This window comes from Microcebus murinus, chromosome 4 (assembly GCF_040939455.1).
Source record: "Microcebus murinus isolate Inina chromosome 4, M.murinus_Inina_mat1.0, whole genome shotgun sequence".
Classification (NCBI taxonomy): Eukaryota; Metazoa; Chordata; class Mammalia; order Primates; family Cheirogaleidae; genus Microcebus; species Microcebus murinus.
The window spans coordinates 16,794,730-16,857,682 of NC_134107.1; the positions used below are offsets into that span (position 1 = coordinate 16,794,730).

The 62,953-nt window shown below is 40.4% G+C and overlaps 1 protein-coding gene and 1 non-coding gene across 9 annotated transcripts; one reads left to right on the top strand and one right to left on the bottom strand.

Annotated features, from left to right (window-relative positions):
• Positions 1-14,221: 14,221 nt before the first annotated feature.
• CTNND1 (catenin delta 1) lies at positions 14,222-59,709 on the bottom strand. 8 transcript variants are annotated; one of them, XM_012749882.2, is made up of 21 exons: positions 59,468-59,709; positions 40,105-40,221; positions 38,615-38,904; positions 36,551-36,622; positions 35,668-35,820; positions 34,700-35,235; positions 29,717-30,180; positions 28,266-28,449; positions 27,298-27,415; positions 26,313-26,466; positions 25,613-25,630; positions 25,116-25,184; positions 23,991-24,118; positions 23,744-23,894; positions 22,460-22,652; positions 21,991-22,105; positions 21,348-21,435; positions 17,992-18,054; positions 17,153-17,259; positions 16,665-16,751; positions 14,222-16,372 (listed from the first exon to the last, which is right to left on the bottom strand). In XM_012749882.2, exons 3-21 carry the CDS (start codon positions 38,807-38,809, stop codon positions 16,361-16,363), a joined length of 2,907 nt encoding a protein of 968 aa, XP_012605336.1. In that variant the 5' UTR covers positions 38,810-38,904; positions 40,105-40,221; positions 59,468-59,709; the 3' UTR covers positions 14,222-16,360. The 8 variants fall into 8 exon arrangements, with proteins under 8 accessions (XP_012605336.1, XP_012605340.1, XP_012605344.1 ...); XM_012749886.3 differs by lacking the exon at positions 40,105-40,221; XM_012749890.2 differs by lacking the exon at positions 36,551-36,622.
• Positions 45,856-45,965, top strand: LOC142870730 (U6 spliceosomal RNA). Its single transcript, XR_012919075.1, has one exon. It is a non-coding gene; the product is annotated as a U6 spliceosomal RNA (small nuclear RNA).
• Positions 59,710-62,953: the final 3,244 nt, after the last annotated feature.

Sequence of the window (62,953 nt, forward strand, 5' to 3'; positions counted from 1 at the left end):
ACTCTGCAATTCCACAACAGGGAAAGTTCCAGTCTGGATTGGGGGAAGATGAGCACAGACAGAATAGATGAGAGATGGATAGAAGGGAGGGAGGAAGCATGGCTCTCCGGGAACATAACTTGGCTCTCTGAATTTAGAATTATGCCTGGAGGTAAAGAAGATCTGGGCCCGTCGTCAGACTCTAGAGCTTCTCCAAGAGGCTTCATTTCAGCCCTAGAGGAAAGTAGTCGTTCTCTTTAGATGAGGACAAGGACTCTGGAGTTTGAATCCCTGTAGCCACAGTTAATTGGCTAAGAGAGGAAGATGAGATAGACTATGAAGATAAACTGAGTCTTTACAGCAGAATTTCTCAAATTATAGTGAACTTAAATATTACCAGACAGACTCTTTAAATTGCTGAGACTACCACCAGAAATTCTAGGAATACTGCATTTTTACCAAGCAACTTTCTGCCCCCAAGTCTTCCTGATGCATTAAAATTGCAATAGCTTTAAAATTTTAGAGACTCTCATTGTAGGCAAAATACTACGTAAGTGCATTTTCTGGAGATGATCCATAACGATCATCAGATTTTCAAGAAGTTTCATAATTCAAGAAGGCTAATAACTGTCTTGGTAAGCACGAAAGGTTAGAAGTAAAGAGGCCTCATTCGAGCATCAAGACGGAAGGGCAAGGGCAAGGTTAAAAAAACACACACACTCAAGGATATACCTCAATGATTTTCATCTAAAAGTCTGGAATGTTAATAGCTCATTTTTATTAGCCACAAGCAACTTGGTGCATGAGTGTCCATGTGCTTTAAAGGCACAGGGGCAAGTGAGACATTGGCTCTGAGGGAGATCAATAGGAAGGAAGGTCAGTGGATTTTCCTAGTTGGATAAGACTCCAAGGTTTTGGAGAACAGAGGGGGAAAAAAGATGCTTAAGTGTTGGGGCTTTACAGTCTGGAGTTTAGGCATCTATAAGAAGGTAGAGTTCTGTCAAGTAGATGTGGTGGTGCCTATTGAAATCAGCTAAGAGGCAGGAGCAGTGTTGATAGAAGGGGTCCCTGTGAGCCCAAGCAGCTGGCATCATTCCCTACCTCCCCACATTATCAGTCATGGTGCACAGAACAGATGAGAGCCTCTGACCAAAGAAGATGCTGAGACGGCAGCAAGAGGGATGTGAGTTCTCCTGGTGGTCTGCCAAGAGTCAGACAGGAGAGAAGGGAGCTGGGTTCCTGCTTGTACTACAGCAGGTGCTCAGAGGGACTGGCTTTGTTGTTACCAGGAGCAAGCATATTTCTATACACCCTTTCTTGTCCTTCCTAAGACTGTGGCCTGGAAAACGTTAAATTATCGTAAAATGTTTACCTCCTGGACCAAATCTTCCTTAGCTAAATTCCTCTCAAAACACATGTATCGGCCGGGCGCGGTGGCTCACACCTGTAATCCTAGCACTCTGGGAGGCCGAGGCAGGCGGATTGCTCAAGGTCAGGAGTTCAAAACCAGCCTGAGCGAGACCCCGTCTCTACCATAAAAATAGAAAGAAATTAATTGGCCAACTAATATATATAATATAAAAATCAGCCGGGCATGGTGGCTTGTGCCTGTAGTCCCAGCTACTCGGGAGGCTGAGGCAGGAGGATCGCTTGAGCCCAGGAGTTTGAGGTTGCTGTGAGCTAGGCTGACGCCACGGCACTCACTCTAGCCTGGGCAACAAAGCGAGACTCTGTCTCAAAAAAAAAAACAAAAAAAAAAAAACCACATGTATCATTCATTTGCAATGTTGCAATGGCCTCCCAGCTGATTTCTCTACCTCCAATCTTCATGTTTCACACATAGCCCTGTCTACTCTTCCCGAGCTACTCAGAAACAAATTTCCTCATCATAACATCTCATCCATTAAAATTTCAGTACATTTCTCAAAATGACAAGGAATTAATTATAACCTGCAATATCTCTACCACATCCAAAAATAATAACAGTCATCGCTAAGTAACATCAAATATCCAGTGTTCAAGTTTCCAGTTGTCTCATATTTCTTTTATATCAGGATCCAAATAAGAACCATGCTTTGAGATTGATAGTTTTCTTTTGATCTATAGGTCTCCTTCCATTTACTTATCTTGCAATTAATTTATTAAAGGAATTGGGTCATTTGTAATTCCCTCTATTTTGCTAATTACATCCTAATGGTATAGTTTATTTCCCACAACCTCTGTACTGCCTATAAAATAGTGGTTGGATCTAGAAGCTTGATTAGACTCAGGCTTGATTTTTTTTTAACTACTTCATGGGTGATCTCTCTCTCTCTGTTATGTTAGCAACTACTACTTCTTGGTGATGTCTCTTTTTGTGCCATTAGCAGCTATTGATGCTCAATGCTTGAGATCCATTCATTAGGGATTGCAAAATGGTGACATTCTATTTCAATCACTGCCTTGTTTATTAGATGAAACGTTTCTATAAAGAGAAACTTCCCCTTGCCTACTTGGGTATCTAGTGAACCATATTCTTTTTACACCTCTGTACGTTTGTACATTATTCTGTCTGACTTGAATGACTTCACATCTTCTCCGACTGGTAGAATCCTAACTAACCTTTCAAAGCAACCTAAATATCACCTCAGTAAAGCCTTGCCCTCCCTCCTGGCAGAGTTTATTGCCTCCATCCCTGGAATTGGAGCTACTCCAAAATAGGAACAGTGTTAGGCTCTAGCATCTGTATAGTTATTGGACAAATAATTGCAGAAATGAACAAAATATAATCATGTACCACATAACAATGTTCCAGTCAACCATGGACCACATATATGACAATGGTCCCATAAGATTATAATGGAGCCAAAAAATTCCTATCATCTAGTGACATCAAAGCTATTGTAACGTTGAGGCAGAAGTACAATGCATTACTCATGTGTTTGTGGTGATGCTGGTGGAAGCAAACCTGCTATGCTGTCAGTCATATAAAAGTATATAGCATATACAAATGTGAAGAATGTGGCAAAAAAAAAAAAAAAAGTATATAGCATATACAATTAAGTACATAATACTTAATCATGATAACAAATGACTATGCTAATATTTATCATACTATACTTTTTATTGTTAGAGTGTATTCCTTCTACTTAAAAAAAAAGTTACCATTGACAATCCTGACCCTTTATAGACCTAGGCTAATGCATGTGTTTTTGTCTTAGTTTTTAACCAAAGTTTAAAAAGTAAAAAAAAAAAAAATTTAAATATAAAAAGAGTATACAATAAGGATATAAAGAAAATATTTTTGTACAGCTATACAATGTTTGTTTTTAAACTAAGTGTTATTAATGAGTCAAAAAGAGTTTTTTAAAAATTTAAGTTTATATATTTAAAAAATTACAGAGGCCCGGTGTGGTGGCTCATGCCTGTAATCCTATTACTCTGGGAGGCCAAGGCAGGACTGCTTGAGATTAGGAGTTTGAGACCAGCCGAGCAAGAGCAAGACCCCATCTCTACTATAAATAGAAAGAAATTAGCCAAATAACTTTAAAATAAATAATTTTAAAAATTAAAAAGAAAAAAGAAAAAGTTACAGTAAGCTAAGGTTAATTTATTATTGAAGTAAAATTTTTTGTAAATTTAGTGTAGCCCTAGGCCTTCATAGTCACTCACTGGTCACTCACTGATGCACCTAGAACAACTTCCAGTCCTACAAGCTCTGTTCATTGTAAGTACCCTATAAAGGGATACCATTTTTTATCTTTTATACCATATTTTTACTGCATCTTTTCTATGTTTAGATACACAAATACTTGCCATCAAATTAAAATTACCCACAGTATTCAGTACAGTAGCATGCTGTACAGGTTTGTAGCCTATTGGGCTATACCATAGCCTAGGTGTATAGTAGGCTATACTGTCTATGTTTATGTAAGTATACTCTATGGTGTTCAAATAACTGTCTCTATCATTAAGGGAGGTATAACTGTAATAAAGGAGTCAGAGTTTCACTTTAAAAAGTCAGTTTCACTTAAGTGGCACTACATAGATTGCAGGTTACAACACCACTGGCAATGATCTCATCACTAGAATGAGTTACTAGAATTTAAGACACTCTACAGGAAGTAAAGGTGAAGTCAGAGCCGAGTTACCAAATGTTCACAGTCAGACATTAAACAGGTCCACAGAGGAGAGCTGGGGGCTCAAAAGTACAGAGAGAACATGGTAAGAAGCAGCTGAGCCAGGGGCCTCCCTAGGAATTCCACCAGCAAGTTAGAGGCAGGTTGTAGCCATCACACTGCTGGCTAGGACTCAAAGCCAATGGCATCCCACTTCCTGTCTCTGCACTCACTTCACACAGTGCCACACCTGTAAGGTTTAGGGATGGCAGGCAGAGCATCCCCTATTTTCAAATGAATACAGGTTTAAAAAGCCAAAAATCTGTATTATGTTCTGAGGCAAGGGGGGTGATGCTTAGCACCTCTACACAGGAGCACAGAACAGCAGAAAGTATATTTCCAAATCCTCTAGGCAGGAGAGGTGAGGTGAGGAGGAGGACAGGCTGAACCATCGAAGAGGCTGGGACAGAGTGGCCATACTGTCTGCGCATCCTAACCACAGATCATGGGCTCTGGACTGAGGTTCCATACTGGAAGAAAGGTCTCCTGAGGTAGTGGGCTGTAGGGTTCCATATTGACCACAAAAAGGTAGCCCACAGCAGGAAGATACCAGGCCTAAACAAAATTATGGCAGAGACTTACAATAGTAAAATAGGCAATCATGAGAAAAATAGAATATACCTATATATGCAGTAGAGTATAAAGATGTCCATGATGTATTTTGGGGTGGGGGGGAGAATGCAGAATATGAATATCATGCATAAAATAATTCCATTAGAAATAAGTCTATATTGTATAAGCACACAGAGATGATATCTGGAAAGATATGCAATACATGATTAATAGCAGTTATCTCTGGGGAGATGCCATAAAAGAGAGGGTGGAATTTTAATTCTATAATCTGCTGTATTAAATTTTATTTAAAAAAAAAGTCCTATAGGCTCTTAAAATTATTTATTTTAGAGACAGGATCTTGCTCTGTTGCCTAGGCTAGAGTGCAGTGGTCTAATCATAGCTTGCTGTAACCTCAAATTCCTGGACTCAAGTGATCCGCCTGCCTCAGCCTCCTGAGTAGCTGGGACTATAGGCGTGCACCACCACACTCAGCTAATTTTTAAAAATCTTTTGTAGGATGGGTCTCACTGTTGCCCAGGCTGGTCTCCAACTCCTGGCCTCAAGTGATTCTTCTGCCTCAGACTCCCAAAGTGCCAGGATTACAGGTGTGAGCCACCATGCTGGCAGACTCCTATAATCAAGATTTTAAAAAATAAGACCAGGCGTGGTGGCTTACACCTGTAATCCTAGCACTCTGGGAGGCCAAGGTAGGAGGATTGCTTGAGCTCAGGAGTTTGAGACCAGCCTGAGCAAAAAGCAAGATCACCTCTCTACTAAAAATAGAAAAAAATTAGCTGGGTGTGGTGGTACGTGCCTGTAGTCCCAGCTACTCAGGAGGCGGAGGCAAGAGGATTGCTTGAGCCCAGGAGTTTGAGGTTGCTGTGAGCTAGGCTGATGCTATAGCACTCTAGCCTGGGCAACAGAGCAAGACTCTGTATAAAAAAAAAAAAAAAAAAAAAAGTTTTTTAAAAATAATCAATGTATGAGGCAGGGTAGGGTCAGGGTGTGTGCAGAATGTGCACGCACTCTTGCTGGAGGTGGAGGCTCCTGGCTGGTGATGGGCTCTGTGAGCATAGGGCACCCCTTCATTATCTCATCTATCACTGGCGGCTACTATGTACTTGCTGTATGTTGGTGTTTCACTTGCATTACAGGTGGAGAGCTGCTCTGTAAGGACAGATCCCCAGCCTGCACTGGTCCCATTTGACCCCTGAAAACCTGAGCTGATGTGGCATCAGCACTGTCAGAATCAGGGTGAGCAATAGGGTAAGGGACAAGAACTGACAAGAGTAAAGGAAATACAAGTTATCACTCAGTCCTGCCAGTCCACCAGGATTCAGGACTATCCTGATTAAGCTGGGAATCTGCTCTGCAGGGAGCACTCATAGAAGAGAAATGAAAAGGAAAGGAAAGAGAGGGTCAAGAAACCAGGAAGAAGGGAGTAGGGAAAATAGGATTGAGACAGGACATTCAGACAGAAACCTGACAGTTGGAAGAATCTGAACTTTTATTGCCCATTTTGCCCAATTGACAAGGTGGTCTTTCAGGATTCTGAACCCTAGTTTTATAACAGAGGGAAGGAGAATTAAATGGAAGACCGAATTCATGCCCTCTCTAGGGTTCCAGACCAAACACTTTAGGAAGACTGGACGAAAAATTAATGTATCATCCGAAGATGAAACAGGTCAAAGCAAACTCCATTCTGTTTTTCTGCTAGTTACTTCTTTGCAATGGGAAGCCACACAAGTTTCTTAAAAAAGAAAAAAAAAATTCCCTAGATTTTCAGGATCTCCTTTCCTTCCATACATATTTATATATAGCCAAGGTTCAAATCTAAACCCTCTGCGTTTCTTACACTCCCTGGGCCACCTCATATACTCCCATAGCTTGAAGTACCACCTAGAGGTTGACTGTAAGATCCATATCTACAATCCAGGCTTCTCTTTCCTGAGCTCTAGCCCCACATGTCCAACTTCCCATTGGATACTGCCACTTTGATGTCACCTCAAACTCTTCACTTGTAACGAAACTTTCCTTTTCCATCCCATACTTGTCACTGTCTGCTGTCTCTGTCAGTGGCTGATACCAACCAGACACCAGTAACGTATCCTTAACTCTTCCCCAAGCCCTCACCCTATATTCTGCCAATTCTACCTTTTAAGCATCTGAAGCAATCTAGGTTAGCAGTTTAAAATCACAGTATTTCTAATCAAACAAATCTAATTAAAATCTGATCTTTGCCACTGAGTGTAACCTAAGGCAATTTCCTGAAACTGCTTTAAGATTTCATCTCCTCATCTCTAAGATGAGGATAACCATAGTTATGGTAAATATTAAATAGAAATAATACATGTTAAGTCTAGAACAAAGCTTAGCCCCAAAATATTTGCTATTATATATGTTCATGTCATTCCCCTACTAAAGGATTGATGTGAAGATGAAATGTCAATATATTCAAAGTACTTAGAACAAAGTCTTACACATAGTAAGTACTAAATATTCACTATTACCAACATTACTGAATAGTACTGAAATTAATAAACTTTTCTTTCTACACTATGACCTAGTCTAAGCCACCATCACCTCTTCCCTAGAATCTTGCCACTTCCTCCAACTGGTCATCTGGTCTTTCCTCTCCGTACCATTCTCTATAGCTAGCAATCCAGTGACTTCACTGCCTAAAACTCTTAGCTCTTCGGGTAAAGTAATTTACCAAAAGTTCCTTGAGGACAAGGGGCTGTGCTTACTACAACATCTCTATCATTTGTATAGGGCCTAGAATATAGCAAGGTATTTAAATATATGTAGCTTTTTATTCATTCTTTCGTTCAATTAAATCCCTTCATATCTCCCATGGTCTCTACCTGAAGATTACATTTTTCTCTTCCAAAATTGCAGATGCACAGCAAAATCTTGGTATCTTGTGAGGAAGTCTTTTCCCATCCTGGTTCAGAAAAGTCTATGCATTGTCAAAAGCACTACCAGACTTAACAGACACTTCCACCTAGGCACATCAGAAAGTAATCCCTAAGCCCTTAATATTAATTTCTGAAAGGATCATTCCTAAAGGCCCCAACACTTAAGCACTAAAACAACCTAGACCAAAGAGGTATAAGTACTCACCAAATGAAATGCTGTCTTTTCCTAATCCAGAGTGTGGACACATACACTACTTACTTTTTATTTCTGGTTGCCCTTGAAATCATCTCTGAAGTAGTTGGACACAATAACTGAGCAATCACACAGCTAATGTAAATATAAATTATACACACATACATGTAGAAGTACCTGGTGATACATACATACAACAATAATAATACAATAATATACTAGGTGCCAGGTACTATTTTAAGTGCAGCCACATTCTTTCTCATTTAATCTTCACAACGTGTAAGCATTATTATTCCCATCATGAAAAGCACCAAAAAGCTTAAGAAATTTGCCCAAGGTCACACATTGAAAAAGCAGAGTAAGGCAGTCATTCTGAATTATCTCAAAGATCTATGAGCTAGATTTCAGAGATACTAACCCCAATAAAAAGAAATAAAGGATTAAAGCAAAAGGTGCCCTTCTTGGAGCCCAGGAAATGATTCATGACCCAGGATAAGCTTGAACAGCCCAACACTTCCTCTTGACCTCTCCTATTCCAAAGCCATTGGTCCCTAAAAAGGTTACATCTACCACATGTCAAAGGGCAGACTCCAGCTTTAGCCCAGCCCTACTCTGGGTCAAGCCCCATTAGGATATGGTGCAGCAACTCAAATAAGCTTTTTTTGTGCCCGGTCAGCAAGATATGAAACCACTGCCCAGCCTTCTGTCTTTAAACCAGGCTGATCAATGCATGCACCAGCCAACAAATTGTTTAAATTAACTTCACTTTATGGAAACTGTCTTGGAACCATTGCCGTTGTCCCTGCTCTAACTCCTCGCTCTGCTCTCTTCCGCACACATCCACTTCACTTGCCACATGCTATACCCCAATGCTGTTATAGAGGTGGACACGTCGCCGCCTCCTACCACTGCTGGTCTGGGAGCTCAGCTTGTTCTAGCAGATGTAGTGCCAGTTCCAACTCACCCCACTCTCCTTTTGCCTTCTTCCCTCTCTACCTTTTTGGGAGTTATATGCTCTGTGTTTATTCTTTAGTGGTTATGCAAGCTGATACATATATTTAGTTTCACGAAAGTCTTAATCGGTATCTTTACTTCCCTCCTGAATATAAAAACCTAAAAATTAGTGTTCTAATTGCCCCCTCAAATTATATGCTATTATTGTCCAGTATTTTAATTCTAGTATGTATTTCCATCCCATAAATTACATATTGCTTTACTGTTAAGGTTTATTTTTACCAGCATTATTTACCAATGTTTTGTTCAGTGTTCCTTCTTGCACCTGACCTTCCATCTAACCTCACTTTCCTTCCATCTCAAGAACACGCTTTTGTGAGTGGAATCTCTGCTTTTGTCTGAAATGTTTTTATTCACCCTTTCTTTAAAAAGTCTCACTGAGTAGAAGCTTCCATGATAACAGTTCTTTTTTTTTCTTCTTCTTAACACGATGAAGATACCATTTCACTGTTTTCTGGCTTTCATTGTTGATGCTGAAAAGTCACCTATCTGGGCTGTTTTCTATAGGTAGTTGATATTTTCTCTCTAGCTGCCTAAAATCTTTTCTTTAGTTTTCCACATCTTACCTTGATGTCTCTAGATGAGTTGCTTTATCTTCCTTGAGGTTCATTGGGCTTCCTAAATTTTTCTAAATCTTCAGGTACTAAATCTGAAGTTTGGTATCTTTCTACAAATCTGAAAAAGCCTGGGTGTGGTGGCTCATTGCCTATAATCCTAGCACTTTTGGAGGCTAACAGTTCAAGGCCAGCCTAGACAACAGCAAGACCTCGTCTCTACAAAAAATTAATAATTAGCCAGGCATGGTGGTATGTAGTCCCAGCTTCTAGGGAATGGTGGTATGTAGTCCCCTGTAGTCCCAGCTTCTAGGGAAGCTGAGGCAGGAGGATCACTTGAGCGCAGGAGTTTGAGGTTACAGTGAGCTATGATGACACCACTGCACTATAGCCCAGGCAAAAGAACACAATTCTGTCTCAATTAAAAAAGAATAAAAAAAAAAACCACAACTGAAACTTCCCAGCCATTATCTCTTTGAATATTGCCTCTTCCTATCATCTCCTCCTGAAGCTCCAAATAATATACATTAGATCGTCTCACTCTACTGTCCATATCTCAACTTCTGGCTTATTTTCCATTTTTATCCTATTTTATTTCTATTTTACCATTTTATTTCCTACTTTTTATCTGAAGTGCACCCTAATTTCTTGAGAACTATCTTCTAACTCACTAACCCCCCCTTCGATTTTCCTATTCAATCTATTAAATTTTTATCTCAAATTTGTATTTACTTCTAATTCAAAAAATTTAACATTAACTGCTGGGATTTTTTTTTTTACTTATTTTCAAACTTGTTTTAGTTCATTAATCAAGTTATTTTGTTATAGTCTATATGATGATGCCAACATCTGAAGTATTTAAAGATCAGCTTCTGTGTCTGTCTGTCCCCATTTTCACTCATGGTGCCTTATCCATCATTTCTGAGCAAGGCTGCTCATCTGCCTTGGAAGTTTATCTACTGGAAACATTTTGAGGCCTTAAAGGAATTGCCTTTGCTTCTGGAAATCAGAAGCATGACCAACTGGGTACCACTTTAAATTCCCTGTTTTGGACCACACAGGTAGTCTAAGTTCAGACTGAAGACCATCTTGTGGTTATGAATTCTCAGGGAAGGTTCTCTACACCTTCCATCTGACACTACGACAGAGACAAATGAGTTCCTTGCTGCCCCCTTCTATGGAGGTATTTCTTGTTCACCTTCACACTGAAGGTACCCAGCTTTATGTGAGCACCTGCTAGATTCTGCATTTTGTTTCCCATACTCTGTGCAGTCACTAAAGTAGGTTAAGGTCTGCTGCGTTTGGCCAAAACTGAGTAAAAGCTGTCATTAGCAGTTACTTCTTAGCAGTTACTTCCTAGCTTCTGCTTCACTTTGAAAATCTGTGGATTCTTTACTTTTATGCCTATGCCTGCTCAACAATGTCTAAAAGTATTTTTTATAAGTGTATTTACCCAGCATCTTAGCTGCTTCTGCTGAAAGGACTTTTCAGAGCATCTAATCCACTGTACTGAAGGCTGAATTAGTTCCAAATAGGCACACCATACTCCCCTTGCCCCTGATTCTGACAACAGTTGTACAAAGACCAACACAAACCTGCCTCAAAGGTAGAAAGCGAAAAAGAACTGAGGTGAAGACAAGTAGTAAATAAGTGACTAGAACATCACCACAGATATCCCGTATTTCTTTTTCTTTTCCGTGGGCACAAACGTCTCATGGCACTCAGACTATCTGTCCATTAGCACTAGAGATACTAGGGAAAGACAGTAAGGTAGTCATCCCTGTGTGTCCTTAATAGAAGTGAAATAACCTGTCCTTTTCAACAATGAAGACAAGAGGTGTATGACTTGACTCGATCCATTCATGGATATCTGGCCCTGGTCCTTTCATACTGCACAAAAGAAGAAAAACATAAATCAGTTTAAAATATTGCAGATCAAAATGATTATTTTCATTGATGCTTTCCCTCACTTCCTCCAGCGTCCTCTCCATTCATGTCTGCCCCTAAATTCTGAATCAACTGAAGAACTAATGCTTTAAGGGACAGTCAGACAATAGGAAAGTCAAGTGGTCTTAAAGTTAAATTAAAAAAAATTATTTCTAGCAATACCTTCTCACTTTCTTGAGTTTTCCTGTGATAGGTCCTCTCTGGAGTGATTTAAAGTTTTCAGAGGCAGTGGGGCTACTTGCTCCCCCGTTGAGGTACTCTTCATAGCCAAAAGGGACATTTTAGTTAAAGCCAGCAATTCGAGGAGATTCTCTAAGCCCTAGAGTGTCCCATGTCAAGGGGTAACTTCCCTCCTCAGCAGGCTGGGCACTACCTGCTAAATACGACTTGCAGGACAAGTTTCTCCTACCTACATGCCACACACCAGCCCATCACCATTACCTCAATTCCTCTATAAGCCATTCATTTCTTTGAGATAAATGTTTTATGAATCCTCTCTTACCATGGTGGTCATCACACATTATTTACACTCACCATGAAACTAGTACTTCTGTCAGTACAGTTGGAGCCAGTTATCCTAGTTCCACTTTGAGGCTGTAACCATAAGCATGTCACTAGACCAGCGTTGCAAGTTGCAGTTAACTGGCCACATACGCCAGAATAACCTGAGTGACTTACCAAGATTTTAGATTCCTGAGTCCCACCTACTGAATCAATTTTTGGAAATGGATCATGGGAATTTGTATTTTCAACAAGCATCCAGGTAGTTCTTATGTACTTGCTCAGATCCATAAGGCTAGGTCTAGCTGGTTTATAACTTCATCTATGAAAATACCAAGAACCTTTACTGCAGATATAAAAATAGACAAAATGAGAAGAACAAGAACGATATAGAAAGGCTGGCCTTTAGTTCTTCCTGGGTGAGATATTTGTGGCAAAGTACATTAGTTCAGCAAGAAAGAATGAGTGAGGCCAAGTAAGGACATAGCTTTGAACTCTGTCAGAAACTGTCACAGCAAGACTCATTACAGTTAGCTATCATGCTCACAAAACAGCTTTGTTGAGGCAGTAGAATGGTTGACCATAATTTTTAAGTAATTACAGAAAATCTCAGGCTTTAAAGGATCTGGGAGTACAGTACATGGGCAATCCTGACAAAATCCAAAGGATTCCTAAAGTTGGTGTAAGCAAGAGATATCAAAAGGCTTCAAAAGCATTACTAAATCAGCATCAAGAAATTTAAGAGATATAGAGCCTTTACAGATCATTCTGTTAAACACCTCATTTTAGTTAGGTAAGGGCACAAAAAGAAATGTTTAAAAAAATTACAGATCTTAGCTACATAGGATTCTCATGGATTATAATTTGTGAGAAAGGAAAGGATCCATCTGTTTCATTCTCTAATCTAAATCTTACGTCTACTGCTTAGGAAATATTTATTGAATAAAACAAATGAACCGGCCGGGCGCGGTGGCTCACGCCTGTAATCCTAGCTCTCTGGGAGGCCAAGGCGGGCAGATTGCTCAAGGTCAGGAGTTCAAAACCAGCCTGAGCAAGAGCGAGACCCCGTCTCTACTATAAAAAATAAAAAAAAAATAGAAAGAAATTAATTGGCCAACTAATATATATATATATAAAAATTAGCCGGGCATGGTGGCACGTGCCTGTAGTCCCAGCTACTCGGGAGGCTGAGGCAGAAGGATTGCTTGAGCCCAGGAGTTTGAGGTTGCTGTGAGCTAGGTTGACGCCACGGCACTCACTCTAGCCTGGGCAACAAAGTGAGACTCTGTCTCAAAAAAAAACAAAAAAAAAAAAACAAATGAACCAATCCAGGAAGACAGTAGTGTTTGTATCTAGCTCAATGCCAGCGAATAAATATTAACATGGAAAAAAAATATTAACATGGAAATAAAAGGCTATTGACCAGTAGCCAGGTTTTTCTACATAGATAAAAACCATCTCAAGTGGGGCTACCTAAACCTCTTTAGAAAGCAAGCTAGTTTTTTGGCTTTGTGCTTCATGCTTCTAGTGAACACTACAATTTTCAGACACAAAGCAAGCCTTAAAAGGTCACAATTAGAATGCTTAGATTTCCTGGTCTTACTAGCCCAAGAAAAGTTTTCATACTCAAGTACTAGTTCAACAAAATGAGATAGAACCAGCAGCAGCTATATAATTTTAATCTAAAAATTCAGGCATACAGAAAGCATTTTTTTATAAATTCTTGAGTCTTTTAATTATATGATAGGATATAAAAGCCTCAGAAAAATAAGTCTCCTTCCATAGGTCTTAATCCTTGGCCTGTGCAGTAGACAATCCCCAGTAATCCACACACAAATAATGTCCTACCAAATAATATGGTCTGTCAAGTAAATAGGCCTATTATCTTCTGACTGAAGGACTGCATATAGCCTGAGAAGCAACATCATGGCCCAGTGATCACCACTACTTACATACATAGGCCATTTAATTCTACATTTTCATATTTATTAGGATGGCAGTTGGAGTTGGTAGCTTCTAATCTTCTACTTGTGTTATGTTCAAGAGGGCCATGTATTGTAGTAAGCTTTATTTAATGTTAGTTTTCTCAAATGTTGCAAAATAATCACAGTGACTATGGAAGTCATTAATTCTTTATACTTTGGTTTCTTATCTATAAGTGAGCAATAAGCTCCTCATGCTCAACTTCAGCCACATTTCATTTTTAAGAATCTTCAGAGGAAAAATGTTTCACATATAATTAAAAAGAATGTTGCTTAAGTTGAGGTTGAGCTCAAAATAAATCCTGGTATAACCTCCTTCTCGTTCTGGAAAGAAAAAGGACACTGATAATGTAAGGAAGTAACCAAGATGAAGAGGGAAGATATACAGCTTGAAGTGAAGAAATGACACAGACTCCCTACATACACACTTTAAAAACTTTATTTATATAAAAAACTTATTTTTTTTTAAAAGCATTAACAAGAGAGAAAGAAAAAGAGAAAAGGAACGGAGCAGAAGACATGCCCCTTAGTAGTGTTCGGTGGGAAGGTGGGATTTTTGGTTCTCTGGAATTGAATGTTTAGTGTTTTTATAAATGAAAGAAAAAAACAGTCAAAGGTCCCCAAAAGCCCACAGCTGTTCTATTACCCACACCCCACCGAGAAAAAAAAAAAAAGAGCACCAGGAAGAGAGCAGAAGAGGACAAGAGAAGCCAAGAGTGGAGCCAGGTCTGGATGGGGGTAATTTCCCCTGTGCAGTGTGCTCATAGGGTCACAGAGAGCAAAAGGCTCCTTTTTACCAGGAAAGGTGGATAGGAGTGGGAAAAATGGGAGGGGAAGAAAGGTAAATAAGGAATTTTAATGCATGGGGGAGGGGAGTGGTGGGTTGTGCACTTTTCTCCTACCCCATAGCCTCAATATATAAGGGAAGGGGAAGAGAGGGATAAAGAATTCCAGTTGCATGGAACAGAGCTTTTAGATTAGGGGGAAGGCAAATTAAGGAAAAATATTAAAAAAAAAAAAAAAAAAATCAACCCGCATAGCAGCTGATTCCTCTAGCCCAACCTGTTAATATACACTAAAGTGAGAGGGGGCAGTATTGGGGGGAGGGGGAGGAACTGGGGAGAACACTTCCCTCTATAACCCCTTCAGAGATGATGGTAAATTCTGGGCACTTAAGGAGTAAGAGTTGCACCACTCACTCCTCCCACCAACCTCACTTTGAGATTTATCAAAACAGTGTTTTTGCAAAATCCCAACCATATGCTGTTGAGCAAAAGCTTGCTATGGCTAAAATCAGAGGCTACATCAATCCCCAATGGAGAATCTGAGGTTCTCTAGGTCACTTCTCTTCTTCTTTCTGCTATTTAGGGCCAACAGTGGGTAAGAAAGCAACAAAATACAATTTGCAAAATTATGAGAAATGAGACTGCAGAGGCAAAGAAAGGCACATGGAGGGGGGAGGAGATGCACCCAAGGCCAAAGGCACAAAGAAGAGGCAAAGCCAGGGGCAATCCCCACCTTATAAGGGTAAAAGGGATAGGAGTTATATACATCAAGTCTTTTAGTTGGCCAACCAATCCAGGGCGGAGGCAGGGGAGGATAGGCCTATAAGGGTAGGAAAAGAGAAAATAGGGTGGGGGGAAGCCAGCTTTGAAGCTTCCTGCCAGTTTCTGACTAACTGCTTCATGTACATTCCTAGTATAGGCTCCTCCTAGAGGTTCCTCTTCTTCTCAAAAGACATTTTTCTGCTCCTTCTCAACCAAAGTCTTGACATTCTCCTCTTTCTATGGCCTTCTGCAAATAGCCAGGCCAAGTCAACAGACATATCACAGGGTGGGAAAGGAGGGTTAACGACAGCCTTCATAAGGGGCAGGAGCGGCAGCCCACGGTTGGCATGAGGCTTGTAGAAGAGATGGAGTCTGTAGGTCCTTGATGGTCCCTGCCTCGGAGATGAGGAGAGCAAGGTTTCTTAATCCCAGTTCTAGGAGACCTCCACTTACTTGAGAGCCCTTGCCAGGTGGAATGTGCCAATGTTGCCAGCCTTCTTTGCTTCAAAAATAGCCATTAGGAATTAGGGAAGAGCTCACATTTCCCCTTCTCCAAAAGAAAATAAAAAGTCCCTTCCCAACCCGGAAAAAAAAATCTTAATAATCATCAGTTTATCAGATTTCTGGACATTGCATATACAGCATGTAACTTCCAAGTCTTCCCACAGCTTCCAGTGAAGATTCCCATTCTCTCCCTCCCTCCTCCACACAAGGCCAAGAGTTCCAGGGAGAGATGGCAAAAAGAGCTACTCTGCAGCAGTTGCTCAAGATATGCAAATAACTGAGTCAGGCTTCTTGGGAGAAATTGGATGGGTGGGGGGTGGGACAATTAAACTTCACTGGAAGAAGCTGGGAGTTGATGGAAAGAAGGCAGCCACTAAGGGCTATGAGGGCAGGAGGCAGCCTGGCAGTTGGCACAATAGTCCAGCGAAGAAAGGGAAAATCATCCGTCCATTTCACCACCAAAAAAAAGTACATATATTATAAGCCCAGATGGAACGAAGATAGTGGTGCTAAATCTTCTGCTGTGGAGGAAAAAAGAGAAAGAGAGGATGTTAACAGGGTTGGGAACAAGGAGACCCAAAATACACAGTTGAACAAATCTGGAGGAAGGAAGGCAGCACATAATGGAGAATCAGGTCACCAACTGCATGTCCCAGCCTTTTAAGAGGTAATAATCACAGAAGCAGAACCTCCCGAGCCCACATGGCTTGAGACTAGTGTCTCTGGCCTGATCAGATCAGCATGATTGGCAAATTGCTGACACACAGGAAACTCCTTCCTCAAGGACGATCTTGGGGTAGCTAGAGGACATACCACGGGGGGGTAAGACACTTGGTCCCCCTCATCATCCAAAACCAATACATCCAACTCTTCCTCCAGAGATTCCTGCCCCTCGTCCTGCTGTGAACACATGCAATTTGTTAGTATTAGTAAAGTGTGTGTGCCAGACCTAGGGAAAATCCCATTATCTGTAAACTCAAACAAAACAAGATACAATAGTAAGAGAAGGGCAAAATATTCATAAACAGGAGGGACAGGCAGAAAGTAATGTATAAGAATAGATTAATTAGTATTAGTCCTATCAGTAACATATTTATAGACTGGCTTCTTCATCTCAACCACTGCAAACTAATGGCCCAAGAAATCCTAGCATGAGTCAAAACCCCTACTTTTTCCTGAAAATCCCTACCAAAAGAGGATGCTTATCTTTCCCTCTGTACTTTTTTCCTATTTCACAAAAACACATAGGCTTCAAAATAGAACTAGCCTTAGATGAACAACAGTAAACAAAGAGAATTTACCATCAAGGGTGTTGTTCCCTTCAGTGGCTCCATATCGCCTAGATTCCCAGATCGATCCAGTGTTCTATTGTGGTCCCCTCTCTCATTCAATGTGGAATAGTTGTTATCTAGGGAAAAAAGTACACAGAAATACGGCATTCCCTTCTTATGTACAATATATAAAAAACAGGTAAGCGTGAATTAGGCATCTCTGTTGAGAACTGAGGTTTGCCAAATGCTCCAGAAAGGCATTAAAGTCTGATAGTCCCTGACTTAAAAAGAACTAGAATCTAATAGGGAAGACATTATGTATGAAATACCCAGAGTATGACATATGATAATAAAGATCTGTCTGTAAAAGGTATTGGAATTAAGAAAAGAGAGAGTGTAATATGCTGCAATAGTTAGGAAGGACCTGACAAGGGAGAATAAGACTTGAGTTAAACCTTTGGGGATAAAGAGAATTTAGAAAAGCAAATGGGAAGGACATTCCAGTAGGAGGTATTGAGCACAATTTAAAGAAACACAGAGTGTAAAGAGAGAATAGCAAGTAGACCAGGCAAACTGACACAGAGTGCTCGAAGAGAAGACAGAAAAAAACTGGGGTCACATTGTGATGGGCTTTAAGTTTAGAAACACAAATTTGAACTTATGTAAGCAGAGAGGAAGATTTTCTGAAAACCTCTGAGCACGTGGGAATGTGAAAAAGTAAATTTCTTTACATCCTTTCAAATGGAAATATCAACCAGTGCTCTTCTAGGATGGTAAATGATCAGGGTGTTAGAAAAAACTATAGTGCTAATATCCCTCAGCCCAATGAAATACTACTCCACAACCTTAGACAGGAATTAATCACCCACCTAATGATTTTGTGTTTGATCCCATATTGCTCATCTGAATTTCTTCTCGATCAGGTTTCTTATCTATATGAAGCGAGAAAGTTATCCATGTCAAAAACCAACTCTTCAAAATCTATACACAACGTAAAAATTGCTCTCTGGTCTGCCCTCCTTTCTTCCCTTCATTCAAATTGCTACTTAGCACCCAGTATGTGCCAGGCACTGATCACAACTCTACAGATGTAACAAAGCCCCCATGGGACTTAGAACGATCCCTTTCCTACAGACTCTTAATACAAGAAACAAATCCATGGCCAGGCGCAGTGGCTCACGCCTGTAATCCTAGCACTCTGAGAGGCCGAGGCGGTTGGATTGCTCAAGGTCAGGAGTTTGAAACCAGCATGAGCAAGAGCGAGACCCTGTCTCTACTATAAATAGAAAGAAATTAATTGGCCAACTAATATATATAGAAAAAATTAGCCGGGCATGGTGGCGCATGCCTGTAGTCCCAGCTACTCAGGAGGCTGAGGCAGCAGGATTGCTTGAGCCCAGGAGTTTGAGGTTGCTGTGAGCTAGGCTGACACCACGGCACTCACTCTAGCCTGTGCAACAAAGCGAGACTCTGTCTCAACAAAAAAAAAAGAAACAAATCCATCTAAGCCAGCAGTTTTCAAATTATTTGTTCTCAAGGCCCCTTTACAGTCTTAAAAAGTATGAGGATCTGAAGAGCTTTCATTAGCGTGGGTTATATGTATTAATATTTATCCACTGAGAAATTTAAAATATCTACTTCTTTAATAAATTTATGTTAATATTTTTAATAAAAATATTTTTAATTTTTATATATCCCTTCTATTAAATTTGGCTTAACAGAAGATAGCTAGAGTCTCATATCTGTTTGCTTTTTTGTTTTCTTTGAGTCAGAGTCTCTGTTGCCCAGGCTAGAGTACCCTGGCATCAGCCTAGCTCACAGCAACCTCAAACTCCTGGGTTCAAGCAATCTTCCTGTCTCAGTCTCCCGAGTAGCTAAGACTACAGGCATGTACCACTATGCAGGGCTAATTTTTTCTATTTTTTTTAGTAGAAACGGGATCTCACTCTTGCTTAGGCTGGTCTCAAACTCCTGACCTCATCCCACACTAGCCTCCCAGAGTTGTAGGATTACAGGCATGAGCCACCATGCCCGGCCTAGATTCTCATATCTGTTTCTGCATTCAATCTGTTGGGATATGTTATTTTGGTTGAAGTATATGAAGAAAATACAGCCTCACACAGATAAAAAGTTGGAAAAAGGAGGAAATTTTTAATAGTCTTTTCAGATAATTTTGGTATATATTTGATAGTATACAATACTAGATAAGTAGCAGTTTCTTAAAGGTTGGCAGTAATGTGGAATCTGAAACCAAAGTAACAATCTCTTCATATTCTGTTAAATTAGAAGACTGGTATGTCTTGCCCTTTGAATGGATCAGTTACCCATACATGATTTAAAACATCATGCATTAGTCACTTGCAAAATACTGGTTCATAGAGTTATGTGGGGTGTTTCAAATGTTAAAACACATCATTATATAATATTTTTCTAAAACCACATTCATTCACATCACCACTGATTTCATTAGAAAGTCTTTTAAGTATTGGGAAGTTACCAGGCTCACAATGGCAGATACAAGTTTTCCAAAATTATAATTTTCACTTGAAAGCCCAGGCAGCAAATACTGTCAGTTATTTTCTTCAAAGTGACAAGCTCACTACATTCATTTTTGAGAAAATATCTGCTAAAGATCCATGTATAAATAATCATAGTTTATGTGCCAGAAATTTTTTCAAGTAAAAATGATGTTCATAAAAAAGTGGCTAGTCCAACTAGTAACTCAATAACTTAAGAGCTTTTCCTTGAGACAATCATCATGCCTTGCTATGCAGAAAAGTGCTTTATGAGTAATCCTATTCATCAGCACAGAATATTAAAAAGATGTGTACTAAAGGGTAGAAAAATAGTAAAGTTATTAATTTTTACAGTTCTATCAATTACATTCTTCAGTAAAAATGGCTCTTCTTTTAACTAAGTACATGGCAGCGAAAACTACAATGACTCATTCAGTTTGGTGTCACTCTCCTGGTTTGTGCTAAGCCACTAGCAGTAAGCACTAGTGCTTCTATACATCAGTACAAATGATAACATTCTTGAAATCCTCAGATTACACTTCAAGAACTAACAGTCGGCCAAGCAATGTGGCTCACGCCTGTAATCCTAGCACTCTGAGAGGCCATGGTAGGAGGACTGCTTGAGGTCAAGAGTTAGAGACCAGTCTAAGCAAGAGCAAGACCCCATCTCTACTAAAAATAGAAAACGTAGCCCTACATGGTAGTGCATGCTTATAGTCTCAGCTACTTGAGAGACTGAGGCAGAAGGACTGCTTGAGGCTAGGAGTCTGACATTTCAGTGAGCTATGTATGATGATGACACTGTACTCTAGCCTGGGTGAGAGTGAGACTCTGTCTCAAAAAAACAAACAAACAAATAAAAAATAAAAAAACAATGATCAAGGCAAAAGCCAGTATCATAAGGGTCACAATATACACTTTAAGTAAAAAAGAATTTAAAAAACAAAATATATGATTCATCTCTTGGGGGAAAATGTGTTTGCTCACATGGCAAAAGTGTTTAAAAAGCTATAGCCCAAAATAGCAGTGGTGATATCTGGGTAATAGAAATAAGTGATATTTTGGTGTTATTTTTCTGGTTGCCTGTATTTTCTAATTTTTCAATAATAAACACGTATTACTTAATATTATATTTAAAAAAAATTTTTTTGAGAGAAGGTTGTATTACATTTCCCAGGCTGGTCTTGAATTCCAGGGCTCAGGCAATCCTCCCACCTCCACCTCCCAAGGAACTGGGACTATAAAAAACATGCACCACTGTACCTGGTCCCTATATGGAATTTAAAAGAGGGGGGAAAAAAATTAAACAAAGAGACTAGGGTCCACTTCCCAGTGATTTAGATTTCACAAACAAATATAGCGAAACACACCCAGGCTAATAACCTGTTTGTTTTGATTTCTAATGCTCATACCTATACACTTCTGCATTACAATCCTGGAGCAAAGTATTATTATCTTCCGCAGGCGTGTGGAACCTGTGGCCTTAAGGTGAAATGTGGCCTTCTAGGTCCTAAAGTGTGGCCTTTTGACTGAATCCAAATTTTCAGAACAAATTCTTTTGTTAAAAAGGGTGCAGCAAAGAAAGATGAAGTTTTTCTTGCCTCTTTTTGTGCTTAAAAAAAGAACAATTTTGAAATCAGAAGGTAACAGGTACCCTGCCCCTGCACAGAGTGGATAAAAAGAGAAGGTGTGCCCTCTGGATACTGTACCTGATTTTTGGTTCCGGTCAATGAGAGGGAGAGTGCTATCATCATATGAATGACTACTCTGGCTTCGAGAAGTGTTGTTTAGATTCACCTGGAAGCAAAAACAAAATGCAATAATGCCACAAAATATTAAATTCACCCATATCTTACTCCTAAGTGGGCACAAACCTCTAAGTTCCTATTTCCAAATACAATTCTTACAAAAAGGCAACTCTAGTAAAGGTTGAATAAATACCTAATACGGTGAAACGAACGAGGATATATGGCTTCTATTTGTGTTCTGGAACAGGAGATTACAAAGGTTCCAAACACTGATACTATCAGAAAGAAATATAGTAAATTACTTCAAAGAGCTATGGGGATTTGGGAAAAGATAAAAAGGCCATCTTCATCCTTCATCACTACCAACTCTTACAGTATATTAAGATGCAGAGGAAGACCAGCACTTTCAGTAGCAAATGCACTGTAGCACCCCACTCTTTTGAGGAGGAGTAAGGCAAATAATTTCTACTAATTAAGAGATGGGTCAAAAATAGATTTAGTGTGATGGTGAAAAAGAAAAAAAAGCTCAAAGATGAAAGAAGCATTACCCTGGGACCAAGGGTGGAAAAAAAAGTAAAATTCTTGGTCTCAAGAGTTATTATACCTGAAAGTCTGATTTCTTCCACCCTTCTTTTTCCAGTGGCTTCCGTAGTTCTTTATATCCCCAGATGGTCTGTAATACAAGTGCTGCTGCTCGAACTTCTTTTTCTGAGCGGTTTCTTTTGAAGAAAGTAACACCATATGGAATTTGAATGTTAACACCAGAAAAGAAGCTTAGAACCTATACCCTCTAATAAGAACATAAGAATATAGATGCCAAAATGGACAAAAATCAAGTTTCATCAAATGCTATATTCTATCCCAAACAGTGACATAAAAAAATGTTTGATGTAAGAGTCTGTTATCAATTTTGGATCAACATTAAGACAGAAAATAGAGTAACAGTCTTCACACTTCATACATAAATAAGGGGACATAAGCTTAGAAGGCAAAAGCAAAAGAGGAAAGCTCCGTCCTAACAACTCCTCTCTTATACAAATTCTTCCAGCTGTGATTTTAAGTGGTAAGCTCACCCTGATTTGTTGATCAACACAAGCTTCTCAATACCCTGTGTCTCTCGAAGCTTTTTGGCAGCCTCCAAGTTCTCAGCAATAACCTCATTGATGGTGTTCAAAATAGAGACTACGGTGTCCTCAGAGAAATTCCAGGAGGAGTTCTGCTGCCCTCCCGGCAAATTCTTTACCAAGTTAGGAATAGCATGTTTACCTATAGAAGTAGGATACAAGGAATGTACTCAGGCAGAAAAGGCAGAGTCAGGTCATGAGAAGTGTTGCACAATACTTAAATGTACTGATCATATAAGTATAGGTACTATCCATACAAATCAACTTCATTTTCCTATGGGATTATCATATCAAAAAGGGCAAAGGGGCCTGGCGCAGTGGCTGACGCCTGTAATCCTAGCACTCTGGGAGGCCGAGACGGGCGGATTGCTCAAGGTCAGGAGTTTGAAACCAGCCTGAGCAAGAGTGAGACCCTGTCTCTACTATAAATAGAAAGAAATTATTTGGCCAACTAATATATAGAGAAAAAAATCGGCTGGGCATGGTGGTGCATGCCTGTAGTCCCAGCTACTCGGGAGGCTGAGGCAGTAGGATCACTTGAGCCCAAGAGTTTGATGTTGCTGTGAGCTGGGCTGACGCCACGGCACTCTAGCCTGGGCAACAGAGTGAGACTCTGTCTTAAAAAAAAAAAAAAAAAAAAAAAAAAAGGCAAAGGCCTGGAACAGTCATGGATTTATTGTCTTTCCTACTCCTTTATCTCTTCTCTCCTTCAATCACATTGAAACAACATGAATACTGTATATATCATATATACTACACAGTCCTTTCAGATACTCCAATAAAAACAATACATTGAATACTATAATAATTTAATATAATAGAACAGTCATCATGAATTTAAAAAATAAATAATTTAGGCTTTGCCACTAACTAGCTATATTAACTCTGGGTAAATGATTTAACTTCTGTGAACCTCAGTTCACTCATCCTATTAAAAAAAGAACCTTTGTAATGTGTGGGGATTAAATGAAAATAGAGGTGTTTAACATTGCCTAGTAACCAAATACTCAATAAATAAATAATAGCTACTGTTATTTTACTTTTGAAGAGTCATCATCTCTTGTCTTTCCAAGAACCATTAAACTATAACTCTCACCAACCCACAGATTCATAAACTATGGAGGGCGAGGATCCTTCCCTCAAATAACTGCAATAAATTCAATAAATTATTAAGCACCTACTAGATTGCAGGCACTACACTAGATGCTGAGGTAACAGCATTCAATTCTTTACCAATTAATTCTTTGTTGCGAGCATCCACAGCCAGATTTCTCAATGCTCCAGATGCAGCTTTCACGACACGCTCATGTTCATTGGTCAGGAGGTCAGCTATGGCAGAAAGAGCCTTCTCTTGACGCAGAGCCGAGCGAATGTATCGACCATACTAGAAGAAGCACATGGTAAGAGGTAAAACATTACAAATGGTGCTAAACTAGTTCTCTAAGTTCTCCAATCTCCAAATTCATTTTCTGGTACTTACCGTCCAGCGCCCAGCACACAAGTTCTGAATCGCTCCAGCTGAAGCTTCTAGGATGGCAGGAGTCTTGCTCTCCTTGAGGAGTGAGATGTATATCCGAATCACCTCTGGCTGAAATAAGAGTTCATAGCCTACACAAGAAAGGAAAAGAAGGCAAAGGATGCTAATCAATATCTATAAAACAGGCTCTGGCTGGCTGGAGTCTAGCCTTGGTACTCTAAATTGATAGATTTATGCTCCTATATCATTAGGCTCCCTAAACTCTCCCACCCACTCAACAGCAAACTTAAGAATAACTTATCCGGCCGGGCGCTGTGGCTCACGCCTGTAATCCTAGCTCTTGGGAGGCCGAGGCGGGCGGATTGCTCAAGGTCAGGAGTTCAAAACCAGCCTGAGCAAGAGCGAGACCCCGTCTCTACTATAAATAGAAAGAAATCAATTGGCCAACTGATATATATATAAAAAATTAGCCGGGCATGGTGGCGCATGCCTGTAGTCCCAGCTACTCGGGAGGCTGAGGCAGAAGGATCACTTGAGCCCAGGAGTTTGAGGTTGCTGTGAGCTAGGCTGACGCCACGGCACTCACTCTAGCCTGGACAACAAAGCGAGACTCTGTCTCAAAAAAAATAAAAAAATAAAAAAAAAAAAAGAATAACTTATCCATGGTAAGAGCAGAACAGTTATCAACTCATCATATTCAACTCCTCTCTTTCCTTTCTCCTTATCAATTATTTCTAACTTATCCCAGTCATTCTTCCCACTTTACAATAACTAAGTAGAATGGCCCATTATAGACCTAACTATTTAAGTTTTTTTATATCTATGGAGGGCTGTGAACTTTGGATTCACTGTATTGATGATGATAAAGAAACAAACTATGAAAAATAAGCTTCTTAATAATAGTCAGGTTTAAGTCTCAAGAACTGTAGTGGCCACTTAAGATTCCTTAAGTTTCTAATCTAACTATCATCTGGACCTTATCCTATCCTCAAGTAACCTGAATAATTTCCTTAACAAATAGTCCTTTCCAAGTTACTGCTATACTACTATGGAGTTTTCTAATACTTTCATCATCACTTCAAATCCGTAAGTTGGAGAAGAGAGAACAGTAAACATATGCAAACTTACCTCGAGCAGGACTAGTTCTTTTAGGGAAATCCACTGTATCGTTTGCTGGATCCTCTACAGGCTTTTTCCCTGTAGAAATGAACAAAAGAGGGAAAAGGGGTAAAAAGTTCAAGAAAACAAAGATTCCACTTGGCATATTTTTCATTCTTCAGTCAGAATCTTTCGATCAGAGATGCATGGTTGGGGGAGAAGGGGAGCATAATTTGTCCCAGCAGGGGCTATGCAGAAACAAGGTCAGACAACAGGCAGTAGATAAGACAGACAAGGATAACCACTGTTGTTGCTACTGTCCTGAGTTCTGATAACAGGGACTGCTGCCCAGAAATAGCATGCCATGAGCTATTAGCTCAAAAGAGCTAAACTTGTTTCAATGTCTTCCTCAACTACATTTTCCTACATGCATTCATAGAGAAGAGTTAGACAAGAAAATACTAGGGAAGCTAAAACCAAAACATGCAAATTAGAAGTAGATAAGCACCTTAAAAGACTCCACTCACCTCTGGAGAACCATTCATCTTCCAGTGCATCACCCAAGGTGGAAAGCAGAGGAGAGAAACAAAGGAAGAAAAATGCAGGAGAAAGATGTCAGCAGGATTATGGGCAAATAAGCAGGAAAGCATAGAAAGAAAAAGAAAAACATAAGAAACACAAAGGACATATGGGGAGAAGGCCCCCGATTGGCGGGGTTCTCGTCCTTCACTGCCCAGTCACTGATAACGAAACCACCACCACCTTCAATGAAACATACAACACAGGGGAAGCAGCAGCAAACCAAAAAGATGTTCTTCACCAGGCAGACTCCTATTCTGCTTGGCAAGTATTTTGTACCTAATGCTAATAGTATTCTTTCCTACCAGGTATGGTGGCTTATACCTGTAATCTCAGCACTTTGGAGGCCAAGGCAGGAGGATCACTTGAGACTAGGAGTTTAAAACCAGCCTAAGCAACATAGTGAAACCTTTTCGTTATAATAACTTAAAAAATTAGCTGATATGGTAGCATGAGCCTATAGCCCTAGCTACTCAGAAGGCTGAGGTGAGAGGATTGCTTAAACTCAAGAGTTCAAGGTTATACTGAGCTATGATTATGCCACTGTACTCCAGTCTCTTTCTCTTTCCTTTCCCAAAAAGAAAAAAAGTGTTCTCTTTCCTTTCCCTGTCCCACGTTAAAGAGCAAGGAACAGAAACCAAGACTTACCTTTCCCCTTCTTGGCTCCAAAGCAACTGGCAGCATGTGGCCCAGTATTGTTGGTGACATTGGGAGGTGCCTCTTGGTAACGCTCTGCCTGTGGGATCTCCCGGTGAACTTGATACGATAAGTTCCGAAGGAGGCAAACACAGTTCTCCACAAGCTTAGGGACAAAAGATAAAAGACTCAGTGAGAGAAAAGAATGCCTATTATGATTTTCTTAACAAGTACAGGCTTCCATGATTCAAGTTTTAAAATGTGGATCCTCAAATGCACAGCCCAATCCACAATCTCTGAGGATGCCTCTTAAACTCTCCAGGCTTCTAAAAATCCTTGTAGCCTCAGGCTACTGGAAAGCCCAACTTGGGACTCAATGGCTTCTGCTACTATTTGGTATGTGACCCAAAACTTGGATCACTGTTTTTACTACTTAGAAAATGTGCAATCTTAGAAGACAGCTAAGCAGTTTTAAAATAATACAGGTGAAGGAAATTCTAAAGAAAACTGTTTTCTTCTAAGTTGAATTCCTATTTTAAAAACTAGGAGCTGGCCGGGCGCTGTGGCTCACGCCTGTAATCCTAGCTCTTGGGAGGCTGAGGCGGGCGGATTGCTCAAGGTCAGGAGTTCGAAACCAGCCTGAGCAAGAGCGAGACCCCGTCTCTACTATAAATAGAAAGAAATTAATTGGCCAACTGATATATATATAAAAAATTAGCCGGGCATGGTGGCGCATGCCTGTAGTCCCAGCTACCCGGGAGGCTGAGGCAGAAGGATCACTCGAGCCCAGGAGTTTGAGGTTGCTGTGAGCTAGGCTGACGCCACGGCACTCACTCTAGCCTGGGCAACAAAGCGAGACTCTGTCTCAAAAAAAAAAAAAAAAAAAAGTAGGAGCTGGTAGAGATATTTAATATTATTTGAAAGCATGAGATGATAGGTCTTTACTACAGATATCTCATGGTTGTAGTGAACAGAATTCACTCAGCCATTAACTTACCTTGCTGTCTGAATCCTTCTGCCCAATCTCAGCCTGAACAATGAAAATGAGGGCATCAACTAAACCATCACATTCCCGAAGTTTCCGGCGAGCTTCACTCCTCTCCGAGCTTACATTCCTGAGGGGAAACCAGAAGCTTCAAGATGACTCAAATCTAGAAATCCTCCCTAAAATATCCTTCAACATCTACAAGCTTCCTCAATACTTTCTATTCACTATAATAAATAGTGAATACCTATTATAAGGCACTGCAGTTGAGAGAAAGCTGATTCACAGTTCCTGCCTTCCGAACTTTTACAACCCACTGGGGTGTGGATCAATAAATGTATATCAACAACAACAATTCAAGATAGATACTTCTTGTATGGAAGTACAAATGTAGCATGAAGCACAGCACACAGGGGTATATTCTGAAGAGAGAAAAGTTACACTGCAACTTTTATAGGACATAGGAAGAAGAAATCAGGAAAACTTTCACGAAATAAAGGTACTTCAATTTAGCCGCTAAAAGACAAGGAGAAAAAGGCATCAACAGATAGACGGAACAGACCTTCCTCACCCACACCCTACCTTCATAATACTCTACTCCTTTTGTTGCATTTATTGCAGCTTGACTTGGAAGTACAGATAATTGAGAGCAGGGACACCGACACACAAAAGCCCAGGACTAGACCAGTGCCTTACACGTGGTAGGTACTGAACAAGTGCTTACCAAAGTATTCGAACAAAGCTAAAGACAAATAAAAGTGAGGAGGCTGTGTGGAAAACATCAAGTAAGCCAACACAGGTACATATGGAACACATGAGGAAGTGGTGACAAAAGCAGGAAGACAGACTGGAGCTAAAGGACACAATACAGACAAGAGCGGAGGCTGGATAACAAGCTAAAGATTTTTAATCTTTTTTAAAGAAATTTAAGTCAGTCCTCAAAAATTCAATCTTTGCATTCTCAAAGCCTCTGATATTACCTGAGGCAGCCAGCTGTATTGGTGAGCACTGACTCCCACTCAATGTGGCGTGGCTTACAATCTTCATTAGGCTCCCGCTCCCAACCAGAATGTGGAATGATCACTTCATCTGTCAAGGCATGCAGTGCATGGTCCACAATTTCCATTTTGATCGAGTCATGGGATGAGAGATTCCACAGAGTTCCTGGCAGAGATAACTTGTCAGATAGTTCTCAAGCACACAAGACTGTATGTTTGAAGAATGTCAAAGAGAATCTCCCATTGTATCATTTCTTAGTCTTCCCCAATGACCAAATAGCTTATAGTGATATTCAAGCTTTTGTTTGTGACCCACAGTAAGAAATATATTTTACATTATAGCAGAATACAGAGATAATGAAATAAAGTTTTGTAAAATAATACTTACTATAAGCAATGCTCTCTCATCTATCTATACCACAGTTTCTCAACCTTAGCACCACTGAATTTTTTTTTTTTTTTTTTTTGAGACAGGGTATCACCCAGGCTGGAATGCAATGGCATGATTGTAGCTCACTATAACCTTGAACTACTGGGCTCAAGTAATCCTTCCACCTCAGCATTCTGAGTAGCTAGGACTACAGGTGCATGCTACCACACCTAATTGCCTTTTTTTTTTTTTAGAGATAGGGTCTTACATTATCTCTAACACTGCAAATGTCTTCTGAGGGGCAAAATCACTCCCAGTTGAAAACCAGTGGTCTATACTATTTATTTTTCTTTCCTTCTTTTTCTTAAAATGCTGATTAGGTTCTACAAATTGTGTTCAACTTACATTAATGAATCAATCAGAAAAACTACCGTTCTAAATTAAGGGCCACAAGCTCAAGTAGAGTCTATATGGACCAAGCAGGTGGGTCAAGACGGGGAGATATTTAAAAGAAACTATTTTTTTTTTTTAAGAGATAGGGTCCTGCTCTGCCACCCTAGCTAGAGTGCAATGGCAGCATCATAGCTCACTGCAACCCAAACCAGGCTCGAGCCATCCTTCTGCCTCAGCTTCCCAAGAAGATGGAACTACAGGTGTGTGCCACCACACTCAGTTAATTTTTTCCATGTTTAGTACAGAAAGAGTCTCACTTTTGCTCAGGCTGGTCTCGAACTCCTGACTTCAAGTGATACTCCTGCCTCGGCTTCCAACAGTGCTAGGATTACACATGTGAGCCACTGTGGCCAGCCCACATTTTTAATAGAAGCCAAGGGACTGGAACTTTAAGTGAAATCCCCTCAATTTTAAACATCAGCAACCATTTCTTTAAAATTTCAAAAGCCCTCTGTAATCTTAGCAAATCTGTGAGACGGATCTGACCCAAAGGCCACCAGGTAAAACCTTTAATCAAAAGTAAAAGGACTGGAAACCCATCTAGCTCTCAACAACTCTAGGAGGTAACAGTAACCCAAACCTAACAATTTTCCTGAAGCCTCGAACTCACCAGTAATGACTTCAGTAAGGTCCATATCACGAGCCTTTCGGAGCAATCGAACAAGGGCAGGGACACCATCACAGTTTTTTATGGCAATCTTGTTATCCTGGTCACGCCCAAAAGAGATATTCTTGAGAGCTCCACAGGCTCCAAGGTGCACTTCCTTTTTGGGGTGGTCTAACAATCCCACCAGTACTGGGATGCCCTTGAGCTTCCGCACGTCAGTCTTCACCTTGTCATTGCGGTAACATAAGTGTTGCAGGTATGCAGCTGCATTGGACTTGACAGCATCCAAGCGGAATCCTAGCATGGCAATCACCTCCGGCAGCTCTGGCTGTCTCCAGTTAGGAGGTGGGGGCCCTCCCTTGCGCAGACTATCCAAGCTTGCTAAACTTCCCCGCTCATGCTGGGCCAAAGGAGCCCAATAGTACTGATCCGATGGCACCTCCTCACCAATCATGTCTTCATAGCTCCTGCAAAGTTTTGGAAGAACCAAGAAGAAAGAGAAATATATCAAGCCATTAAGTCCAGCTTCCTGGATGCTCCCATTATCCCTTATCTTCAAGGCAGGATTAACCCCAGCTCTAGTACACGATCTCCTTTTTCCATAAATGATATACTGATCAATTTTCCTTAATGGGATTGGAAAAATAAAGGTAATAATCTTCAAGGCACCTGCAATTAGATTAAAACTACCTTTTTCTGTGAAGTTTGCTGGCATAGAAAGTAATCAGCAAGAAAAGAAAGAAGGAAAGAAAGGAAGAAAGAAAAGAAAAGAAAAGAAAGAAAGAAAAGGAAAGAAAGAAAGGTATTCTGGAGAGGTTAATCACAAAGAGCTGGGAGCAGTGGCTCACACCTGTAATCCTAGCACTCTGGGAGGCTGAGGAGGGAGGACTGCCTGAGCTCAGTTACAGACTAGCCTAAGCAACAGCAAGACCCATCTCTACTAAAAATAGAAAAATTAGCTGGGTGTGCTGGCAGGCACCTGTAGTCCTTGCTACTTGGGAGGCTGAAGCAGGAGGATGGCTTAAACCCAGGAATTTGGGGTTGCAGTGAGCTATGATGGCATCAGTGCACTCCCAAAACACAGACACACAAAGAACCAAATCCTGATTATTTAGTATTTGAATACCTGACAGCTATTAACTTTTCTGTGTAGAGATTAAAATAAACCCTCAGACAGAAGAGTTAACCAAAGCAACTGACTCAATGCCACAAAAGTCAGCAAAGGCCTGAAAACAGTTTTTACAAACCCTTGGCTAAACAGGAAATGAGGCATTTACACACGAGAAGCATTTGGTGGGATAAGACCCCAAAACACATTTCATATTTAAGCTTTTCCTTTATCCTGTTTTGGAAATTATAAAAGAGGCTGACAGAGAAAAATAATAAAGAACATCTTGCTACACACCATGTGAGGATCTGGCTTTGGTACTGATGGGGTATAAACTTGAACATTAATTTTGATAGTTCATCCCAAGGTCACATCTGCTACTCAACAAGTGTGTTAGAGATATGACTTCCAGCCTCCAATTACTAAAGACAATACCTCCAATTCTGTCAAAATGGAGTCTACTAACCAACAACATTACATTTGGGATGCCCAGCCACTAGAAACAGACAAAGCAATTGAAGGTAAGAGAAAAGTCAAACTGGGATGTAATTCTTCCTGTTTCAGTACTACCAACAACCACTAGAGGGTGAGTCTGTCACACTATTATTTATTCATAACCACCAGGAAGGAACAGACTCATTATCTCTCACTCTGTGGCTCCCATAGGAGAGAGGATAATCTATTGTGTTGAACTCTCCAAATAAATCGGTTGTTTGTTCTACAAAACCACTCCTACTGTCTCTAAATACTCAAGGATGGCCTGTGCAGAAGGCCTTCCTCACAGGTATGAACATCAACCACACAACAGTGATTCAGAAGGATAAAGCACTTAGTTAAAAACAAACAAACAAACAAAAAAAACCAAGACTATTTTAAAATATCATTGAAACAAAATAAGTTATATAGTTAAGTTTTAAAAGTAGGCTACTATTAATAATCAGTATATTAAGATTCCATTTTAGTAGGGGAAAATATGGTATGTTTACATGCATAAGAAAAAGAGCTCAAAGGATGTCAACCAAAATGTTGAGGCTCTTTATTAAAAGATGGTATGCTTTACTGAGTTTTTTCAAGCTCTGTGTTGAGCACAGTTTACTTCTATTACTATTTCAATATAAAACAATTACCATAACCAAAATTTTTGTCACTCAGAAAAATCTATCTTAGATCATCTTTCACAGGCAGTAGATCAGAACATTCTTTCCTTCAAAGCTGTTACCACAAAGATCAAATGACTTGCTTAAGGCTACATAGCTAGTGGCAGAGGCACAAGTAGAACCAAGGTCTTTAAGTTCAGTGCTTTTTCCACTAAACACTGCCTCACTATTTAAGTTTGACCTTGTATTACTCTCCTAGACCTGGAACAGGAAGCAGCAAATGTTCTTGCTAGTCAAGCAGGTTTCTAAGTCCAATGTTGTTACCCTGGAATAAACCCAAGAACAAGGCCCAAAACCCTCTCTATTTATGTCAACTACAACAGCTAGAGACAGCAGAGAATGACCTGGCCACCCACACCCATCTGGGTCCAATCACTCTTTACTAATGAGGAAGTCAGAAAAAGCTTACTTGCAATAGAGCCAACACCCTGGGCAGACTGCTTCTGTGATAGTTGTTATCTACCACTGTTCTGGGTTGCACCGGCTACAGTCTGGTGCCCCTATATGAATAAAAATGAGTCACATGGGAGTTGGATTAGCTATCCAAGACACCTGAAAGGTGAGTGACTCAGGCTTAGATAATGGGGCCTCTATCCCTTGGCCTAGCCCAGTTCAGTGTTAACCAAAGTTACCCAATACATGAGAAAAATGAGCACCAAGGCACTTGCTTTAGGTCATAACCCCATACTGAGAAATTCAGCAACAGCTGCTAAGGTACCCTTAACCATCAAGACAATCATAAATCTTCCTTTGTTCTTATTTCTCTTTGCCTAGAAAACATTGTCCCTAATTTTTTCTAAAGCAGGGTTGGCAGCCCATAGGCCAAACCTGTTTTTGTACACCCCTGGAACTAAGGATGGTTTTTATATATATATATATATATATATTTTTTTTTTTTTGAGACAGAGTCTCACTTTGTTGCCCAGGCTAGAGTGAGTGCCGTGGCGTCAGCCTAGCTCACAGCAACCTCAAACTCCTAGGCTCGAGCGATCCTTCTGCCTCAGCCTCCCGAGTAGCTAGGACCACAGGCATGCGCCACCATGCCCGGCTAATTTTTTATATATATATCAGTTGGCCAATTAATTTCTTTCTATTTATAGTAGAGACGGGGTCTCGCTCTTGCTCAGGCTGGTTTTGAACTCCTGAGCTTGAGCAATCCGCCCGTCTCGGCCTCCCAGAGAGCTAGGATTACAGGCATGAGCCACCGCGCCCGGCCGGTTTTTATATTTTTAAAAGGTTGTTTAAAAAAAGAATGGCAACATATGACAAAGATGATATATGGCCCACAAAACCTAAAATAGTTTTATCTGGTTATTTACAGAAAAAGTCTGCAGACCCCATTCTAAAGCATTCTGTCCAAGGCAAACCATCTACAAGTTCAAACATCACTCCCTTATTCACATTACCAAAGAATCTCCAGGGACTAGTAGTAAAGCCATAGAGTAGGAAGCTGCTTAGCGACCTTTTCAGAGTGTTGCTAATGTACCTCTCCCTAAGAATGCCAAGCTCAACACAAAGTGGTCAGGGCCTTTGTAAGGTCATGGTTTGTTTTTAATTTGGGGGTTAAAACCACCACAGGAAGGTACTTTTTTTCCTTTTTTTGGAGACAGAGTCTCACTTTGTTGCCCAGGCTAGAGTGAGTGCCCTGGTGTCAGCCTAGCTCACAGCAACCTCAAACTCCTGGGCTCCTGCCTCAGCCTCCTGAGTAGCTGAGACTACAGGCACGCACCACCATGCTCAGCTGACTTTTCCTATATATATTAGTTGGCCAATTAATTTCTTTCTGTTTATAGTAGAGACGGGGTCTTGCTCTTGCTCAGGCTGGTTTTGAACTCCTGATCTCGAGCAATCCACCAGCCTCGGCCTCCCAGAGTGCTAGGATTACAGGCGTGAGCCACCGTGCCCAGCCAGGAAGGTTCTTATACATACCCTTAACTGTCTCTTCAGGCTCTAAAAGCCTAAAACCCTCAATTCTATTGATTTTGTTTGTTGTTTTGAAACAGTGTCTCACTTTGTTGCTCAGGCTGGTCTAGACTGCAGTGGCATCATATCATGCAGTGATAGCTCACTGCAACCTCAAACTCTTGGGTTCAAGCTATCCTTCTGCCTCAGCCTCCTGAGTAGCCCAGACCACAGGTGTGTGCCCCCACACCCAGCTAATTTTTTTTTTTTTTTTTTTTTTGTGGTAGAAACAGGGTCTCATTATGTTGCTCAGGCTGGTCTTGAACTCCTGTCCTCAAGCCATCCTCCTGCCTCCACCTCCCAAAGTACTGGGATTACAGGCGTGAGCCAATGCGTGTGGCCCTCAACTCTGTTCTTAAAACCAAACCAGAGGCTAAAGATTCCGAAGAATGAGTATTACACTGCCCCAGACATCAGGCTTCTTTATGATGTACGCTATCACCAAAAGGCGGTCAGATCTTAGCCAGACACAGCATACAAGCCAAGTCCATTCTTCTTTCTGGACATAGACCAATAACCATCACAAGTTGTTTTCTATAATTAGAATACATGACTTTCACAATGAAAAAAAGATGATATAGATGGTCAATACTAAGCAAAATCAGGAAAGAGAAAAACAAGGTGGCCTTCCACCAAAAAAATAAAAAAGCAAAAGGGAGGAGGCCTCAAGTGTCTCTGATCCCAAAAAGCTCTTAGGGAGAGAATGAAAGGACCCCTTGTCCATGTCTCAGATCCTTTTCTTCCCCTATTCTTGCCTACCTGAGGCGACGGCGAGGGTCAGAGGGTGTCCCAGTCCGACGGGCAGTGCCATAATCAGACATCATACCATAATCCAGGTCATCATAGCCCATGCTACGCTGGTCATCCTCTAGCCCATAAGGCTCTGGATGAAAACGATGCAGATCCACACTGCTCCCACCTACCCGAACCTGGGGCTGGGGCCCATACACATCCTGTCTACTAGGTGCCCTGTAGCCTTCCATGCTAGGCCTATACCGCTCCTCAATACGGGTCACCCGGGACAGACTGCCATAGTTGTCACTGCCACCTGGATAACCATCTTCATAGTGGCGGCTATATCCATCAGGAGGGTAGTGGAAGTTCCTGGGAAGGGTAGCAGTGCCTGCTTGCCCCACATAGGGACCAGGTCCCCCATTGCCATTCTTGCGGAAGTCACGACCCAAAGTCTGGATATAGTTGTTAGAAACTGATGAAGCATCCATAGGCAGCCCATCTGGTCCCATAGGGACTGGTTGTACTGTCCTTGTTGTCACAGTCTTCACTACTTTCTTAACCTTCAAGTAAGGAACAAGAAAAAGAAAACTAATGAAGAAAGTGAGCAATTAAATATTAGACCACTCTAAGAAACCCCTACACCTCTTCTAGGTCTCTTTACCTAGAAATGCCTTATAGTCTGCCATCTATCTTTCTTCCCATCCTATAGGAAGTCCCCAAACAAAAAATTGCCCTAGCAGTAACCGTGACTATAAAGGAAGCTATTACAGACTCTGATATACCTGTCTCTTCCCCATTCCATTAGGTTTTCCCATATCTCTCTTTTGTTAATCTTTTCTGCCTGACCAGAGATTACCTTCTTTATGCTATCACTACAGATCAATGGCCCTTCATTCACCTTAATTAAGTGCTTAACCCCCCTGCTAATAGAGATCACAGGAAGATCTCTTCTATCACTCCCAGACATTAACATTATACAAGTCTTAGCATACAGTGGTCTCTGTGCGCCGAGTGGTTCCATCATCTGAGGTCTCCACAGAGACTACAGACATGGCTCCCTCAGGGTCTTCCTCCGTGTAGGTCTCCACAATCTGCCCCGGCTCCTGCATCCTGGGGATGGTGCTATACAGAAGGTGACTGTGATCCTATACAGAAAACAAAAAAAGGAGAAAGCTATTATTAAGCTGTATGTATCAACAATCCATCCTAATGAGAAGCATAAGTGATGCTGCAGGAGACAGGGACTCCTCATACATCTTCTAAACTTGCACAAAAGGACAGTAGACATAATTTCCCAGTTCTAGTCATTTGACAAACACAAACTGAGTTAACTATAGCCACATCAACATCCAAGTGACAGAGACAGCGGATTGAACTTCCCAGTCCTGGTCATCTAAGTGAATATGAATGAACTGTGTTACTTCATCTACATTTGAGTGACCCTTCAAAAGAACAGCACACCCAATAAGTAAAGAACTTTTAAGATAAACCAGAAAATCCCAATGAGAGTCATATTTTGACTGGCTCTATGTTACTCTTCAGATACTGCCTAAAGGCTCAAGACCAGCCAGATTTTAGGTAGCGTTTTCTGCAACATAGAAATATGCCCACTTTAGAAAAGAAATGCAGTGCTTGGGGATCAAAATGGGGGTGGTGGTACGGTGGGTGTAGTGATGAAGACCAATGGCCATTAAAATCCATTCCAAAACAAAACTACATATATACTTTAGAGCTCCACTTTATTTTCCTAAATGAAAGAAACTAATTAATAGGTGTTTATAATGTGCCAGGCACTTTACAAGACACCAACATGCTCTTATAGGCTGGGGGAGATACAAATGAAGCAACCCAGGCCTTGAGACAAAAAAAATTTACCTGAGGTCCGTTGAGTTTCAAATCTGAAAATTTCTGTCTCTCAAGGTCAGCATCACCCACAAATCGGCCGTTCTGAAACACAGCCCATAAGAAGACAATTCATTTTGTGGCCTTCCTCTGCTCTATCAAACATAAACGATCTTTTTTCCAAACAGGAAAAGGGCTTTCAAGAAGATATTTGTGGCCTGGAGTCCTTGTGTCAGTACTCATAAAAGAACCACATCACTCCTTAGTCTTAGCACTTTCCTCAAAATTGGAATCAGGCCTGGAACTCTGGCAGACTGGGTCTCTGCAACATAAGAATGTAAGCTCCATGAGGGCAGAGGGTTTTCCCCCCCTGGTCAGTTTTGTTTTAATGATGTCTCTCTAGTGCCTTGAGCAGTACCTGGCACATAATAGGCACTCAAAAACTTTCGCAGAATAAATAGCAGAGACTCAGATAAGTTACTCTTTACTCAACCTTTTCTGGAACACCATTAAGAATATAAGGAAAATTGGGGATGCTAAAGTGGGGGGTTTCCAAAAGCCTTCTTTATTGTTTCATGAACCTTCATGCTCTATTACCACTGGAAATTCCCATTCCAGGCAGTGTTTTAAGGAGAGAAGCAAGAGAGTCTCCCTTTCCAAATACGAAGAAACAAGTACCCCAACTCCCCTCACAAAAACAGAAGTCTCAACATTGTCATCACCAATTATTTGAGCCACAGAATGCATTCCAAAATATCATTAAGTTGTTCCGTCTGAAGCAGCAGGAAATAATCTAATGACTTTATACCACATAAAAATACATTTGCCTGCTTCTCTTCCAATAGAATACAGTGAGAGCCAGCCACCTTGGGAGACTCTTCCCCCACTCCATCCCTATTACATACTGAGTGTAATGCTGCAGGGAGAGGAAGTTAAACATTACTTTCAGGAAGAAGGAAGGGTGTGGTTTCATTGCTGAGCAGAAGTTAAAAATAAGAGAGAAACCACGTACTAAATCTTGGAATTCCCCACCACCTCCAAGTCTGATCAGTCCCACTTTCCCCTTTCTATATCTGTATCATCCCTAACCCTCTATTCCAGTTCCTATAAAAATCCTAGGAACAAACACACAACCTCCTTCAAATTCCTGATTATCCCCCAATTGGAATTCTGTCCTCTCACCCAACTGTAAGGCTCCTCAGTATGAGGGACTTTCTCTACCTTAAAAAATAGATGTTATCAATGAAAAGGACTATCAGGAGATGAGCATTATTCTGGTTTCCACCCAGAGATCTCTTAAGATGCTGTCTATCATGCAATGCCTCTCTCTCATACACACTCTCTCTCTCTCTCTCACACACACACAAATAAAACCTCAGACAGATTACATCACAGCAAAGTCAGACTAGAAAAACCAGAGGAAACACAAGATCCTTCTCATTTCTAACACCAACTCTCCCAAGTCACATCATAGAGTCAGCCAACCCAGAGACCACTGGCTCCTGTGGTTATTTGGGTTAAATAGCAGCATGATGCTCCCTCTCCAACTCTAACCAATAGAATTAACAATGACCCCTTCCTCCAAGACATGATTTACACAGCCAGGAAAATGAGCACACACAGACAATATGGAGCAGGAATACACAATTTATGGACACTGCCACACCTTCTGAGAACAGACTGTTCCCTTAGCAATACTGAACTGGAGCTGAAAGCACAAGATGCCCAACCATTAAGCAGGCATTTACTTATCTGAATTTTTAATATGAAAAAAAAAAAAAAGAGAGAAAACAAAAGTAACTTGAGTATAGCTCCAAACTACACTATCTACCATTACTAGAATTGCATCCCAACCTAGAAAATCTACTCCAGTAAAAGAATTCGTCATATGGATGCTTCAGGAGATTAGGTCCACCCAACTCAACAGCAATATTCCTTATCTCTTATCAGTATTTGTCACCCCTGGAAAGATTCACCAGGAAGCACAGGCAATGGACAGCCCATCACCAAGAGGGGAGTAGCTTCTCAAGAAGGATCATAGCCTCTCTGTGACCATGCCAAAGTCCTACCTGCAGGTCTGTTGGAGAGAGGGGTTACCTGATGCCGACGGGTGAGGGTGCCGTTGGCCATGAGTGGGTTGGCATCTTGTGGTGAGACCCGGACGCGTTCCAGTTGCGCCGAGACGTGGCGCCGCTCCTCCTCCAGCGCCCGGGTCAGCTTCTCAAACTGAGCCTCTTGTTCCTTCACAGAGGCCAAGATGCTGGCGGTCGACTCCACCTCTGAGTCGTCCATGAAGGTAAGGGGCGGAGCCGCCGCAGGGCAGGGTATAAAGGAAGGTGGATCACAAAGGGAGGAGGAAAGAGGGAGAAGGCCCCCCTCACTTCACACTAGCGGGAAGGGGTAAGAAAAAGGAGAGAAAAGGTCACAGGTCAGAGAAGACAGATGAATTATTAATCCCAGAGCCAAAGATGCCCTCTCATGGTTTTACTGCAGTGCAGAAAGCAAGCCACCACCAAGCCTGGGAGCCCATCACCAGTATCTGCTCAATGTCCTTTGCCCAATACCCTCTTCAACAACTCACTAGAAATAACTATTGAAAAGAAAGGTTCAACCAGATCCAAGTCTCTACATTATTGGTAAAAGAGGGAGAATTTGGTATAGTCATGACATGAGATTAGATTATTTTTTCCTAGAAAAATTTGCTGGTATCAACTCAATGAAAGCTGTAACTCCATGGTAAAGACAAGCACTCACTGTCCTGCAGGAATAAGCCACTTCTAGAGATAATGGGTCAGTACAAATCTTACTTAATCTCTCCCAAATTGGAACACTGCAACTGCTGTAGTGGCGCCAAAACAGACTAAGTTAATGTGCTAAATGAAAATGCCAATTAAGAAATGGAAGTAGTAAAAAATGTTCCACCACCAAAGGTAGGCAACAAAATTAAGGCCTCCATGTTTAATATATTTATGAAAGGGCCTTTCTACTTTCTGAAACTATACTACAAATATTGAGGGCAAAACATGTGCCTTGACTACAGGAGGAGACAAGAGAGTGCTAGAACTACAAAAAGCTTTATGCGTAAAAAGGCACTATTTTCAGGAACCTTCACCTCTTTGGAAAGTAGGAAAAGGAGTATTAGGCTCAAACTCTGAAACTGTGCCTTGAAGTTCTGATCCGAAGGTCCAGACAGCAATGGCTAGAACTTCCCACATCTTGTAATCCTACAGAAAGCTCTAAATAGACTATTCTTTTACCCCTTTAATTATTCCAACTCAGGGTAGATAGATATCCAAGTACCTAGAACGTTTAGGGGTGCTATTTACAATAAAAGATAGTTATACAGGAATGAAGAGGTCCTCATACCCTTATTATATAGACAGCAAGTTGGCTAGTAAACTAGTCATACTATTGGACTTAATGGGTTTTCTCTCTTATAGCTATGGGAGATTTTATAGCCAGTTCAAAGTAAACAATGTTGAAATGCAGGTTTTAGAATAAATCTTCCCTATTCTCCACTCTCTCAACCCCCAAAGAAAAAAGGCACTTGAAAGATTTTTATTCTTAATAAATGTTTCCATACACACCTGTTAAGAGAAGGTCGTAATTGATTGGTTTAACAGAGAACAGCCCAGTCTAGATTCAAAAAATCATGGAAGAAGCATCCCAGCCACCACAGCAAGGAGGAAGCAGGAAGGAGAGAGCTGCAGAAATATTTGGAGGAAAAATGGGAATGAGAAGACTATAAAATATACCCAATATATAACAAGAGGAGCAAGGGGCAATATTAGGGATGAAAGGCAGTAATTTAAAATATGACTTGGTATTGCTTAAGGTGACAAATGCCCTTTGGACTTTGCTGCCTTCAGACACCTAAGCCTTGGAAGTAGTTTTCATTAAAACCTGGATTCTACAGTCAGAGTTCCTCACTTGTACTTTCATACAGAATCAGTAACAGGTTATAATATGGATTAAAATCCACTTATCCTGTTTCCAGCAACCAAATTGAGAAAAAAAATTGCTGTTGGGATGCCCTTCCCCCTCCTTCAGCAGAAACCTCAAAGCCCAGTCCCAGCATGCCCACAAAGACATTGAGAAACCAATTGCAATAGCTGCAGTAGGGAAGACATGTGGGGACTGGCCTAGGCTGAGCCTTCTGTTTCAGTTCCCTTTCCCACGCTCCCCAGAGCCCCACTAAGCACAGATTCATGGGCCTGTCTTAGAATGTATGCAGCATTCACCAAGCAAGAGTACCCAGAAGAAACTGACAAACAGGTGTCCAATAAATGCCTTAATTAATTCAGTCCCTAAATTTAGAGACCGTGGTAGCCCTTCCCTGAATTCTTCCTACCATAGCTCAGGGCTCCCACAATCACTTATAAACTACTATTCTACCTTTCAGTCCAAAGCCCATTGCCACTTTCTCATGTTCCCATGAGAACCAATAGGCCAAAGGTCTTTCTTTAATAAACACCCTTATTTAAAAAAAAAAAAAAAAGGTACTCCCCTTCATCTCCATTTCTTCATTTTAAGAACTTGCCCTTATCTGCTGTGAACAATGACCTATGAATCTTCTACACCAAGAGGACTCTGAGCTCAAGAAAGATTCTTCCAGTCACCAAGTTTCAACAGTGCCTGAACTGCAGTTACCACACCAGCAGTCTCCACCCTATAATCTTCTTTACTAATAAAAGCTCAAACTACCACTACCATGGGGCATACAGTTCTACATCCCTGCTCCAGAGAGAAAGTGTTTGTCACCCTGTCATTGATGGCCATGTTTTGCCCTCCACAATTTAAATTCAATGGGGTAGGTAGAAAGGAAGGTAGGAAAAATACCCAGGGCTCTAGGTCAGAAAGTAGTATCTGGAGAAACATTAGCTTCCCTCATCTTCATGGCTTTGAAGCTGACCACCTGGCTCTATTTTGGAAAAGACGACAAAACAATTAACCAAAAAGAAAAGATCAGATTCCTAGGTCTAAAGCATGGGGAAACATGCTGCCTGAAAGAGGGCAGAAGCAGAGGCTGTGTGGGACAGAAGACAACTCAGAAGACCAGTCCAAGTCTTGGTTCTGCCACTAGCCAAAAATGGCAGTAAGTCCCTGCCATGTTCTCATCTGCAAGATGCCAAACTCTAACTCAGAGTTGCTATGAGGATCAGGTGAGATAATGTATGTTATACAAATATGAGGTACTAAGTTGTTTCAAGAGTTAGTTTCTATCTTCCAATTACATTACTTCATGGTAATATCTCAGTCCCAAACTATTCTGTGAACTAGTAGATGAAATTAACTGGATCAGGAACATAACTGGGTTCTACAGAGTAGATGAACTGGTTTCCTACTCCAACTCTATTTACTAGGAGGTCTCACCTAGACCAGGTGTTTTGTCTAATGCCAGGCAGTTGTCACAGCATCATACATCCATCATAAGTTCTTAATTTCTTATTTGAGGCCTTAAGCGTTTATTATACCAAGGAGAAAGGGAATGTGAAATGAACTGACAATTACTGAATGTTTTAAATTTATCATCCTGGAAATCCTTACGACAACCCAAAGGAAGTTTTATTACAAATGAGAAAACAGACTCATAGGTGAAGAAATTACTCAAGGTCTCACACTTAATAGCAAATTTTGAATTTAACCCCAGGTCTATGCCATTCCAAAGCTTACGTCTTTCTGTGCTATGCTGTCAAGTCCAAATAGAGGTGTAGTACAAGATGGATAGTTCAGCTCCTCTCCCCTACAACCTTTCAGAACTTTCTTCCTAACTATCACAGGAAAAAAGGGAAAGAAAAGGTTTCTATTTTTCTTCAGGCTATACTTATCCAGACTATCTACACAAAAGTAAGGGAACAGAAAAAAAATGGGAGGGAAAAGAAAGCATGAGTACAGGGAAAGAATGAAGCTGTTAAGGCAAGCTATAGCAAACAGTCTCGTAACTCAGAGACTTGAGTTATGGGAAGAAATAAGATTCTTCTCCATGCCTTACACATCATAAAAAGATTACACTATAGACCATTAACTGACTTTGGCAGATAGAGTTAAGGAAGTTTTATGAGTCCAACCCAACACCTTTCCAGGTTTGCCACTTAATATTTTCAAATGGATTACACTTGCTCTCACTAAAAAAAAAAAAAAAAAATCAAGGAATTCCCAAAGCAAGAAAAAAGTACATAAAGTGAAACCTGTTATACCCTAAGACTAGTTTTTTAAAAAAATACCTGGTTTTGCTCTTAACAAGCCAGTAGTCCTTGGAATGATTTGTTCTATTGTAAACTAGCTGTAGAATTATAACTTGGAATTGTGATTCTTAGAAGAGCATAGCCTTTGAAATCTGACTGGGTTCAAGTTCCAGCTGTATTGCTTATTAGTTATATGACTTCGGGCAAAGTACCACTTAATCACTCCACACCTCAGCTTTCCTTTCTGTAAAATGGAGAAATGAAAATACATAGGGTGGCCAGGTGCGGTGGCTCACGCCTGGAATCCTAGCACTTTGGGAGGCCGAGGCAGGCGGATTGCTCAAGGTCAGGAGTTCGAAACCAGCCTGAAAAAGAGCGAGACCCCCGTCTGTACTATAAATAGAAAGAAATTAATTGGCCAACTAATATATATAGAAAAAATTAGCTGGGCATGGTGGCGCATGCCTGTAGTCCCAGCTACTAGAGAGGCTGAGGCAGAAGGATTGCTTGAGCACAGGAGTTAGAGGTTGCTGTGAGCTAGGCTGACGCCATGGCACTCTAGCCCCAGCAACAGAGTGAAGAGTGAGACTCTGTCTCAAAAAAAAAAACCTAGTACTTTGGGAGGCTGAGGCAAGAGGATTGCTTTAGCGTAGGCCCAGGAGTTTCTACGGAGCTATGCAATGAGCTATGATGATGCCACAGCACTCTAGCCTGGGCAACAGAGCAATACCCAGTGTCAAAAAAAAACCACACTGAGCCTCCTACTGCAGAATATAGTACCTCTAACACTACAGAACTGTATTACATAACATCCAAGCCAGAAAGGTGGGTCCTCCAGATACCTAAAGGCATTTATTTGCCTTAACTGGCATTTGCCCCCCAAATTCAAAGAAATTTTTGCTGTTCAACCGCAAACATAAAAAACAGAAAATTGCCATTTGGCTTCTAAATCAAAGGAATATATTTTATCAACTTCTTATCAGCTTTTATACTGGAGTCCAAAGTCTAAGTACCCCACCCCACTCCACTTGCTGTTCCACCTTCTGAAGCTCAGTCAGAATAATTCTAGTACTTCTCATTTCCCTGGGAAGACTCAATTCTAGTACGTCTCACTTCCCTGGTAAGTCTCATCTCTACGCTAACCCCAAGTCCCCGGAGCTGATTTGCATTAAGATATGAAGTCACAAAACCTATATTTTGGAAATGGCCTTGTCTAAGTGTTAGCAGTTTCTGTGCTTCCTCGTGGATCTGTTTCATGCTAGGCCCAGCTTCTCCATTTAGAGTACCCAAAAGGCTGATCAAAGAAGCCTTACTTTCACAAGGAAAAACTGGATCTCACTGTGTCCACCATGAATCTCTCTGATGAATTAAGGGAGTCTCTGGACAAATCACCCTCCTCTTAGGAAAGAGTGATGCATTCTATCTGATTGGAAAGTCAGAGAAAAGAAGGACTTTAACATAAAACATATAAAAGTTTATTTTTAAATACTCCTTGTTAAATGGAGGTTGGGCTGGCAACTTCTATATATCAATAGAGCACCTTAAGCTTACTTCAGTCTTACAATCCTTAACCAAAGTTACCTGCCAGGATTTAAAGTTTTTACTGACTTAAAAAAAAAAAAATCACCACCACCATCATGACCTCCTGAATTTAGAGACCAGATAAAACATTCTTTTTGCTCTCTTTTCCACTCCCAAATATTCTGGGAACCCCCCTAACCATAACATACTAAAATGGCTAAGTGCTGGGCTGGCTTTGAAGTGAAGGAAGGGTGTGGCTCTCAGCTAGTGAGGGGGCCCAGGACTGAAAAGGTATGGAAAGAAACAAAACCTGCTTCTCTATGGAGCATGCATGACACACACACAGGACTGGTCTAACAAGTCCTTCTGATCTCTCAGGCCAGGCCGCCTCCTTCTCCTCCCCCATCCACATGCCTCTCCAAGGCTCTCCACTCGGCCAGATAACACTGAAATTTCTCTCAATCCCAAGAGAGAGTCAGAGGAGACACACACAGTTACTTACCTGGATCCCTTTGCAACCTAGCCAAAGGTGCCTCACCTATCCTTAAAAGGAGAAAGCAAGGCTTTAGGGAGAGACTGATAAGGAAACAAAGATAAGAGGGAGGGGTCAGACTAGAGGAAGGGGAGAGGCCAAATGCCTTTTTCCTTCCTACACGAACAGAGAGAGAGAAATAGAGAGGGCGGTCAGGTACACAATGGGAAATGAAAAAAAGTCTAATCAAAATGGAAAGGCACTGTTTAAGTCTGTCATAAAAGAGAAATCCTAAAATTAACTGGGACACCTTATACCCTTCCACACCCTAGGCTAGAAAAAAGAAATGTTCATGGAAAAGAGTTTACTAGAGGTCACCCAACTGTTTGAGCTCACATTCCTTTTTGAAAAGGCAGCTTCTCACCAAACTCCCTTACTTTCTATCTACAGCATACTTTCCACCTCTTTACCTATCGTTTGAAGATAACTTGGAAAAAATGGAAGCATGTAATACTTACACAGTCCCAAATCCTCACAGTCCCAAATCCTCAAATCCCTAAACAGTGCGACAAGACATCCCTTCCATCAAGTTTAGAGTATACTTTCTCTTGGGGGCAAGTAATAGGGAGAGACAAGGTGTAAATCTATGAAGAAATCAGAAGTGTTAAGGTCCTATTTCAGCTACGGGACAGGTAACAGGAGGAAATATCTCTCTTTTATCTGAAAGAAAAAAGAAAATCCTACCTTATAGGGGAAGAAAAGCTGTGTATTATTAATTATTGATCTCCCCCTCGGAGTTATCACACATAATCCTTTCAACACCCACTGGGGTAATGGCCTCTTTTTATGGATAAGCAGACTACCTATACATCAGAAGTATTGTATATATAAGAAGTACTGAGTATCTTGCCCAGGGTCATCAGCTATTAAGTGGTAGAAATGCGTAGGTATGTTCTACTCCAAGTCCATGTTTCTTCTCCTTGCTACTGGGGAAGGAGCATGAAATTTCTATGCTTCCTGTGGTTAGAAGTCATTCTAGCTCCAACAGAGAAATTAACCCAAAGTAAACTATTTTGTGTAGAGTGGGAAGGCAGCAAGAAAAGATGGAGTGGAACCAGCTAGACCTATGGGTCTTACCTTCACTTTAAAGCACAAGACCCGTGCTCGCTTCGGCAGCACATATACTAAAAAAATTGGAACGATACAGAGAAGATTAGCATGGCCCCTGCGCAAGGATGACACGCAAATTCGTGAAGCGTTCCATATAAAAAATAAATAAATAAATAAAGCACAATACCTTACTCAATTCTGGGGAAGAGTAGCTTGCAGTCTACCTCCAATTTATTTCTCCTTTTATAAGGAGCAAGTAAGGCCGGGCGCGGTGGCTCACGCCTATAATCCTAGCACTTTGGGAGGCCGAGACGGGCGGATTGCTCAAGGTCAGGAGTTCGAAACCAGCTTGAGCGAGACCCCGTCTCTACCAAAAGTAGAAAGAAATTAATTGACCAACTAAAAATATATATACAAAAAATTAGCCGGGCATGGTGGCGCATGCCTGTAGTCCCAGCTACTTGGGAGGCTGAGGCAGTAGGATCACTGAGCCCAGGAGATTGAGGTTGCTGTGAGCTAGGCTGACACCACGGCACTCACTCTAGCCTGGGCAACAAAGTGAGACTCTGTCTCAAAAAAAAAAAAAAAAAAGGAGCAAGTACTCGGGAGGAAATGTGCTAAGGGCAAAAGAGATACTACTTTGTACAAATAACCTACCTACCTTTCCACTGGAAATTCTGCTCTAGAAATGTGACTACATACCACATCCTCTGATCACCTCCCTATCATAAGAAAGAAAACCTAATCACAAATATCCCTACTTTCACTTTTAATGTGACACCTCACTAAGCCAAAAGCAAAGATCAGGGTTGTGGTGGGAAACAGAAGGAACTAGAAGCAGAGAAGATTGTGCTAGCCAGCATCAGAACAGAGGGGAGGGATTGTTCTGGCGGTATGTTAGCAATCTGCCTCTAGGGCAGCTGTCCTCCTGGGCAATCAAAGGCCGGTTTGTGTATGTGCTCGGGCACCAGCCAGCTTGGCAAGAAGTTGAGGACTTAGCCACCCAATCCACAAAGTGAGAAGAGATGCCTGTTTCACAGCTGGAATGGAGGGCAGGGAAAACACAAAACAAGGGAGAAAAGGGGGGAGGGGGAAACAGAGTGTTACAGGTGCTATTTCAGTCTAGACATAGGAGGGAAAAATCCCAGGAAGCTATGAGCCATTCCCTAGTTATGTGCAAACATTAGAGAACTGCCAGTAACTCTCAATACTGAGTAGGTAGGTCTCCTGCTCTGTAAATAGTAGGGTGCCAATTGGAAGGATAAGACCTAAAATGTAAAGGCCTCAACGTTACCTGTTTCTGTCCCATTCAGACCCAACAAGGTACCTGCAATATATACAGCAAATGAACATTATTTAACATCTATCTCCTTCTAGAATTCCTTTCTTAATTAAATCACAGAGATCCATAAATAATAACAGCGCACACAAAACTCAGTAAGCTCCCCAGTGCTAAGAGATCGAGGCCATTTATATAACTCAAGTGCTAAGGCGCAAAAGGCCACAGTCAGAATTCACACTCTCTAATCCCTCAGAGTAGCTAGATGCTCTGAGACCCATTAGATACACAAAGGCTGCTCTCTTCTCAGTAGAGCTCTGTAGCACAGTTGCTCTCCAGGGACAAAGAGATTTCACAGGAGAACCACAAAGACATCGCCCCTCTTGGTTCCCCCACTCCCAGCTTTCTCACTTCCTGTCACAGTAGCACCAGACCACAGTCTCCCAGAAACAAACAAATACAAAGTGCTGGATTCTGGGCTGCTGGCCAACCGCATTCCAGGGCATCCTGTCTACCAATCACGGGCCAGAGCCCCCACTTTGCCCTGCTCAGTTCCTTATCACGTTCGGGGGAAAACAACCCTCCTCTCTGCCCCAAGCCAACACTACATAGGACAAAGCTCAGGCCTTTAAGAATCAGCAGAAAGACTGTGTGTGGATCTAAGAGTTTGGAGGGAGTGAGGGGATTTTTAAGATTCCTACTTGGCAAGTTTCTTCACTTTGGAGGCACTGCACTGGGATTTTAAAGCTACTGCTGCTGTAACATTCTGCTCAACTACATGTGACACATTCCCCAAGAAAGCTCTATCATGACAATCTGATCATCAACCTGGATTAAGTCGATGGAACATTTCCACTTGGAGAACTACTTTAGGACATATCCTCTGTCGCCTTCTCTATCATTCATTTTCACTGTTTTCAGTCTTTTAAACTCTTTTTTCCTACAAGCATAGAGCTGATTCCTAAGACAGGCCCCACAGAGAACAAACAAAGGCAACAGACTCCACCCTACAAAGAGACAGTTTATCAGGTGCTGAGAGCAAAGTTCCCAGCTTCTCTGGAGAATAAGAGGAAGACCACTAGGAATTGTACAGAAGCCCTGGAGGCAAAGATGTCAAGACAGCAACCTTAGCTTTTCCTGCTCACTACCCCCTAAAGTGGGTCATGGGCTGTAGATTTGGAATCTAGTCAGCAAAGAAAGCCTCCATTCTTAATAAGGGTCCTCAGCTGATTCCAAGAATCGGCTAAATGATACATTTTTCTATTATCTTGTACAGCCCATTGGAAGTTAGCCCTAAACCCCAAAAGCAAAGAAGTAGAGATCAAACTCTATTAGCCAGAGATTCTTGAAATCCAAAGTAACACCCTTTGCCCAAAAGGCTCAATTCCCTATGCAAAAAAACTGCACAATGCTCAGAATTCTCTAACCAGAGGGACATTCCAGGAACTAACTAGTAATATGCTCTAATTTCTTATCTTTTCTCATCCCTTTCTTTCTCCTAGACCTCTCTTCCCTTCTTGGACCTGCTAGAATTACTCTGGGCTGAACACTGACACAAAAGAGGCTAAGTAGTCTAAAATAGCACAACTTGGATTTAGTCCTTATCTGGATCTGTATAACGAGGTAGAAGGGGTAGTGCAGGAATATATACAATAGTCAGCCATTCTAGGGTTGGAGAGAAACGAATATTTAGCAACACTATGCTTTAGAACAGAACTTCAGCAGCAATGCCTAGCCACTGCAAACTCTATCACTGAAGCACACACACAAAAGTTTATGAGATCTAGCATGGAACCAAACTATTATTTTGCTCTCAAGAATACCAAAAAATTAGCTACTACTGTTAGTATTCTTATCCAATTCTCCCTCGTTCATAGCCCAGGCCAAATAAATCTGAGTCAATTAAACATCGTAGTATGGATATATTACATATATTAATACAAAAGCAGATAAAAATAGTACCATCTAGTTGGGGAGAGTTTTCTAAGACAAAGGGAATGAGTGGGGTGGGGGAGCATGTGAAAGACCCCAGACAAAAGAACCAGACACACCTAAGTCAATGCTGCTACTGTTCCAAAAAGGATGCTTGGCAGCTTCTCTGCATCAAATTGAGCAGGTGAGAAAGAAAAGAAGTGCTGACTCAGAAATATAGTCATCCTAGGGTACGAGGGTGGGAAGGAGACAAGTATAGCCAAAAGATTACAATTCAACTTAGCTTACCAGAGTTCCCAGTTCTAATTGTAACTCTAGCTGTTTGCAGACAGATTTAGAAAACCCAACCAAACGAATAATGAATGGGTAAGGAAAAAGTCCCTGGCGGGCCTAAGACTTAAGCTGAATAGTCTCAATGGGTAGAAAGGATGAATCTGTTTTGCTATCTAACAACCCACACCCCTCTCTCTCCAAAGCAGGCCCCAAAACTGAAAGAATTAGAGGGAGGGGAGGCAGAGAAAAGAATGTGACTGGGAAAGGTTTAACTACATTCCAACTAGCCAACATCCCACATAGTACTAACAGTGCTGAGAATCCAATCCCACTACATGAGAGTTGCTAGACTCTGCTAACACACACCCAATTCCTGCACCACCCCCCACTTCCAAACACTCAGAAAAGAAGGGTAATTGAGATGGCCTGATGAAGGCACCAGCTGTTTCCACCACCCTCCCTTCCCTCCCCTCCTGAGATGGCTGGTTCAAACTCACATCAAACACTTAATACAATTGACTGGTCAGTAGGAAGGAGAAGCTTGAACTAAAATAGCAGGAAGAGTGCCAACTGGCCCCACTTAGAAGGAATGCTTTCTTGGCTCAATTTATAAATAAGAAGCTGTTGTCATCCACTCCCTTCTGCCCATTTATGTTCTCCTTTCCACATCCTACCCCTCAGTTTCAAATAGGTTTCAGTTTCTTCCCTACAATTCCTTGGTCTATTTTCAAATGTCAGAAAATACAGGGGAAGTGTATATAAGGTTGAATGTAAAATAACATCTGAGAGATTAGAAAGCTTCCTGGACTACAACAGCCAAACTGAGTACAGGGCTCCAACATAGGGCAATATGATAAGAGTAAATATAGCACTTGTCTACATGTTTCAAGTAAGGAAAAGAAAGGAGCAAATGTTATGCAGCCATACTTGAACACTGATGGTGGCATGATTTCCTAAAGCCCCAGTAGCCAGTTTAGCATACTAAGGTGACCAGCTCCTCCCCCACCCATATTCCAAGTTGAACAGAGTTAGCCAAGGAGGAAGAAAAGGAAGCCAGCACTTCCTTTTCAGACAGGAAGTTAACATAGGCCCTTCCTGTCCAGTTTTAAACAATTTGTCCAGCTGAGTTTCAATACTAACATCCTCTCCTGAATTTGTTCCATAATTTCAAAATGGAGAGGGGAAATGGAGATATGGTCTAAAAGTTTCCCTTCTCTCTAACAGGCAAGTCCTCCACTTCATGCTGTGTTGCCATAACCTCCAATTCAGGAGGCAACATCTGTAATTCCAAAACAATACAAGACACAGAGGTAACTTCACTTTAATCACCGTCTCACCATGTCTACTGCTATGAACTAGTCTCTACTTCTCACAGTAATTAAATAATAAACCACCTGAGAAATAACATATATACATAGCTCAATTCAAATGTTCAGGTTTTGTAGTCCTCAAATCAGAGTGATCAGCATCACCTGGGGAACTTTTCAAAAAAATACTATCCCCCATCTACCTCAATTTTCTGGAGAAGTCTGGGAATTCATGTTTTTAAAAAGCCCTTATACTGATTATGACAGCCTGCTGGGAACCACTGTACTGACGCATCCCTGACAATCCTCTGACCATAACATTTCTCTTGGAAAAAGGGCACTGGTTATAAAATACATTATTTGAGCCTGTTTTACTGCTTACCAGACAGCTCACATCATTATTCAGTCTGGATTAGAAGCTCTTTGAAAGCATGAATTTAAATATAAGGACAGGTGAAACAGCACTGTCTAAATTCTAAAATTCTAGACTCAGAACCTAGAAGGGACAACTGTGTCACTTGCCCGCACTACCTTCTTTGGAATCCTGAATTGCTACATTAGAGAATATCCCTATTTACACTGCAGATTGGGCAACCCAATTATTTTTAAAAGTCTTAAATTTTCCTCCAAAAAACAAAGAATTATAGCCAAATTTTCAAAGATTGGTCCCATATTATATCCCAAAAGAAGTCCAAAGTCTTAAATCTAGCATTCCAAGACTCTAAATAATTCTAGCACTCTTGACAAAATAGAATAGAAATAACCAGAAACTCTGTATTCAAGGGTTACCTCTGACACTTACCCAAGCAAGTCACTTTAACTTCTGGTTTAAGTAACAAGTGAATAGCAAAATATCTTTAAAAGAACCACAAAGAGAAATATTTCCATAAGGAAGCATGTGTCACTTTAGAGTTAGGAAAGAAATGGCATTAAAAGACATTCTTTAAAAAAAACCAAAAAGACATACTCTCAAGACAACCACAAACATCTTGGCTCAATCTATATATGCTGAAGTAATACATATCAACTAGTTTTTTTAAGCAACTTCAAATTTTGGAGGAATCTGTGATTGCCTGGAGTATTTCTCATGCAAGATGATACAGTTACCTGACCAGTGGAGGAGATGGAAGGAAAAAAAATATTTCCTGATTGAGGTCATCTCCCAAGGATAATATTAAGTAACAGGATGACAACTAGATAAGTGTAATTAAAGGGAGGAACAGAGGGTAACCAGGTCAAGTACCAGGGTTGAAAACTCCAAACAGACAGAGGGAGACAGAGAGACTCTTTGACTAAGGTACAGACTAGCTAAACCAGAAATCTTGAGGGAAAGTAAGAGTAGGTGATTCAAGACACAGGTACTCTGATAATTAAATATCCTTTTACTTTCCTACATCAGGTTGCCATAGAACATCAAATTACTAAATAATTGGTGCTTCCTCCTCAATTTTAATTGGTCCATTAAAGTCAACCAGGTAAAGTGGCTCAGTATGTGCTTTAATAACCCCTAATGCCTAAACATACACATGGAAAGGGAAAATAGAGACATACAGTTAGTTATCAAAGACAAATTATCTCCCTCAATGTGCAAGACAGATATATGTAGATGGTGACCTATAAAGGGGTCCCTGAATCCATTAAATCATAATGATTGATTAGGGCTGTGGGCAAGCAGGAGCTTTTTGGTCAAATGAGCAAAAGGAGAAGCAACAGACAAGTGGGGCAAGCATAATATTTGGTCAAAAGTACATAAACCAAACCAATAAATGTACTCAAAAGGAAACTATACCAGGTCTAGGCTGTCACTCCTCTTGTTCATAGAAAATTGATTCTGTATATAAGATGATGGAGAAGTATGTAGTATTTCTCTGGGGAAGAAAAATTCTGATCTCACTTCCCAAATACATACAGACTTATTCGAAGTAGTTGCCTTACTACTATTCTCCAAGACAAGGGTCACCAACCTATACAAAATTTGCTATTATGCAAATTACTTGCTAACTATATTATACTTTAATGGAGCTTCCACAATAGGATAAAGACAAAGGCTGGGTCAGATGCTATCTCAACTCACAAGGAATACACAAAAAACTGGTAACGAGCTGGGCACAGTGGCTCACTACTGTAATCCTAGCACTCTGGGAGGCTCAGGCAGGAGGCTTATTTGAGGTCAGGAGTTCAGCCTGAGCAACAGCGAGACCCTGTCTCTACTAAAAATATAAAAATTAGCTGGGTGTGGTGGCATGGGCCTATAGTCCCAGCTACTCGGGAGGCTGAGGCAGGAGGATTGCTTGAGCCCAGGAGTTTGAGGTTGCAATGAGCTAATGATGATACCACTGCACTCTAGCCAGAGCAACAGACTCAAAAAAACAAAAACAAAAAATTGGTAACAGGGGCCTAAAGCGAGGCCCTGGCCTTGTCTCTGGGGCCTAAAGTGAGGAGACAACTTTTCAGGGTACAAGGTCCTAGATTATTTCCCTTCTCCCCCCCCATCCCCCCAGGTACATTCTCATTGGCCATCTCTAGACAGTTCTCTTACATCTCTCCTCTTCCCCTATCTTTCCTGCTCACTAGCAATAACCAGCCTCAGGGCCTTTGCACTTTCTACTCCTCTTATCTACATGACTCTGTCCCTCATTTTTTCTGTTCTCTCTTTTACATGAGGCCTTCCCTGACCACTCTATATAAAATAACCTCATTCCCGTCCTGGCAATTCTTATCCTCCACGCTACTTCTTCTTCTTTTTCTTAATAGCATTACCACACTTTGACATACTACGTAATTATTAGTTTACTTACTATTTGTCTCTCACAACTAGAATGTAAGCTCTGTGAGACAAGTAGTATGTCTATTTGTTTACTGCTATATTTCAATGCATGGCATACTGCAGATTCTCAAATTTCTTTCGAATGAAGATGTTTTACTTCTTCAATTAATATAAAAAGTTAAATATTAGAAAAATAAATCAACTTTGTTTCCTTTCATTTTCATTTCTATACTTTTCTTTCCAGTTGTGATCTTGGGCCTATGAAGAGGCCTATGTAGCCTTACCTGCCTGTTCGGCTGACCTTCAGCAGGGTAGACATTCAAGTGGCCAACTATGCCCTGGTTTACAAAGTAGCCAATGAAGAGTAGAACAGCACAGAGGTTACAGAGCTTCCCCCCATTCCAACAAAGAAGCAGGAAAGAAATCAGATTGGCATCAATTTCTCTTTTAAAATAGAGTACTCTATTTTAAAAGTGTACTGAATATACACCAGCTACTTTATTTCAATGAGATTTACTTCACTTGCAATGAAATGGGAACTGCAGGTACTTTGATAAAGGTATTGAAAAGTTGACCCAGTTTCTATAACAATGTCTTATGTCCTCAATCATCAGAACATATCTTGGTTTCTTAAAATACAAACTCCCTAAAACAAAAATCTTTCCACTCCACAAAGAGACCTCCTAATGTGAGATACTGCATTCCAATATAGAACAAGGGAAGCACATACAAAACTGACAATTTATTCTGGGGAAAGCAAATTTCTTTTGTTCTGTCAACTGAACCTAAATGAGTAATTAATTAAGAAATGTGGATGAGATACAAAAATCAAAGATAAAAACTAATCTGAATTACTAGATCAATATTCTTGAGTTACAACTATAATCTTAATCTGGATCCAACTGAAACAAACCAGAAATAATATCCTGATACTTGTACCTTTACCACATGGGTACAGTTTATTCTAGAATAAGAATTTAGAAAGGTCTTCCCATATTGTTAGTGAGGCAAAATGATACCCATGAAAACCACCAACCTACAGAAGGAAAAAATGATAGGGGAAGCAAAAGGAGGCAAAGAGAGACAAAGGGAGATACCACAGAGAATAGGAAAGTAAACGAAAAGGAGAAAATACAGGAGAATTGATAGAGGAAATACAGGTAAAAAAAAATGTGGGGAGTTAGGTTGATGGAGTTATGGTAGGAGGCTATGGAGTGCCAATAGAAACTGGCTTAAATACTATTCAGAACACTAGTTTCACGGGTTTATTTTGTTTTGTTTTGTTTTTTCCCTACAACTGCAGAGCCAGACAATCATGGGTTATTTAATATGAAGAAAAAGAGAAAAAAGGAGAAAAATTCTAGGCTGGAAAAACCCTACAAGTTTCCAGGCAAGGCTGCAGCATCTAACAAATTTGTATTTCCCACAGGCCACAGCCTGGCTTTTCCACATGTAACAGCAGACTCCTTTCTTAGAAACACTCTTCACAGGAAGCATTCATGAACTCAAGATTTCTACACGTCACAGTTTTGCAAATGTCCATAAATAAGGGCTGCAAACAGAATGTTTCCTGAACACAAAAGAGGGAGCTTATTTCAAGAAATGGGAGAGTAAAAGCCTGCCTTCATTTCTATGTAACTGTTTCCTGTACAACCATTCATAACTGAATGTTATCCTACAAAATCCGCGTTGGATGAGAGAAACTTAGAGGTAAAGAATCTGATTCGGAGTCAACAATAAACCCAAACAAAACCTTTTTCAGTTCATTCTCTGCCAAAGTTGAAGAAAATCTACTCCTTGCATGCTAGAATTCTATCTCTTGTAGATATAAAAAAGGTGTAAGAAATTTGTATCGCAGGTTTTTTCCCCTAAAATATCAGTCTCTGAAGAAATTAGTAGAAGATACTCAAGTGTTGGCACTTGTTTCTCCTCCCCCTCCACCACACCTCATTTTACAAAAATTTACCCATTCTCAAACCACTGCTGTTGAGGACAACCATGTCCACACAACTCCCAAAGTCGCCTATTACTAAAAACATTTTTTCATTAAAAAAATTTAAAAGTTAGCTTACCCACCCAGGAACCCATTTATTCTGTAAAATAAGTATCTACATCTACCATAGAACTTCAAGTTTTAAATGAACTTAAAGGACACTTAGTCCAACAGACAAATGAAGTCTGAATTCATTGAATGCATCCATTCTAGTAGCTAACACTAGGCATTCCTAAGAGCTGTGCACTGTTCTATGACTTTTAAATATATTAAATCAATTGTCACAAAAGTCCTATGAGATGGTTAATATTATTACCTCCATTTTACAGACAGGGAGACTGAGGCACAGACGAGCAGTTTTACACAGGTTACACAGATCCTACACAGCAGTTTGGCTCCAGCATCCATGCTCTTAACCACTATGCTATGCAGTCCTGTCTCACCGTACTGTGGAACTCTCAGATTGGAAATTCCCCTTTTGATCAAAAAATATAAAATAATAAAACTTTTGTGGCAAAATGTTAAAAATTGGTGACTAGGTGAAAAAAAAGTATACAGGAATTATGGTACTATTCCTGTAACTTTCCTGCACATTTGAAATAAAAAGTTAAAAACTGCTTTTGCCATCATACAATGGGACATGTTTCCTGAAAGTCATGACCAAATTACCTATTGCTGATCAGCAAAGGCGGCTTTAAGAAAACTCTTTGGAACTTTATAATGATCGTGCTATATGTTTTCCCCCAAAATCAGTACCTCACTGATTCCTATCAAGGGCTTATTTAACCAAGACTTACTGAGCACCTCAGTATGTACCAGACACTAAGACAGGTGCTAAAAAGATATAGAGATAAGACAGCACCTACATCCAAGCAGCTCACAGTCTAGAAGGAAAGATAAGCATAAATACACAATTTCAACAGTGTAATAAATACATTATTTGAAGTACCTCCTACAAGCCTGTTCCTGCAAGTTGATATCATTCCAAAACACATACCTGAAAATTCTCTGAAAGAAATTTTACTGATAATCAAACAAAGTTTGAGACATTTCCAGAAGTTTAACAAATTAGGACAGCAGTGGTACACATGTGGAAAGATCCCTGTACTAGAGATTAATATAATATCCATTCTAACATACCCAGCTCCTCGAGGGCTCTAAGGAAAACAGATCTTTTACATACATTATCCCAACAGTGGTTGTGAGGAGTGGAAGAAGGTTGGAAATCTAAATGAATACTGACTCTGCACCAAGATGAAACACTCCTGCCTCTAGCAAGGGCTCATTTTAGTTCTAGCTGTTGTTTCCATTCTCTCTGAAAAATGGCAGTGTATTAGTGGTTAAGTCCATGGACTTTGTAGTTAGTCAGACCAGGGTTAATCCAGGCCTCAACCATTTACAGGCAGCGAGATTTTTAGCAAACCTCAGCTTCTTTGAGGCTCAAATTCCTTAAAAAAAAAAAAAAAAAACCGTTGTTGTGGAAAATTAAGTAAATATTAAGTTTATGCAAAATGCTTAGTACACAGTAAAAAAAAAAACCCAACAAAACACAATGAGGGGAGGTCCTAGCAGTTGGTACCAAAATAGAAAGCAATAAATTATACAGAGCTAATCATTTTGTTATTCCAATTGATAATGATCTATGCTTAATTTATTTGCATCTATCCTATCTCACCCATCCCTAGAGATCAACTACTTCATAAACCTAAGGCTGGACTGTAATTACCTGGAGCTTTTCCCTTTTTTTTTTTTTTTTTTTTTTTTTTTAAGATTTCTAATAGTCCCAATTTTACACTAGCTGAGAGAATATATTCTAACCTCTCTGAATGTCCATGTTGGAACCCTAAGAAAGGTACTAAATAAACTCTAATCACTCAAAAGAGACCCCTCATATGGAACACAAGACCACTACCTTATTCACATAACAAAGAAACCAACAGTATATAAGAGGCAAACAAGGAAAGAAAAATCTGCACCACTCATACTTACTTGTCATCATTTTTTACCCCAAAACCAAAATCAGAAAACCAAAAATTAAAAAAAAAAATTTACTTATCCACACTCCATATTATAATTTATGAAAGAACCAGTGGAGATGAGGTAAAAGGCAAATCTTCGATCTTATCACCCCAAAGGCTCTATACTGCACATCAGCAAAAACAATGCCTTAGTTCGTGGAAATAGTCTTGGACACTAGTTAACTTGGATGTTCATTGCAGCTACACAAAGCCCAGTATTTAAAGCCAGATCCAAATCAACACCACTCAGTCATCCAGAACCTATTTTCAAACTGCCTTTGTACTCCTCCTTCAGATTCCCTCATCCCTCCCCCTAAAGGTTGAGTGGGAAACCGACACTCGGCAGCAACAAGACCAACCCTCCAAAGATCCACCAAGAAACCTCCCTAGGCTGGAGTCAAGGCAGAGAACATTTTGAAAGAAAATTTGGTAAATATTAAACTACAGCTCAATGGACTGTACACATTGTATTATTTTCTTTTTTACTGTACTTGCTATAATTATGAGATCCAGACAGCAAAAATTTCCTGCAGCCCTTGCCTAGATTATACTAAAAGGAGGAACAAAGTTGTTTCCTCCTGAAGCCACAACCTTACAAGGATGAAATCTTTCAAGAAATACCCTCACTCTAGAAAAGAAATTCAAGGATGTCTTCTATTCTAAAAAAAAAAAAAAAAAAAAAAAAAAAAAAATGGGGGAGGGGGAACAAAAATCAAAGGATTATTAAAGATACATACCAGTTTAAAAAGCTAATGAGCAGCTTATACATTAAGGCCCATCCTGTTACAATTAGGGCAGTATCTACTCCAGCTATAATTTTCAGACTGATTCACATTTTCAAAAGAAGAAAGAAGAGAATACCCCAGTTTTCAGCTACTGATGAGTTGGCTATATAATTACCTAAAATCAGTACTTTTGCAAAAATGTATTTGCAAAATCAAATTTTAAGATTAAATATAAGATATGAAAAGCACAGTCATGAGCTTTCAGCTCTAACAGATTTGACTTCATGGTAAATTAAACAAAAAACTCACCTCCAAAAAACAACTTTCAACTTTTTATTTTTAAAAATAAAAATTCCCCTTGTGTCTTCTCAAATGCATTGTAAACACTAAAGTTTGTATAAGTAGTTTCTCTAAACCTAATCTTATTCCACCCATGGCCCTTTCAGAAAGCACAAAGCTGAACATATTTTCAGGTGTGTTGCCACTTTACTCAGGTGAAATAAAAGCATGATTAGAATTTCCTTATGGGGAGGGCGTGGAGAGAAAAAAAAAAGAATTTCCTTATCCTCTAAGCATATAAACCAAATGTTATCGTATTTGCAGATTTAACATACAACACCTCCACAAACCTTTCAGGAGGAAGAACGGGATGGCAATCCAGTTAACATAAATCCATTTGTTTTCTTTTATAAGGCAAAGCAGGGAGGATACGACTAGCAGGAAAATAAGGCTCCCACCCATTGCACCTGGAAAAGTAAAAGAGGGATCCACCCAGGAACAGCAGGCTGAAACCGATCTGGGCCGTTCAAACTCTCCGGAGGAAAAAATAATACCATTTAAGCTGCAAAGCTCCCTGCAACTTTCCACTTCCACAAATCCAATGATAAAAGGAAAAAAAGTTTTGAAACATATGAAGAACCATCTGTATAACTAGCTTCCGATCCGGACAAATTCCTTTCCCAACCCACACGCAACATGCCAAAAAACCAACTTTTGATTTGGGCTCTGAAAACAGAAGTACATATTAGCTTAATCCAGAAAAATACATAAAATCAAAGAACACACCAAATTGTAAATTTACACAACTGTTCTTACCCTTCTGTAAGAATCTATTCAGCTTCCTGTATTAGAGAGAACTAGAAGTTTGCTTCTAGGTCTTGTATATTTTACCTTTTTTAAATATAATAAAATACCAAAATCGCCCCAAAGTACTGAAAGTAGAAAGAAAAAAATTACTGCTTAAAAGTCACCCATCAGCATAACAGATTGTCTCCCGTTTTAAATTCCCTCCGGTTACCGTAAGACAAAAATTCAACTTGGTTTATCCTCCTTTGCCCGTCTGTACACATTTTTTAAAAAGGCACACACCTCAAATGTGGACTTCAAAAAACCAATCCTTTAAGAAAGAAACCCAAGGCTTCGCAAATGTGCTGAGAAAGACAAATCCAGCAGTGCAGTTGATTTTTCACCACCTCTTCCTCCTTTCAGGATCTTTCCTGCTCTTCTTTCTCTCTCTCCCTCTCTTTTTTTTTCCCCTCAGATCCAACACCTAAAATGGAAGTTGCACCCAGCCAAAGGCAAGGGAGCCTGGGTGGTGACAAACTGATCTGGCAGCCCTACCCCCTCGCTTTCCTAAGTGATGTCAGCCCCTGTGAGCTTCCAATAGGAGCCAGGCATAAATCAGGGAGCTGACCTTATCCAATAGGAAACTTTATTATAGGAAATTAAAAAAAGAGAGAGAGGAGGAGAAAAGAGACAGGGGGAAGTTTTATATATATTTATATTAAAAGCGTAGACTGTACGGTCTCTGAGGAATTACTGCAGAGCTGGGGGTAGAGGGCGTCAAGAAACAAGGGCTTTTTAGAATGGCACACCTAAGCCTCAATTCTCTTTGATGGAGGGTTCTTGCTCCCTCTCCTGTCCTATCCCGGTGGGGAAACAGAAAAGAGCTGATTTTATTTGCCTGCTGCTGTTTGGCTTGTTGCTTTCTACCCCAAAGCGCTTTCCCAAAGGAAGACAGGAAGGGAAGGAGAGAGAAATCCTAGAAACAGGAATACTGTGTGTTGATTGGGATGATAGGGGCTACCTGAGGTAAACTCTCAATTTCATTGTTTTGGTTTAATTGCATTAGAGCTAATTAGAAAAAGAAATGCCTAGACTTTTTAACAGTTTTTAGTCTCTATGCTCTGAACTAGAAGGAAACCAAATTCATTAGGCTGTTGAGGAAAGTCACTGTCTTCCCATTTGTCCCCAAATCAAAATAATATGGGTTTGTGGGGAAGAGGAAATGGAATCCAATAAACAAGCAATATATTTAGAAGGGATAACAGAATTGGTAAGGACAAGTAAATCTCACATCAAGAAAATTTTATTTCTTTGTGAACTTCAAGCTTAAGATGATATAGTTCATACATTCTCTTTTTACTTTTGACCTAAATAAAGGGATTATCAGGATTTTTTTTTCTGAGTTAAGAAATATTAATATTTTTAATATGTTCTTAAACCATGAAGGACAGGGGTTGGATTTTTTTTTTTTACATACTTGATAAAGACTAGTACTTTATGATTATTCACTGATTACTAAAACAAAGATGAATTGAAGATGTCCTTTTTCTTTCTTACTGAAAAATCTAAAACCTACCCTGTAGACTGCTGCCAAATGACTCTTCATAAAGTTTTCATACTCTACTATAATGGTTAAGAGCATAGGTGTTTGCAGTCAGACTGCTTGGCTTCAAACTTCACCTCTGTAAGTACACACACTCAAATACATGTACTACTATATGACCTTGACCAAATTAATCTCTCTGAGCCTCAGTTTCCTTAATTATAAAATGGAGATAACTATACCTCTCTCACAATACTGCTGTGAGAATTAAAATATACATCAAGTTCTTAAAACAACTTATGGCATATAGTATAAACTAAGAATGAATTATTATGGCCGGGAGCGGTGGCTCACGCCTGTAATCCTCTCTGGGAGGCCGAGGCGGGAGGATTGCTCAAGGTCAGGAGTTCAAAACCAGCCTGAGCAAGAGCGAGACCCCGTCTCTACTATAAATAGAAAGAAATTAATTGGCCAACTGATATATATATATTAAAAAAAAAAAATTAGCCGGGCATGGTGGCGCATGCCTGTAGTCCCAGCTACTCGGGAGGCTGAGGCAGAAGGATCGCTCGAGCCCAGGAGTTTGAGGTTGCTGTGAGCTAGGCTGACGCCACGGCACTCACTCTAGCCTGGACAACAAAGCGAGACTCTGTCTCAAAAAAAAAAAAAAAAAAAGAATGAATTATTATTATTTTTACCCTGCTCCAAAACTTTCATTGGCTCATCACTGCCCAATAATGGCAACCAATGATAGAGTGTCTACCATATGAAAGGCATTTTGGGCTCACTATGTCTAATTTCTAAAAAGTCACCATAGAAATAGTATTACCACCACTTTACAGATGAGGAAATCAAAGCTCAACAAGGTGAAGAAACCTGCCTGAGCTCATCTGGCTAAAAAGTGAAGTGAATTCTTCCATCAATCTGACTCCTAAGCCCATGCTCTTTCCATCAGCTTACACTGTGGTCACGAAAACGGCTAAATAACTCATCTGCTTTCAAGGTACTACATTTATTCACTTAATACATTAAAGTAACACTTATTAACCATAATCTGACTTTTCCTTACCTATCTAAACCGGAATTCCACTCCTCCTCAGCATGAATGTGCCCTTTTAATCATTCTGCTTTAGTCATTATCCACTCCCTCATATGGTATATAGTGGCCAAAAGAACTTCTTTCAGAAGTGCTGACAAACTAAATAGGCATCACAGCACTTGTTTGATGGGCTTTAAACAAACTATAATGGGAAATGAATACATAAAAACAAAGATATGAACAGCCTTTAGGGTCTCATTACCTAAGAGTCTTTTCTCATTACTTTATCACATCTTCTACCTCTATTCATGATTCTCTATAGCAAGTTCAAAAGCCAAAGATAATTGCCAAAGGAAAGTAGTCAGCACAAGAAATGTTTGTTCCTAGATCAAAGCCATATTCTAGAATGTTCCACAAATTTCTAGAGATGGATTTGTCATTTGTCTTGTTTCCTTCATGTCACTGCTCACAACTTGCATTTTGCCTTCCATTTTCTTTTATTTTTGTTTGTGTGTGTATATTTCTGTCTCCCCCATGAGAAGATGTTTATCCATCTATCCGTGAAGGCATGAAGTATCTTACTTGTTCATGGTGTATCTACAGAGCTTTACTTAATCTTATATCTCATTTTAGCAACAGCTGAATAAGTGAATGAGGTCTCTTTGCTTGCTAATAATGTAATCCTGGTCAAGTCATTTAAGATTAATGAATCTGTAGATAACATTCAAGTTAGAATTATATACAAATCAAAAAAGATAACTCAGTGGTGAAAAAGATGTTAAATTTTAAATTTATCTGAAACAGCTATCTCCAAATAAAGCATCACAAGCATTACAACTTACTGACTAGGCCAGGTGTGGTGGCTCATGCCTGTAATCCTAGCACTCTGGGAGGCTGAGGCAGGCGGATCGCTCAAGGTTAGCAGTTCAAAACCAGCCTGAGCAGGAGTGGGGCCCCTGTTTCTACTAAAAATAGAAAGAAATTAATTGGCCAACTAAAAAAATATATAGAAAGAACTAGCCAGGCATGGTGGCACATGCCTGTAGTCCCAGCTACTCAGGAGACTGAGGCAGGAGGATTGCCCAGGAGTTTGAGGTTGCTGTGAGCTAGGCTGATGACATGACACTGTAGCCCGGGCAACAGAGTGAGACTCTGTCTCAAAAAAAAAAAAACCTTACTGACTGAGAGAAAAAGTGTTCACACTCAT

Coding starts and splice junctions, on each gene's coding strand:
- CTNND1 (XM_012749886.3), bottom strand. CDS start 38,809: ATGGACGACTCAGAGGTGGAGTCGACCGCCAGCATCTTGGCCTCTGTG. Junction 22,653..23,743: donor TCGCAACAAAGAATTAATTG/GTAAAGAATTGA, acceptor CTACTTCTATAG/GTAAACATGCTATTCCTAAC. Junction 21,436..21,990: donor GGAAGAAATCAGACTTTCAG/GTATAATAACTC, acceptor TTTTGCTTCCAG/GTGAATCTAAACAACACTTC.